General features: G+C 34.0%; 2 protein-coding genes and 1 long non-coding RNA gene across 4 annotated transcripts; 2 read left to right on the top strand and 1 right to left on the bottom strand.

Annotated features, from left to right (window-relative positions):
* Positions 1–24,492: 24,492 nt before the first annotated feature.
* Positions 24,493–27,315, top strand: LOC131633378 (chromatin-remodeling ATPase INO80-like). 2 transcript variants are annotated; one of them, XM_058904089.1, is made up of 6 exons: positions 24,493–24,776; positions 24,889–25,358; positions 25,439–25,648; positions 25,762–25,872; positions 26,323–26,609; positions 27,209–27,315. In XM_058904089.1, exons 4-6 carry the CDS (start codon positions 25,768–25,770, stop codon positions 27,210–27,212), a joined length of 396 nt encoding a protein of 131 aa, XP_058760072.1. In that variant the 5' UTR covers positions 24,493–24,776; positions 24,889–25,358; positions 25,439–25,648; positions 25,762–25,767; the 3' UTR covers positions 27,213–27,315. The 2 variants fall into 2 exon arrangements, with proteins under 2 accessions (XP_058760072.1, XP_058760071.1); XM_058904088.1 differs by having other exon boundaries at positions 24,496–24,776; positions 25,448–25,648.
* Positions 27,316–38,279: 10,964 nt separating this feature from the next.
* LOC131633405 (uncharacterized) lies at positions 38,280–39,569 on the bottom strand. Its single transcript, XM_058904117.1, has 3 exons — positions 39,529–39,569; positions 38,765–39,367; positions 38,280–38,643 (listed from the first exon to the last, which is right to left on the bottom strand). The coding sequence occupies exons 1-3, from the start codon at positions 39,567–39,569 to the stop codon at positions 38,280–38,282; spliced, it is 1,008 nt and encodes a 335-aa protein (XP_058760100.1).
* A 24,297-nt stretch (positions 39,570–63,866) lies between these two features.
* LOC131633392 (uncharacterized) lies at positions 63,867–66,674 on the top strand. Its single transcript, XR_009293315.1, has 3 exons — positions 63,867–64,334; positions 64,422–64,759; positions 65,365–66,674. It is a non-coding gene; the product is annotated as an uncharacterized LOC131633392 (long non-coding RNA).
* Positions 66,675–72,089: the final 5,415 nt, after the last annotated feature.

The raw sequence follows: 72,089 nt of genomic DNA, 5'->3' as shown, positions 1-72,089 counted from the left end.
AAATACATTTCCGAGACGCACCCAAACATTGGAAACCTGGGTTTTGGTGGAAGAGACCCTACGTAACAGCTTTAAACTAATCGGAAATACAATTACTGGTAGGAACTGGAAATGTATTTCCGAAAATGTCCCAAATTCATATGAATTTTTAGATTGAAGAACGATTACACGCAGAAAAAAACTAGAAATACACTTACGATATAAAACCGGAGATGCATCTCCGGTTTGTATTGGCACTTAAACGCGCGCTGCCTCTTCCCCTTCTTCATTTCAGAAATATTTTCAAAACACACTCAAACCCTACCAATCACCATTGTGTCAAAATTATCCCATTTTGTAAAAAGTTCATCAAGAATCATCAAGCATCAGACAAACACTAAATATAAAACACATACACAAATCTTAACTTTCAACAAACACTAACCCTAAATCATAAAAGAGTAAAAATCACAAGGGTAAAAAACACAAAGAAAAAACCCCTAACCTTATGTCTATTGAGATAATCATAGAGTCGTCGGTGAAATGAAGATATATAGGAGGTGAATATGATACATGAAGAGACAAAAAAGATGATACATAACACAAAAGCATAAACACATACATGAAGATAGATATACGATAACTTAGATCATGAACAGTGCAAATGGAGTTGTGGTGATTAGAGCGACGCTAATGGAGTAGTAGTGATTTGAGCGCCGCAATTATGGATTTGAAGATGAGGCTTAGGGTTAGGGTTATGTAAGGAGGGTAAGTAGACATAAATTGTTAGTTTAGTGGACTGGGTTGGGATAAAATAAAAGTATCATTGGATTCAGTCGGTATCTGTAACACCCCAAATTTACCCAACGGTTTATAAAGGAAATCAGAGTGCAACAATCTCAAAACAACATACTTGAGGCGTCACATTTATCAACTTAAAATATATTCGCATACAAGCTCATTAAGAAAGATACATAACACATACCCATGGAGATAATTCATAACCAATTCAACTTTAATAAACAATGTTGCGGAATTCATAAACTCATAAACTTCAAACAATAGCATCTTGGTCTAACATGAAAACACAAGACACAAACTTCTTCACAAGGCAACATCATAATCCAACATAAACATAACAAAATGAAACAAAATAAGCGTGAATCTCTCCGAGTGCTACATATCAGAGCAAAGGACACCAACTCGAGCTACTAACGACAACGGCTACTCATATTGGTTACCTGCACGTTACCAATAAAGGGTAACATTCAAACAGAATGGGTGAGATACCAAACAGTATAAAGGAACGTATAATAATACTTATAGCAAAGATAAGATCATACTCATTTCACCACTTCTTGTAACGCCCCGAATTTAATTAATTATTTAATTAAATTGATCGAGGATTTATTCATTGGAAATAGTTGAAGTCGAGGTTTATCGGTAATATTCTAAAGGCATAATTGGATTAATATGTTGATTTGAGCAGTTAAGTTATGGTCAGATTAATAAGTCGGAGTAGTCGGAGAAATACAATTGCGAGTTAGTATTGTTAAAGTTATGGATCAATGGTAAATGTAGAATATTATTGGAAATAATATTCGGTTATGTTGTGTGGTTATTTATTTATGTGTGTTATTTGGCGTAATTGAGTAATTAAAGAGATGTTATGAATTGGGCCTAAGTGGAAAGAATATAACACAATGGATGGGTTATGGGTTAAGCCCATTAGTGAGAAAAGATAGTAATAGAGTTAGGGTTTTAGAGACATAACTCTCATTTGGAGAAAGAAGAGAAAGAAGAGAAAGAAGAGAGGAAGAGAAGAAAGCTATGGCATGAAGAGAGGGATGACTCCATTGAAGATGAGGCTTTTGCTAAGGTAAGGGTGGGGTTCTTACTCTCTAAGGGTTGGCATGATGATGGGTATGGTAGAGATTAGGTTTCATAATTGAAATTATGATATTGTTGCAATGTTGATGAATGTGGAATTGATAATGTTGTGTATGTTTTCTATTCTTCAATTTCATGAATTTAGTAAAGTTAGGGTTTATGAACAAATGCTTGATTGATGATTTAAAATGTGTTTAATTGATGCTTAATGATGTTGTGATGTTAGAAGATCCATAATAGGTGTTGTAATTGTGTTTATAACATGTATTATGTGGTTGTTTGTGATGTTTGGTGTTTTCCAACTTGATTGGGTTGAGTTTAGGGGTTTTGGGATGGGTTTCGTATGCTGTTTTCTGTGTTTTGGGGGTTTCTGAAATCGCCAGTTGGCGCCGCGAACTGCTTGGCAGAAACTTAGGAATATTTGATTTACTCAGTTCGCGCCGCGAACTTTGTTGGCGCCGCGAACCCTGTTTTGCAGAATTTTTTCTAAACTTTGAAATGATGTAACTTTTGATTCGTAACTCCGTTTTAGGCGCCGTTCGAAGCGTTGGAAAGCTAACGCAATGAAATATATCATGATGCAATAAAATGATTCATAGGACCTATTCTCCTATTATGTTTATTAGGATTAAGTGATGAACTATGTTGTGTTAACATGTGAAGTATATTCTTTGCTATGAATCAATGTAACCATGTTGCGGTATAACTTGATGTATATTTTCCTTATGACGATAAAATGTTATTGAAATGATAATATGTGCCTTCCTTATAATGAGATAATGAGATATGTGATGATATGCATAATTGATAAAGATGTTGTATGCTACATGTGATTAATTGTGCGTATTTGATATGTACGAGTCGACGATGATACCATGTGATGAATTAAGAATATATATGTCTTTATTAGGAAGTTGAATATAACGTGTTATGATGATTACTTGAATTAAGGAATGTGAAGAATTTGTTGATGTTGTTGGTGATATGATGAATTGTTGATGTTTGTCGTTAACATGATGAATTGTTGTTGTTGTTGTGCAATATGTTGAATTGTTATTGTTTCTATAACATGATGAATTTGTCGTTGTTGTTGTAGACCCTATGGTCACTACTGATAAGTTGTATAATGTTGATAAGTTGTATTGTGATGTATTGTGAGGTGAATTATTGTTGTATGATGATGCAACATAGTGACGTGATTGTGAAGTGATGCATTCTTATGAATGATGATGATTTTGTTATTGTTGAAGTTCGACATTATATTGATAATGTTCGATGGTGATTTAGACGATGTTGTGACGTATTGTTTATGTGGTTTGTATGGATGCTGCATTTATTGAGTCACATCCATTGCATAAAGAGACGGTGGCCTTAATGGCAAATAGTGACGGTGGCCTTAATGGCAAATAGCGACGGTGTGCCCAATGGCAAATTTTGAGACGGTGGGAGTTTTACTCCAAATGGTACCACATGCATTTGCATAAGTCGAGTCACATGTGAATTGCATCTGAGTCTTATTTTATTATGTTTGTGGTGATGTGTTGACTTGATGATGAGATGTTTATCGTGATGTGTTGGGATCTTACTTGTGAATTGCATATATTGTCATGGTTGATTGTTGACATTGTTGTCATTCCATAAGTTGATTATGTTATTTGAATTGTTGAGTCGATGACCTATTGTTGTGACATAATGATAGTGTAATTGTAAATTTGGATATGTTGTCTTAACTGATTAATGATATTGTTGCTGTTTTGAAAGTTGTATTATATTGATAAGTTGTTCTGCGGTGAAACTTGTTGTAAGATGTTATGTGATGCGAAGTGGTGAAATTATGTATGATCTATATCTTCTATATTATTTATCATGCATTCCTTTATATTGTAAGATATCTCACCCATTTGCTGATATTTCCCCTACCATGGGAAATGGGCAGGTACTCAAGATTAGTCGTGGATGTTCGAGGTTATTGATGTGAAGTCTTGATGTTGCTTTATGGCAAGTCGAGTCGGTGTCCATTGCTCTGATACGTAGCACTCGGGGGGATTAGTCGTTATTACTTGATTGTTGTATTCTATGATGACATTTGTGTTAAGTTGAATATAAAGATGTTTATAAGTTGAAATTGGAAGATGTTGGATAAAGTCTTGTTTCCGAATGCTATGTATCTGTGTTGATTGCAATATGAGTATGTTTGTTGGTTTAAGTCGAATTATGACATCCCATATTTGATGAATATTTTTAAATGCACTCTGATTTTCGCTTATAATTGCGGGGTAGATTTGGAGTGTTACACTTCTCATCTCAAAACAACTTTCCTCACAACATCAATGTTATTAATCATTTATAACAAAGAATTCAAATTCACAACTATATCATCAACATAGTATAACATCCACTTCATAATCATAACAATTCAAAATGCAACTCAATATGCGACTCAACATAATGCATATGCATGTGGTACCATTTGGAGTAAAACTCTCGTCTCAAGCATTTTCATTTGGGCCATCGTCGTTGCCATTTTCAGGTTAATTATCTCTTATGCAATGGATGCAACTCAATGATGCACATCCACAAAATACAACATTCACAACACGTCACAACATCGGCTAAACAACATCAACTCAATGTCAAAATTCAACGACAACAACAATATCATTACTATTTATAGTAATTCATCACTTCTCAATCACGTCATTATGTCGTATAATCATACAACATTATTCCACTTCACAGCAAATCACAATATTCGGAAAAATACAATTCAAGAAAAGTTTTCAAAAGCCATTCCAATCAGTTTCATTAAATAGGAATTAATTTCAGCTTTCTGGAAGTTCAAACGGTGCATAAAAAGGAGTTATGGATCAAAAGATACGACAAATAGAAGTTTCATAAAATTTTGCATAACAGGGTTCGCTTAGCGGGCCTCTAGCGCGCTAACTGAAAAATGGAAGAAAGTTCCATCCTCGAAATCTCTCTTAGAGGACCAAGTTCTCTTAGCACGCTCGCGAAAAATGAACAGAGTCGCCACCAATATATTTATCCCATAAGGGAAAGGAATATCAGAAAACCTAGCAAAGGAAAGAACAGGGTCTTGCGACCAGAGAGTTTAGGAACGGGAGTCGGTTACGCAAGGGGAAGGTATTAGCACCCCTCACGCCCATCGTACTCGATGGTATCCACCTATGTTTGTTTCTATCTAAAGGGTGTATCTATGTCTATGTCTATATGTGAATGCATGCAAAAAGAAATACGGGGAAAAGAAGGAATTATTTACAATTGTGCTCGTTCAAGCCCCGCGACTTGATGCCTACGTATCCTTTTCAGGAATCAGAGCGCCATAGTTCGGCTCAAGATTTTCTATTTGTTTTTGTGTTTTTTAGTTGGGCGGCGTTAACGCTCGCGCTCTTGCATAAGGGGACAACCTAGGAAGCAATAGAGCGGAGATAACAATGCCCTTAAGAAAGGAGAGAAGAGAGAGAGAGTTTGAGTGTTTCGAGGAAATCCCTAAGGCAAGGGAAACTCGAGTTACTCTTTGGTTTGTGCTTTTAGAATTTGGGAACTTACGCCCGAATGGTTCCCTAAAGCAAGGGAGATCCAAGCACTCGAATGATTCCCTAAAGCAAGGGAGATTCAAGCTTCCATTCCCTTTTTAATGATTTTCACTTTTTTATTAATGTTTTATTGTGTTTTCTTTGTATTTTTTAGAGGGATTTTATTTTGTGTATTTATTAAGTATTTTAATATTGTAAAAGAAAAAGAATGAGAAGGGGGGGACTAGCCGAATTTCTAAGCCTAATTGTTATTATTCTAACTACTAATGTTAACATGGTGACTAAGTTCTAAAAGGAGCATTAAAATGGTATTAACAAAGTAGGCCAAAAATATGACCAAAAACAAGTAACAAAATCACAACAATTATACAAAAATTAACATGTAGATGATACAAAAAACAAAGAAGATGATTCAAGTATTAGTGCAAAATTAAACTAAAAAACTATTATTATTTTTATGAGTTTTTCTATTAGGGAAATATCCAATTTAATGTCAAAAATTAAGCTCTAAAAGTCTACTAAGAAAACTAGTATTTTTATGAGGTTTTTTATGTGGAAAATTACAAAAAAAATCTAACAAATTTTAATGGTGATTATTTATTCTTTTATCATTAAGAAAAAAAGAAAACTATGTTAAAAAACCTAAATCCTAAAGGAACTAAATGGGCTCAGAGGGGGGTGTAAACTGAAAAAAAGGTGTACAGGAACTAGGGCGCAGGGCCCAATGGGGAATAGCCCAACATCATTGTTTTGTAACATTTTTGTGTAGTGATGGCCAAAAATAGTAGTAACATGGGCTTCCAGGGGTGTATGAACAGTAATTCGTGAGGGAAGGCCCAAGGATTGTCTTTGGATCCAGATTTTAATACTAATCATCATGATTAAACCTAATGCATCTATTAATCCTAATTAAACTCAATTATCCTAATTAAACCTGGTTAGTGCTAATGTTAATTGGAAATAAATAAAAGAGGAATTTAGGGTTTGATTTGTGTGACCTTTGGAATTCTGCTCTTCCCCTCTCACGAACAGACGGCGCGACGGCCGCTCCTTTCCTTTCCGGCGAAAAATTCCTCCATCACCACCGTGAATCACGACAACGAATCCACGCCAACCTCTCATCTTTCTTCTCCGTCTCATGTCCTCGTCTCTCCGTTTCGATCTCATTCTCAGACTCTCCGATTACGAACTCCGATTAGTCCTCTCTTCTCTCGCATCTATCTGATCTTGTTGTCTCAGAAATCAATGGAATAATAATCTTGTGATAACGATGGTGCAGGTTGAGCGACGCTCGAAGGTCGTGAAGTTGCGATTGGCGAAGTTGTGTGGATGAGTCGTCGGATCGAGCAGTGGAGAACTTCAACCTCCGGTAACTTCTTAGACTCCCGTTCTTCTTCTCCTTCTTGCTACCGTTTCCGTGTACTGATGCTTGCGATGACGGCGATTGTGTTGCAGAATTATTGATGAAGAGTATTGAATTGTTACCGTTGAAGAAGGATCGTGGCGGTGATGATGATGATGATGATGAAGGTTACTTGAAGAGTGTTGCGGTGTGATGGCTGAAGATGTATGAGCGGTTATGAAGATTGAAGATTGAGTTCTGCGAAGGTTGGAGATTGAAAGAGTATTGAAGATCGTGAAAAAATGGTGATGAGTGGAGAATCTGAATTCAGAGAGTGAAGGAAGAGAATTGAAGATGATGAAGATGAATGTGTGAAGAGTGGAAAATGAGCGTGAGTGAGTGATGAAGAGTGGATCTGTGTGAAAATGGCGAAGGTTCAGGGATGGGAGAATGAGAGTGAAGAAGTGAAAATGGAGTGTGAAAATGGTGGATTGTTCAGAGCTTTGAAGAATGAAGAAGCTAAGGTTATATATAGGTTCAAGGAGAGGTTTCTGTTCAGGTTAATTCCCATTCTCTTCTTCTGCTTTTTCTGTTATATGTTAGTTATAGAATCTGTTAGGTGGTTGAGAGTTAGTTAGTTAGGGGTTTTGTTTAGTACTAGGTTGTTAGGATCTGTTATAAGACTGTTAGAGGTTAGTTATAGGGTTTGAAACAGGAAAGTTATTTTTCTGTTAGTTCTGAAAGTTTGTAACTAAAATGAGAGTTTGTTATTTCTGTTAGGAATTCAATGAGCTGGCATTTAGTTGGTTTACAATTCTGTTTTGGTTGTTAGAAGTTGGTTAGATGGAGGTTATTAGTTATGTTTGACAGTAGGGGATATTTTGGGATAGTTAGTAAGTTGGGAAATTCGGTTCTACGTTTCAGTTTGGTCAAACGGATGTGTGGTTTTGTTATGTGAGGTGTAAGGCCGTTTTGATTAGTAGTTTCGGTTTATGCAGGGTTTATGTGAACTGAATGTATGTGGACTGTTTTGGCATTGGATTGCAGGTTCTTTGAATTTTTCAATAGTTGGCTGAATGTATTGATCGGTTGGTTATTGTATGTTCTGAATGAATGTTAGATGCAGGGCTGTAATGTGTGCAAAGATATATGTATGCATGACTTAAACTTGAATGTGGTATGATGATTGTTTGGTCTATATGGTATAGATTTGTATCTGAATGTTCTGAGGTTATATTATGGTATGTTTGGAACTGACATGAATGGATTTTGAAATAGTTTAAATGGAAATGGTAAGTAGGATTAGTGACCAGGACTTTGGTTCAAGCTATCAAAAACAAATGCGATACCCTTTTTTTGTGATGTACTTTCTGCCGATCTGATCTGACCGAACTGAATGTGGGGTGGCTTTGAATTGTTTTTTTTTAATGCTGGCAGGTCAGTAGGATGGTTTTATGTATGTTTGCATGTTGCTGTTTGTTGTTGGTCCTTGCTAATATAGCCTTGTATTAATCTTTGGATGAACCTGACTTGATCCATTTTCCCATCATGCAGGTTGGTGGTATTGAATGATGTTTCAAACAAGAGAGATGTGGTAATGGGTAAAGTGAAACTGGGAGTGGCAATGAATGAAGTTAGATAACTCACTTTTGGGGTGACATGAACGTGAAATGGTTGAAGTATGTACAGACCATGAGTTCATATGGCAGTACAAGCATTTGCTATTTGACATTTTGATATTTGCAGCATAGTTGGAGAGAACATGGGATTATTAGAACAAGGCAAATGAAATCAATTTGAATCAAGTTGTGTGACTATTTGAATATGCTCTTAAAATAGGTGGTTCAAGGTTTATATTTGTATAGGTTTCTTGTGGAATCTTGGACTTTATTTGAACTTTGTAATGGTTTGGACTTTTTTGGCTTTTGTAGTGAATAATGACCTTTTGACTTTGTTGGAATGTATGAATGTTTAAATATATGGACCTTGAACCCTTTGAATGTGTAGATTTTGAATGAGTGAATGATGAACTTGTACGATACGAACCATCTTTGACATGAACCTTGAACTGTGTTCAGGTGAAATCTCGATCAGAACTCGTACAAATACTCCTTAAATTCCACCCTTGCGTGCATCTCAATTTTTTTCATAATTCAAAACACAATTGACCCCATATGCCATTACTTGAATCCAAAGTTTAGTTTAACTTGTATTTTGAAACAGAACACCTGATAAGCGCACCTTTTAACTTTGATGTAATTAACCTCTTTTCAATTGTTGGATACAACCTCAGATGAAAGACCCTGATCCTACTTTGATGAATTTGGATGAAGAATAGCCCTCGTAGCTTGATGAGAAGGAAATCCATAGTGACCATCAGTCAAAACCATAATTTCACATTCGATACTTAAAGGGTAGCCAGATGAATCAAGCTTGAGTGAAGTAGAAGCCTTAATTTCCAAGACCCTTGATCTCATGCCAAATTTATTGATTAATGATGCATGATGTGTTAGATGACCTAATGGAGAGTATGTACATGAATGCAAAGCCTAAGCCAGTTAGAAATAAAGGGGTATGACACACTTAAGTGTGCTTGTTTAACTTGCAACTCACACAAGCTTTTCTATAAATAAAATATGTATGCTAAAGTTTTATCACATGATGAAATTTGTGAAACTCTAGTCATAATTTCGATCTCTTGATGTATTCATTCGTGGCAGCTAACACGACATTGAATGCACTTTGTTCGTGTGGACTGAATAGATGCATTGTTGTTTAGTGCTCGTGATTGTTCTTTTAATTATGCATCAATAGGTAATCGTCACAAGAAATAACCAATCTATCATTGATGATGTCCATTCATAAGAATTATCTAAGGGGAATTTTTGTTTTCTAGTGCATTTTATATCACATTTTTCCTTCGGTGGTATTAGAGCCACTTATGAAACCATGTATCATATAGTTGTTTATTTTGTATAGTCTATGTCTTTATTCGGTTAAAAACATGATGAATTAAATGATAAGAAGAAATTAAATATTTGCATCATGTTTTAATAATTTGGATGTTCAGTGTTGACTATGCTTTGAAAAAATTTAGTGTTTTTATGGTCGAGTAGCGATGCCTTTAAATAATTCTTGTCTGGCGTCAGTATATTTGATATGTTGATTTGTTTATTCCATTCAACTAGTGTAATGTTTGTTATTCATTTGAATGATCAATATTCATTTTGCTTTTTGGATCCGATTGTTGTATAGTGAAGCAACGATATTTTGACCAGTCATATTGAATCATTATGTTTTAGATGGTATGAATATGTTGCATTCAGGGACGAACCTATACATATCCATGTGTGGGCTAATGCCCCACTAAATTTATATATTTTTTTCATGAATATTATAAATACTATTTATATATTAAAATTAAAATTGAATATTTTATACGATCTACTCGTTAAAAGTGTAAGTCTTAGGCATATCATTCTAAACATCCTTTTCAATATTAGTTTTATTTTCTTTTAGTAATAAGATTATAATATAATATGAGATTAATTAGAATACACTGATTATATAAAGCTATTTTACTATGTCATCTCATTAGAATTAATCATTTTGATACATAAACATGGAATTACAAAAAAATAAATAAATTATAATTAAACCATTTTATTAATTACTTCTTCCATGTTTCTCTCTTCCCATGTGTCAAAATGATTAATTATAATTGGATGACCGTGTCAAGTAGTTTTACACTATCAGTACGTATTCAAATTAATTTCTTTTAATATTATATTATGGTAAAACCCACAAGAATAGAAGATTATATTGATTATTTCTATAAAAATTTGTAGCAATCGGTAAATATGTTTCATATTTATTAATATATTTATTTGATATTAGAACTTTTTTAGTACTACCTAAAAGTGTAACTGAAGAGAGTTTTCTTAACATATCATATTTTACTCCTAAAAATTATATCTTATTTTCTTCTGCTTTCAAAATAATTTATTTTAAAATATTAATATAATTTTTATTTATTTATTCACTAATATTTTTTATTTATTAAATTTATTTTTATCTTATCATTAAAATCAACTCAATTAATTTTCATTTTAAAAATTGGACATAACTCAAATATAATATTTAAATTCGAGCTCATAAATTATGCTTATATATTGCTCCCACTAACAAAAGTTTTTGGCTTCATCCTTGGTTGCATTAGGGTTGATGACGGTGCAAGAGTTGTGTTGTCATGAGTTATACAATTAGGGATTGCGAAGATGCAAGAGTTACGCCTTAGGGTTTGCAAAAAGTATCAAGTGTTGATATGTAACCCCCAACATAAGTGTATTTGTTATTATTGTCTTATGGTGAGCGGTTATGGCATTAGCATTCTTTTTATTTTATTTTATGATTTTAAATATGGTTTGTGTATTGTGCCTTTATCTTTACTCTCTACGTGTAACTTATTTTCTCATCTCATTCTCTCGTATATAAAATGAGTATTCTTTTACGTTTTGTAATAAAAAAAGAAGAAGACTTGATCAAAGAAGAACAACCATGGATGACTTGCTTGGAAAAGTATAGATCGTTATTATGTTTAGTTTAGGTTCTCTCATTGGCTTGAGGGGACAATTGCGCTACGGGGCATAACTGTATCATTTTATTATCTATATGTTGATGCATGTGAGTGCATGTTGATGTATTTGAGAGATGATTGGTATAATGAATAAGTTAGTGAGATCAAATTAATTGCAAACTCCCACTAACCAACTATTAAGTTTAAGTTTTTCAATATTTAGCACTCATCAAGACTAATATCAAATAATGTAAGTTTCGCCCATTGTGATGTGCATGTTCTATACTAGTAAGATGCGATGAAATAAATGTAATATCCAATTGCTAAAACTTTAGGTTTAACTTAATTAAACTCATTATAATAAGATTATATATGTTTAGAAGAAAGAGGATAAAACAATTCATATCATGGACTATAATAAGGATTTATCCACCCACCTAATTATATTCGTGAGCTGTATTAAATACAAATGAAAGGAGTTCTTACCAAAATAACTGAGTTTGTGTAATCAGTCTACCGCTGACTTAAAACAAAGTGAAATATGAATCTGAATCCAATCCAACGAGATTTTCCAAATCAAATATTGAGAGTCATTTGGTTTTAGTAAAATAGTGGGAACTTCTTGCAAATTATACATACCGTGACACACTTGTAATTGATCAGTTTCTCTCATTCGCAATGAGGTATTGGATAATTCTTTTCTCCTCAATCTCTTGCATTTTCTTCAATCTAGAGAAATGGTAAATAACAATACTCTCTAGCCCTTTTTTATCTCGAATCTCCATATCAAACTCCCACAAAAATGATATCTACCTAAAAAATCTCAACTTCGATTTCTATTTAGAAAACAAATACTTCAAAACAATATGATTTATATATACAATAACTTTATATCCCAATAAATAAGACCTAAATTTATTGAATAATAGACAACAACTAAGAGTTCATTTTTAGTTATGGCATAGGTAAGTTGTGTTGGATTTAAAACATGACTCACATAGTAAATCATGTGCAACAACTTATTGTTCATTTGACCAAGCATTGCCTCTACAACTAAATAACTAACATCATATGTACATAGTTTCGAAAGACATTAACTAGCTAGGAGTTGTGACATTGGAGGAAATGATTAACTTTAGCTTCAAAGTGTTAAAAGCTTATAAATACTATTAAATGAACAAGAAAGGTGTTTATTTCACAAGTAAATTAATAAGAGATTTTTCAATTTAAAAAAAATCTTCAATGAACCTCGTATAAAATTCACATGTCATAAAAAGCTTTTAAAGACTTTGTAATTGACGAGAGAGGAAAGTTTTAAAATTACTTCAACATTCGTTTGCTCATCCTCTCGTCGTAGAAGATTTTTGTAACGATTTTTGTACAAAAAGGTAACGCCTTGTAGAAAACCATTATTTTAGGTTTCTTTAGAGAACGGTTCCCAACACCAACGATTTCACTTCGATCTTAGATTAAAATTGTTGCTACTAATGTATTTTAGGGAACATTTACTGATAAGTGTGTTTTTGTAGTTATTTTGGTTTATAGTTTTGGTGCACTTATTTACTATTTTTCCTCAACTTGTACGCGTTTTAGTGTATATTACATAAATATGTATACTATTGTATTTAATCAAGTTTTAGTGTATTTGTGTAATGTTTGATAGATTTTTATTCATTTTGTAGGTATTGAAGCGTATTTGGAACATTGAGCAAAAAAATGTCGAAGACACAGCTTCAAATGCGCAATATTGAGCAACTCATCAACGAATAAGGCTCAAAATCAAATAATAAGAAATCATCAATTTGATTAATATTTATTTATCTACCATATAAGAACATCAATTGCTCTGGAAAACACCCTAATGCCCTTCCTTCTTGTGATAGCAAGCTTCTCCAAATGTTATGTGTTTTGATGAAGACATAACATGTGCACACTCATAAATATCAAGAAAGGATGTATCAAGTTTGTACTACCCAAGCATTAAAGTCTCAAAGAAAATTGTCAAGATACAAGCCCACTTGAAGACTTTATGGAGCTCAATTTTTTAATAGGTACAAACATGTTCTTTATAAGAATAAATTTAGTGCTCAAAATCATCCTCATATCATATGCATTCACTTAGTATTTTGGCTTTTTGACAAATTTGTATTGCTGCATTTTCAGTCTGGAAATCACTCTCCTATAAGTGGAAATCGATTTCCCTTGCGTGCCCAGCCAAACTTGTTTCTGGAAAATGGTTTTTTATTTGCGGAAATTGATCTCCTATGGTGGTAAATCGATTTCCAGTGTCAGTTTTTGAAAAAATGGACGCAACGCTTCAAGGAAACCGATTTCCTATACAGGTTAATCGATTTCCTGAGTAATAGAGCCAAAAAAATATTTCTGTTATAAATCTGAACAAAATTTTAATTGTGTCTATCAATCCTTGCACCTTTTCATTGAATCATACTCATTCCTAAGGGTGTTAAGACACTATATATATATATATATATATATATATATATATATATATATATATATATATATATATATATATATATATATATATATATATATATATTTTCATATTTGAATTCACCTCTTCCTATTGCAATTTAACATCATCCTATATCATTAAATCTTTCATTCAAGTGTTGTGTTTACCAAACTTTCAAAAGAATTTTCTGCATTGTCTCATAAACTATATCCAGAAAATTCATAGCATATTCATCCACATTTGAGCACTTGTTATTCTTATAAATTGCATGATTGGTAGAGAAGATTAATCAAGTGATTGATACATTATTTTACCATTACAAACTCTTATACAAAAATCAAAATACTTGTTGTATCATTGTTGTCCAGGATTGTTGGAAGCAATATAGTCTCACATTGAGAGGATTTTTCTCACAGGTTGACTTAGTGAAAAATCCAAGAGGATTGTTCTTGGTCCAAGAGGATTGTTCTGGGCATTTGGTTAGTATTGTACGAGTTACCAAACAATAGTGAAAATCTTTTACTGCGTAGGGGGACTGGAGTACTCTCGGATTGTGAGGGAAACCAGGATATATCCTCGTGTCATTTATTTTTTTGTCTTTACATCTTTCATAACATCACCAAACCAAAAAAATTATCACCTCCACTTCATAATACCAGATCAAATTTTAAAGAACTTAATTCACCCCCCTCTTAGGCACACTTCATACTTACAATTGGCTTCAAAGCAGGTTATAGGGAACCTGTTCCTAAAAGATCCATATGGCTTCCGCAAATCAAAATCCGGTTTTTAGAGATGGTGGTAGCAACAACAAACCTCCATTGTTCTGTGGACAATACTTCGACTTTTGGAAAATTCGTATGAAGGTTCACTTAGAAGCACAAGGAGAAGAAGTATGGGAGTCTGTCCTAGAAGGTCCTCATGTTCCTGTAACTGTTGTCAATGGTGTTGGATCAGATAAACCTAAAGCTTCATGGGATGATAACCATAGAAAGAAGGTTCTTGCTAACAAAAGGCTATCAATCTTGTTCAAGGAGAACTTAGCATGAACGAGTTCTTTCGTGTTTCGGCATGTACAACGGCTAAACAAATATGGGATACGTTAGTAGAAACTCATGAAGGAACCGTTGAAGTTAAGAGATCTCGATTAAATACTTTGAGTCAAGAATATAAATTGTTTAGAATGCAGCCCGGAGAAACCATTCTTGATTTACAAAAGAGATTTGTTCACTTGATAAATCATCTAGACGCTCTTGGAAAGAAAATCTCTACCGAGGAACAAAATCTTAAAGCTGTAAGATCCTTAACCAGAGAATGGAAACCAAAGGTAACGACAATATCCGAGAAGAAGACTTTAACGAAAATGACTTTCGCAACATTGTTTGGAAAACTTCAAGAATACGAAACAGAACTCGGGAGATTTCAAAAGCATGAAAGTTTATATTCAAAATCCAAAGGCATTGCTTTAAAAGTAGATTCTATGTACGATGTTCCACTCGTGGAAGATGAAAATTTCATGCTCCTTGTTAAACGACTTGGTAAGTTCTTTGGTAAAAATAATTGTTGAAAGTATTTTTGGGTAAATATTTTCTATATATCGTATCCACAGGGATTAGTTTAATATCACTGCCGTTCTATAACAAAGTATTTTGAGTTGAGTAAAAATAGTTGAGTTTGTTTGGTTATTTTAAATATGCTATTAAATCTAAACAAATGTGAAACTAGAATGCTGAAACTTGGTGAATGATAAGAGGAATATGTTGATATTGGTGTAGTATCATCTTGATATTTGTTGTCCGTGATCCGGTTCAAGAAAACAACAATATCATCATGTATCAATACTTGGTTCTTTGCAGATTTTTATAACATTTATGGTTAATCTATGAATAAGTGCTTCAAAAAGTCATGATTTTTGGTGTTTATTTTCCACCGACAAAATACAATTACTGAGTTATTCCAAGTCAAGAATTTTGTGAACTATAGTCAGTAGTCACTAAAAAAATCGCGTAAATTATGGAAGTTTCATTAGGTTGGTTATATAAACCACCATAATTTACTAAAAATTATGTCAGTGTGTGGAAACGACGTAATACAGCTTAAGTTATGGCGGTTTCAACCGCCACTTTTTTCTTAAGCTAATATAATGTACAACAATGCTTCACTATTTTTTTTATCACTGACCAAAATTTTCTTAATTGTATTGTTATTTTATTATAATGATAACTAGCAGGATACTCGTGCATTCGCACGGGTACTGGTATGATACGCGCATTTGTTTTCAATATATAATAAAAATGAAATGAAAGAAAAATTAAATTGTTAAATCAAAAAATTTTATTTATTGTTTATTTATTTAGAAGATGAAATGTAAATGATATCAATATTTGGATCAGTTATTTCATTTTTCCCGTTTTATATAATTTCTACGATATAAGAAAACAAACAATAAAATTTTATTGACTCACTACATGTTTAGATCAGTGGTTTCATTTCTCCCGTAGTAAAGTTGGATTAGTAAGTTATTCCTTTTTATTGAGGTGACATAAGAGAGAGTTGGTATTCAATGTCAGAAAAAAGTGAAAAAAAGTGAATATAGCATTAAATATTATATCACTACTTTCAAATATTTTGATATCCAATGTCAAAAATATTTGTATCAACAATAATTTTTCCAATTTATAAAAATATTTTTATCAACAAAACATTTTTTCCCGTTTATAAAAATATTGTATTAACATTACACTTTTTCGTTTATATTTGTATCAACAATAAACTATTTTTCATTTAAAAAATATTTATATTAACAATAGACTTTTTTTCGATTATAAAAATATTTATATCAACAATACGCTTTTTCCCGTGTTAATAAATATTTGTTCAATAATACACATTTTCCGTTTATAAAAATATTTATATCAACAATACACTTTTTTCATTTATAAAAATAATTGTACCAATAGTAAACTGTTTCCCGTTTATAAAAAATATTTATATCAACAATTTATTTTTTTACATTTATAAAAATATATGTAACAAAAAATATTAAAATTAATTTTTTTTCAATTTTTTAAACAAAAACAAAAATCACTTAGAAAATAAATAATTTTTTATTTTAATTGCATAAATTTTAATTAATAATATTAATTAATTAAATTGTTGAGAGAAGATGTATACATGGATATGTTTGTTTCAGAAAATGGGTTTGGTTTGTTGAAGAAAGTGGGTTGAAAAAAAATCAAAAGCAATGATGAGAGATACCAGAGAATGGAGATATGGTAAGATTATGATAATGTGCATCTCGAGGATATTAGTCACTGTGCATTAAATGCATTTTAGCATACCAGAAATAATATAATAAAAAACTTGTTTCAATGAGGTTGCAAAAGCCTATATATTTCAAACTATGCCCGTATAAAAAATTATGGTAAGATTAAATGTTTCAAAATATGCTGAAAAACTTTAGGCTGTTTCAAACTATGTCCGGGCACAATTAAATGCATTTTAGCATACCAGAAATCGAATGCATTTCAATATTTAGGCTGTTGTTCATAATTTGAAATATATACTTTTTCTATTTATTTTAATTATTATTTTTTGTTGAAAAATAAAATATCTAAATATTTATCAATTTTAAAGTTTAACGCGACAATAGTTATTATTTTATAAATAACGTTCTTAATTATTTGGTAGAAAGAAAGAAATAAATAAATGTAATTAAATTATAAATAATGAATTGTATTAAAAAAGATCATTAATGATATTTAGTTTCTCCTTAATTATGTGTAGTGGCAAATAATTAAGAAGGGGTAATAATGTATTAACCAGAACAATTTTCTTTCTTATATTATAGATTTTAACACACACACACACACACACATATATATATATATATATATATATATATATATATATATATATATATATATATATATATATATATATATATATATACTTTATATTTTATAACGTTACTTTCTACCATAACCATTTCATTACATTTTTCATTGTCCTTGAAGCTATGCATAAAAACACATTATTTTAGAAATACGTGTGATTTCCAGCACGTCTTTACATAAACATGATGAAAAAGTCAAGTATTAATGAGTTATAAATTTTTTAAAAATTGTTTTCATGCTTTACAAATTTGAAACTACCAAAAATTTCATTTTGACTTGACAACTAATTGGGTCTGTTTCGGGTTATATATATTTATTATCTATCAAATTCTTTGAAGATAACTAAATATAAATGCTCTGGTTAAAAAATTGTGCTGATGTACTTTTCTTATGATGTGAAGTTATAGGTAGAGATAGACATGATTTTGCAGAGAAACAATATGCAGAAAGAAAAATTTGGGGAAATAAATTATTTAGAGCAGTCTGCAACATGCACTATTCACAAGACAACATAGTGGGTTAGTTCAGAGTTTTCACCGTTTTGGACATGATGAAAACAAACCTCTCCAATCAACCTGCTGTATAGTCAATTAAAGTTTTGACAAAAGTTAATAAAATGGGTATAAGGACAACTGTCTACATCAAACCCATTAATTTTGAGAGAATCACTTTAATTAAGCACAACATGAATATGCTTTACTATGCTAACACTATTTTCTTACTCAGTTTTGAGAAGGAAGATTTATTGTATTATGAATGGCTTATATACAAATGCTCATTATAGAGAAATTTTTGAATTAACAAAATTATGCAAGTTTTCATACTTGATGTTAGAGTAATAGCCATTTCTATAATATCTTCATGAACAATATTCTGCTATTTTTAAATCCATTTAGCCTAACAATGTGAATCCAATCTCTAAAATAATAAGAATTGTTTTAAATATTTTATTGACCTATGCACCATGTTTCATCAATATATATTTGAAAACTTGATTTGGTTTTAGATTTGAAGTATTATATTAAACTGAGTTATGATTAAAATAAAATAATAAACTTTCTAAGTACTTGTAAAGTATTAATAATTATTTGACATGTGAATAGAAATGGTAATTAAGACTGCATGATAATTGAAATTGATTTTTTTATCTATACAACACATTAACTTTACACATATAGAGAACATGATCATGGGGTTGCAAAATAGGGAGTACCAACTAAGTTGTTTGGATTTAATTCCTTACATATACTTAATTGAGAATTACAACAAATATATTTATCCATTTGGACCATGCAATTGCTACTTCTTTTTAAGGAGTTTCGCACTTTTGGTGGCAGAAAGCTTGGGTGATAACAAATCTTCTTGGTTGTTTTTATCAATCTATTGTTTTGTTGACAACCAATTTAAAAAGGTGGTATTGTTAGAGATTGGTTCTGGGCTCCAATTTTGTGATGCATCCAAACTTTGCTGAAAAACATATATGACAACCAATATGATAATTCTATAAAAGTATTTCTATAAAAAGTTATATTATAGATTACATGTTAGTATCTTTATCTTTTAAACTTGAACATACACACAACCATCCTTCTTCTTCTTCCTTGAAAGATTATATTTTTAATTGACTTTTTTTTATTCATGATTCTAATCATTTGTTTCAGCTCTCTAATCACTCACATCTTCAAAACTCTAATCATTTGCATTTTCATTAAGAATCTGCAAAACTGGAAGCAATGGCAAAAGCATAAACTTTGTTTACAACATTTTTAGGTTATTGAAAAAACAAAAACCATAAACTTTGTTTAGAACATAAACTTCAAAAACCAGTAACTTTAAAAAGGAAACAACTTTAAAAGGGAAATAAAAACCATAAACCATAAATTTCAAAAAGGAAACAAAAACCATAAAGTTCAAAAAGGAAACAAAAACCACAAACCATTAACTTCAAAAAGGAAACAACTTCAACCAAAAGCATCTTAAAGTTGGAAAACCATAAAAAAAATCAGAATAAAAAAAAAGAAACCAATGGAAAAAAATAACATGAACACAAATCATATAACAACCAAAGAAGAAAAAATAAACATTTTTCAACCATAGGAGTGTGTAAGGATATACCAAAACAAATTTCCAACACAAACAATATAACAAATCATTGGGAACATTGTTTATAAAAAAAATCAGTTTCCATTAAACCCAGACTTTTGATCCAGAATACCATTAACACAGATCGTACACAAGATGAAACAAAAACCATGAATCAAAGTTTAAACACAAACCATTTCATTGATGTTCTTCAGCAGCTCAAACGATCTAACCATGAACATATCAAAAGTCGGAGAAAAGATTGAAACAAGTTTGAAGAAGAAAAACATAGAAGCAAAATGTTGTTGTTGGTAGGTAGAAGCTAGAGAGAGAATAGGAAAGATAAAAGACAAAGAGAGAATAAGAAAGATGATGGAATGATGTAAACAATATAGTATTGGGAAGACCATTTCACAACACCCAATACTATTCTACATAGTTTGCTTTATGTCAAATAGTTTTGGTTCAAATGCAACTCAAGTGTATCCAAATAATAGTAAAATATAATTTCCAAGCAAAACCCGTGTAACAAATAGTTATTATGTAACTAAAACCAGCTAACTTTCTGACAAATGATTAGTTTAGACACAAATTACTCCCAAAATTGAGATTTGGCACAAAATTAAGCAAGGGTATAGTTGTCTTAACCAGAACAACTTCCCTTCTTATATTATAGATAATAATAATAATAAATTTTCTAATTTTCTAATTTTCTTATAGATTTGTTTTTTCTTTAAATTACGAGTCTTATTATAAATAATATTAAAATTGACCTTAATAAAAGATATATAGAATTTGTATTTTATTAAGTTTTTAAATAATATTAAAAATTAAAGAAAAAATAAATTATTTATAAATATTTTAATAAGATATTAGTTACCGAATCTTTAATCATTTAATTATAATTTATAAATATTATTCAAAATTTATATTTGAAAAATAAATCATTTTTTTAAAATATTATTCAAATTTTATACATTTCAATAAAATATTAATCTGTAGTTTCTTTACTTCTTTTTATTTTACAAATAATAGTTTCTTTACTTAAATATTGGGTTCCAATCAAAGCATCATATTTTTATTATTTTTTTGAACTAATATAGTTTAATTATAAAAAATTGATTTCACGCTGGATCGAACCCTTGAGTATTGTTTCATTCATACAAAAAATGTTTCGTTCATAAAAAAAAATATGTATACTAATTTCGTATTTTATAAATACTTTAGAAAAAATATTAAATTCTCCATTTCTTGTATTTTTAAGATTTCCTGCAATAACAAAATCATACTATAATCAATCTGGATTGTCAGATTTCAATTTAACGATGGAAAATCTTTTGATTTTTTTTACCCACTCAGATCTTTTAATTTAAAAATATAATTTATTCTAAATCGTCTGATCTTAAATTGACAATTGAGATAAAAAGCTATATGTAATTAAGTCCATTTGTGTCTCTCTTGTAACCTTAAATAGTTGAACGATCTGTAAACACTTGAACCCCTCTGCCGCCTTAGAAATTTCTGAAACCACCATTTCCTCTCTTTTCATCGCGATCCTCAATGTCTCGGGTTTCCTCTACTTTGCGGTTTTCCTCTAATTTTCCCTCTTTTCTGCTACGCCTCAAAGTTGGTTTTCCTCGTCAATCTCTGTAGAACCTCTCTCTCAAATCTATGAGGTTCCTCTCCAAATTACCTCGTTCATATAAGATCTCTGTAGTTTCTTTTTCTAATCTATAATATTGATTTGTGCCATCTTTGGTATACTAAGTCTGATTTTTTGTATAGGTTTTCTCATTGCATCATCGTTAATTTGCTATTATCATGTATCTTCAAAAACTATAAAGAACTTATAGTTTACTCTCTGATAGCCTCTGATTTAATTGTTAGGTTGAATTTATTATTGAATTCGTATTACTACTAGTTACTTTTTATCATCTCTCTGTTTTTCTATTTGATCATTTCAGATGGTTGTGGAAGCTTTTGTGGTTGTCATTTTGATGTTAGGAAGCCTCCGGTTCCGCCAATATGGTCCACTTGCTGGTCATTTCAGCATACATATAGTGGAAGGTTGTACAAGAGAAATGTTAAAATTATTGTGTTGTAACCATCACTGGCTTTAGTAAGAATTATGAGAGAATTGCAACCATCAAATTCTAATTATTATCTTTATTTAGAGTTATGTTAGAGTTGTAACATTAAGATTGAGAGAACCAAGAGTCCTCGTCTTAATTATCATCTTATTGTATTCTATGTCAGTTTTGATTCAAGCCTATATAAAGGCTCTGTAATGCTAAGAAAGATATAGCAGTTGATGGTGAATTCAATAAAATAGCAGTTTTAAAGCATATCTTCCACCAGTAGAAGTATAGTGAGAAAAGTGTCATGTGTAGTTTTAAAGCATATCTTCCACCAGTGAAAGTATAGTACAAAAAGTGACTAAATCCAGTTTTCCTCTACAGAATACTGCAACACCATAATTTATCACATACCACCTCTAGAATACCACCAACAGAGTGGTATCAGAGCTGCAGATCCTTGCAGCCGCAGCAAAAACAACAAAAGTCATGGCTTTTACAAACAACCCTTCTGCAACTTCCGCAACTTAGTTTTGTTATTAACATTTTATTATTTAATATATACATATATATATATATATATATATATATATATATATATATATATATATATATATATATATATATATATATATATATATACATACTTTTAAAAACGTTAATGTATATATTTTAATATAATTATTGCTCAATTTTTTCAATTATTACATTATCTATTTATTTAAATAAATTGTACATATTATTAATAATTAAAAAAAAACTGTACATATTATTAATAATTAAACTAAACTGTACATATTATTATCTATTTATTTAAAAAAACTGTATATTTATACTTTAATATAATTATTGCTCAATTTTTTTAATTATTACATTATCTATTTATTTAAAAATTATATACATTATTAATAATTAAAAAAAAAACTGTACATATTATTAATAATTAAACTAACCTGTACATATTATTATCTATTTATTTAAAAAAAATGTACATATACTAAACTAAAAAACTGTATATATACTACACTAAAAAATTGCACAAATTAAAAAACTGTACTAAAACGTTAATATATATACTTTGTTTTTTTTGTTAGTTTATAATTTTTTTTTGTTTATATTATATACATTAATTATTATATTTCACGCTTTTCGTTTGCTTTATATAACAATATGTCAATATACATTAATTATTATATGTTAGCGTTTTTATAATATACTCCCTCCGTTTTTTATTATAAGTCGTTTTAGACTTTTCACACAGATTAAGAAAAATAATGTTTTTTATTATAAGTCGTTTTAGACTTTTCACACAGATTAAGAAAAATAATAATTGTTGTATGAAAATGAGAAATTATGAAGGTTTTTACAAAATTATCCTTCATTAATGACATGTGGAAGATAAATTTATATAATTGAAAGGAGAGAGAATAATAAATATTTAAGGATATAATAGGAAAAATAGCATTAATTATTCATTGGAATTGTAAAGCGACTTATATTAAAATACAAATTTTTTTCCAAAACGACTTATAATAAAAAACGGAGGGAGTATAAATTAATTTAATATATTAACGTTTTTTTATAATATATTAACAATATATATTAAAAATATATATATATATATATATTAGTTTATAATATGTGTAAAATATTAGTTTATAATATATTAACGGTTTATGATATTCAAAGTATATATTTTAGTTTATAAAAAAATGTTAGTTAAAACATTAATATAATAATAAATAAAATGTAATTTAATGTTAAAATATTAAATAAATATTAACTATAATTATTATTTACATTAATATAGTATATTAATATGTATACATTAATATAGCCTCATCTATCATATAAGAAAAGTCTACCATTTTCTCATCTCTTAGCTATGCCACATCAGCCTCTCTTCTCACGAAATTCCACATCATTCCTTTCCCATTGTAGGATTGAACTTTAAACCTCCAACCTCTCATGATCTCGTAGTTACAAATTATTTACTTTCTCTGGCCATTCACATTCACAACTACTTACAGCACTAATGACCTCATATAATGCTTCTGCCTTCCAAGCCCCTTCTGCCCTTCGAAGCCCTCCATCTTCCACGTTCCAAAACACTTTTATCATTACTATATATAACCATCATACTTTCACAGTATCATGGAAAATTTTGGTTTATACTATTCACTACGCCAAAATTGTGTTTTAGCAGCACATCAAAGACAGCGCTTTATGGAAGAAGCGCTGATATATGTTTCGCAAAAAACAAAACTAAAAAACTAAAAAAAAAGCGCTGCTATATGGGGGTCCTACGAAAGCGCTTTTAAAAAAGCGCTGTTAAAGGGGTAACGCAAGTGAACTGTTGAAAGCGTTTTATATAAAGCGCTGCTATATGGGGCCTTAAGCCAGCGCTTTTGAAAAGCGCTGCTAAAAACCATACTCACATCACACCTTACAAAGCGCTTTTCTTCAAAAGCGCTGGCAAAGCCTATAGGGGTTTATATTATAATTAAAATTAAAAAGATTCAACACAGGGATCGAACCCCTGTCCTTATAGGGGTTTAGATTTTATTTTAATTTAAATTATTTTAAAAAACAATAATTAAAATTGAAATTAGAAGACAATTTCCATATCCACTCGTTCATCTCTTTACTGATGAGCCCTAAAAAAGTTCATCCCATCCCAGACTTCAAATCTTGGTTTTCTTCTTCGTTTCCTTCTCCCCCGCCCTTCATTCCTTCACCGTCGCAACCCACTACTCAAACCCTACCAACCCAGAACTCAAACACTTCAATTCCTTCACCGTCGCAACGATCTTCTTCTTCATCGCAACAATCATCTTCTTGACTGTAAACAATCCTCTTCTTTTCTATTCGAATGCAAATTTGGTGGGTACACATTCATATATGTAAGTAAACTATAAACCCTAATATTTTATTTTATTTGTGGTGAAATTTCAATTTCAATTTCACCTCACTATGTCTCTCTCATCCGCATATTCTCTTTGATTTTGATAACAGGTTAGGTTCGATAGCAGTCGAGGTTCTTCCATTAGGTTACATAACCTATTGAACTGGAACCACCGTGACGGAGTTCGAATGGTAACCGGAACCACCGTGACGGAGTTCGAATGGCTACATCGTTGAACCCTTCAAGTTTCTCGGATATCCATGTGGATGAATTTTACTTGAAGGGTTCCTTGGATTTGGGGTCGTTGGCTCAAATGATGGCTTCTGACAAAAGGTTAGGAAATAAAAACCAAGCTGGCATGGGTGAACCCCTATCTCAATACGAATCTCTTCAGGCACGGATAAAGGCCATGTCATCTTCAAATTCACCTCAAAATCTCAGTCTGAATGTGTCTGATATTGGTCTCAATTCATCCATTCCAGAAGGGGCTGCTGGAAGCATAAAGCGGTCTATTTTGTCTGAGGGAGGTGTATTGCAGGTTTATTAAGTAAAGGTTTTGGAAAAAGGTGACACTTACGAGGTATGTATCGGTTGAGATTATGATGATCTCTCTGAATCCTTTATCTTCCTTTTTCCTTTATATTCAGTTTTGAATTATAGCTGTTTCAGATCATTGAGCGAATCTTACCCAAGAAGCAAAAGGTAAAGAAAGATCCTGCATCAATTAAGAAGGAGGAAATGGATAAAATTGGAAAGATTTGGTTAAACATTGTAAGAAGAGACTTACCAAAGCATCATAGGAATTTTACTACTCTTCATCGAAAGCAACTCATTGATGCTAAGAGGTGCTCAGAGTTCTGTTAAAGAGAGGCATGTGCTATCCCTAGTACACAATGAATTATTCTTTTTTTCTATATAATTCAAAGCTTATGGTGTTTGTTTTGTACTTTTGGCTTAACTTATTTCAATAAATTTTTCCTCAGGTTAGAATGAAAATTAGTAGATCACTTAAATGGAATAGGGGTGCTAGCATTCGCACCTGGAAACTAGCTAGAGACATGTTGCTGTTCTGGAAACGAATAGATAAGGAGATGGTACCTTTTAATTCCTCTGTGAAGTTTATTGATTTTGTTGATTTGCTTCCTAATTCATATTATGTTCGTTCTGTTTATGCATAGGTTCTTAGTCTTACTTTGTTTGTAATTTGTAATCTTCTGTATCAATGAAATTTTTGAATAGGAAGCATATGTTATCTATATTTATCTGGAAATGACTGATCCAAAACTTTCTCATGAGTGAAATTATGTTTTATAAAATGCTCAGCTTATTTGACTTTGGAGACCCCGTTTGGAAGAATTATGCTCTATTTAGTATATATATTGCACCCTATTATATCTGACAGAAAAAGATAGTTTTTTTGGTAGACTTTTGCATCTCAATTTCTTCTTAGATTTATTTTTGAATGTGAACATGTCAGCACGAGTGTACAGTCACTTATACAATTGGCTTGAATTTGTTTTAACTTACAATCTCATTTGTTACAGGCCGAAGTGAGAAAAATAGAGGAGAAAGAAGCGGTTGAAGCTTTGAGACGTGAACAGGAGCTTCGAGAAGCTAAGAGACAGCAACAAAGGCTTACCTTTCTGATACAACAAACTGAGCTCTACAGTCACTTTATGAAGAATAAGTCAGATTTACTATCTCCGGAAGTTGCAGGAGCGAGTTTTGACAATGCTTTTGACAATGAATGTTTGAGGCTGCGACAGGTGGGTGAAGCTGATTCACTTACGCATGAAGTTGGAGGAGCGAGTAATATTGATTTGCAAACCCCGTGAGTTCTCTCTCACTCTCTCTCTCTCTCTCTCTCTCTCTCTATATATATATATATATATATATATATATATATATATATATATATATATATATATATATATATATATATATATATATATATATATATATATCCTCTCTTGCTACATGGATGTATAAATGCACACACTACATGTATATTAGAATATTTGGGTGTTCTTCAACTGCATGTTATTTGAGGATTTTGGGATTAAAGATGAACTTACTAAACAATGGACAAATGTGAACTGTGATTAAGTAATTATTCAATGGTTGATCTATTTTCATGAAGTTTTAAACATGAGGTCTTGCTATTTTTAAATCCCTATTACGGTCGATGCTCTAGTTTATGAAGTTTCAATGATGAAATCATTCAAAATGTGAAGTGAGTAATTGAGTTTAATTATTATTGATACTGAGTTCTAACTATATCTTTCCTTTGAACCTATTCATGTTTTTCTCGACAATTTATTTATGTGACTTATCTATAAGTCATTTAGTCAATATGTATTATACTCCTATATTAACTTTATTTCTTTTTCTTCTTATTCTTATATGTATACATGCAATGGACAATTGAAGATAAATTAGAAGTTGATTTGTGCATTGTTGGAAAGTCAATTATGGCCATCGAGAGTCACGTTCGACTGGAGGGAACTAGTTTTATTAGGGAGCAAATTAGTATATATATATATATATATATATATATATATATATATATATATATATATATATATATATATATATATATATATATATATATATATATATATATATATATATATATATATATATATATATATATATATATATATATATATATATATATATATATATATATATATATTTGTATTGTATTTTGTGTTTTGAGAATTTGATTGTAAATTTTGCTTCTAGAGCACTTATAAAATTAGTGATGTTTTATTTGTATTTTGATAATAAATATATGCAATACTAATTCATAAAATGTTTTATATTAAATGTATTTTTTTTTAAATTTTTATTTGTTTAATATACTAAATGTTTTTCTCAAAATATTAGTGAGAATTTGAGATATGTCAAAATACTAAAGCGCTTTATTACAAAAAGCGCTGCCAAAGATTAAAAAAAACATAAAAAAAAACGCAACCTACGAAAACGCTTTTGGAAAAGCGCTCTTATAGGGGGGGCTATCAGAGCGTTTTTTTCAGAAAAGCGCTCTTATAGGGGGGTCTACCAGAGCGCTTTTCTGGAAAAAGCGCTCTTATAGGGGGACCTACCAGAGCGCTTTCAAAAGCGCTTTTGTTACCTACGGCAGCGCTGGCTTTGCCAGCGCTTTAAAGCGCTGTAATAGCCCAAAATAAGCGCTTTTAAAGCCCTTATTCGTTGTAGTGATTTTTGCAATTACAGCCATTCCCACGACTATTCATGTGGAAAATTTTGGTTTATACTATTTTTGCAATTACAACCATTCCCACGACTATTCATGGAAAAACCGGAATTTAACATTTTTTTCTTTCTTTTCTTGATAGAAAATATCTTTCATGTTATTTGCAGGTTGAATTTGTAGTGTATCATTCTGAACTACTAAATGGCGTTTCATGTTATTTGCAGGTTGAATTTGTAATGTATCATTCTGAAGTACCAATTGGCGTCACTCCATAGTATATGGTTCGTTTTTTACATGGGTTGTTTCCAATCCCTATTTTCTTTTTTAGTAACAATTTAAATATTGTCCTAATATGTGTTTTGGATTTTTTTCTGGTGCAGACAGTAGATAACATCGTCCATACGATTCGTTTGAAATAAATATTCTTCTTTGACTGTCCCGAAAGTTTGAGCTGTAGAAGTAGAAATCAAGTTGGCCGGTGTCAATATACAATGGAGAATCTGCTTGAAATTACTGGGTTATGTTTGCGCAAGTTTTGTCAAAAATGTAGATATTATACTATGTAAATAACATGATATTTTATATTAATTCATAGAATGAACTTTAATTTTTTATATTTTAAGCGCAAATATTAATAAATAAATCTTAATTGATTGATTTTATGTTTGAGTGATATTTATATTAAATCTTAGTAATTATAGAAATTGTAGATATTATAATATGTAAATAAGATAATATTTTATATTAATTCATAGAACTAAAGAATATTTTAGTTAGGTCAAATTAAGAAACTAAGGTTATCAATATATACAAAGTTAGTTTTATAAAATATTATTGATATTTATTTATTATAAGGTCGAACAAAACAAAAAATAAAGATAAAATATTACAAATTAAAAATGTATACATAATTTTGAAATTTATAAGAAAATAGAATCAAAGAGTAAAGAAAAAAACATTATATTTGTTTAGGTAAATAAAGAGTTTTGAAATGAAAAGACATAAATCATTTACCTATAAAAAAATTAAATATCATGATCATTTTACTTGATTGCAACTTTAATTTTTGATTTAATCTGATTGCAACTTTTGATTTATTATTTTTAATTTTTAATTATTTTTAATTTTTTGATTTAATGTGATTACAATTTTGGGTTAAATATGTTTGTGGTCCCTATAAATAACTCAAAATCTAGTTTTAGTCCCTATAAAAAATTCCTTCAAAGAATAGTCCTCCTAAAATTTTTCGTCCACACTTTGAGTCCCTGCCGTCTATTTGGTTTAACGGAAGATGATGTGGCATGCCACGTATCAAGCCACGTCACTTAAAATTAACACTGGAAAAAAACATGTTATATTGCGGGGGTTTCAAACCCCCTTAAATTTGAGGATTCTTTTTCGCCATTGTTATATTTCAATTTTTTCTTACCTAGTATCAATTAAATTCATGAACCATATGTTCCCCATTCTTCTTCATCTTCTCAGTTGCACTTTCTTGCTCAAATCTGTGATAAATATGATAAAATTGACCATTTGTATGTTCTCATCATCATATTCAAATGAGTCTTTTTTTGTATACTTCTGAAAAATATGAGATGTAACTTCTTCATAGGAACCTGCTGTTGAAAATGCACTCAACTTGTTCGATGAAATATCTCAACCAAAAGTGATTGTTGGAGTAATGAGGAGGGTGAAGGATATTAATGTTGTATAGGGACATTACTATAGGACTGAGATATATTGGACATTAATATAAAACTTGAAAGTGAATCTGGAATAGTTAACTAAGAAACATTTTAAGCTAATTCTTGTAATGAAACATTATGTGAGCATTTACTTGTTTAACTGTGATAATAGGTGTTGGTTGCTTTATCTTCATTTCCTTGTGTAACATTTACTTACTCAATAGGCATCATATCTAATTTTTATAACCAAGGAAATGGAATAAAAACTTTGAAATAATAGTAGAATAAAAAACTTTTAGGTAGAAAAATATTGAACATCGTTTATAGCATTTAATTATTCTAAGAGGGAAGTTTTAATGGGATAATTCCAACACATTCAGTTCTTCAACATACTGGAACTGCAGCATGGCCTTGTGAATATATTCATTTCTCAAACTAGACTATACATATATTGATATGAATCTGTTGTCTTTGGTGACTATTAATAACTTAGAAGTGAGACATTGCTCATTAGTGGCTAGCAGCTTCATTTTTCTGTTTCTGTAAGTTAAAACTTTCAAGTAATCTAGTCATAGAAGTATTTATCGTAGAAAAATTATTAGTATCATTTGTCTTTATTTTCTTGTGTGTGTCTTTGTTCTTGATAGAATAAACTTTGCTTATCACTAATTGGTCACAAAGGGACGCACTCAATTATTTTAAATAAACTTTTTTAGACCATTGTCCATTGGTGGGCTAAGCTTTACACTTATTGCATCAAATTATACGCATAGTAATCTGATGTTTTTATTGTCCTATACAATAGTGTTATGATGACATCCTACTTGATGTGGCTGTAAAATGTGATGGTTATGATGGCTATGATCTGGTATTCCACTTCTTTTAGATTTATTGTTTAGGTAGTTGTGACTCATTAGACTTTTTTCACAATAGATTTTTTAATATCTCATTGAAACATTTTTATCAGACATTTCATCAAATAGCTTCTGAGCATTTTCATGTTTGTCTGTTTCAACACATCATTTTCACAAATGCAGGATTTTACGAACAACTTAGGGTGTGTTTGGTTCGAAGTAGATGGAGGGGAGGGGAGGGGATGGGAGGGGAAATTTTTAATTAAATATGTTTGGTTCAAATTTAAGGAGGGGAAGGGAGGGGAGGGGAGGGGAGCAAAATCCCTCCAAACCTCACTTTTTGCGTTCCTCCGAATTGGGGGGATTTGGAGGGGAGGGGAGGGAATCTGAATTTTAAAACGTAAAAAATTATTATATTTACTAAAATATCCTCAGTTTAATTTTAATATTTCAATTTTTTTCCGTGTTAATGCTTCTCTTCTATGTGAGTTTTCTCGATTATTTCCATCAACTTATTATAACTATTATCCACCTTCAAATTTTTTTCAAATTTTTTTAATTTAATACAAATCATAATCATTACATTATTTTTATAATTTTTTTAATATTTATTTATGTTATTTTTTCTTCTAGTTTTGTTATTTATCCTATTACATTTTCTTTATATCAAATTTTAAATCATTCACTTTATTTTTTTTTTTTTTTTATTCATTTTATTAGAAATTTAAATTATTAGTTTTAATAATAACTTATTTTATGTATTTGTTTTGTTAGATGATTCATCACTATTTAAAAATTATTATTAGCATATAGTTTCATTTGTGTCAGAGAGTTATAAAATGAATCAAGTGTACTCAGTTTATTAACGTTATGGTAAATTTTAACGTTTTAGTCCGTAAATATTAAAAAAATTATTACCAAAATAACATTTATGAAATTTTCATATTTCAATATTATATCACTTATATAAGATCATAAGGGTAAAAATGTAATTTATTTATAAAACCCCTTCCCTCCCCTCCTGAACCAAACATATTTTTAATTAAAACCCCTCCCTTCCCTTCCCATCTCTTATTTTGAACCAAACACTTATTTGATTAAAAAAAATCCCTCACCTCCCCTCCCCTCCCCTTCCCTCCTTTAAATCCCCTCCCCTCCCCTCCCCCTCATTTGAACCAAACACACCCTTAGCGTCACCCAACTTATTAACCAACTTGGAATTGACAATTTTAATACTTTGACGACTTTTCCTTTCTCGACTCAAATATGATTTAATGTCATTAACATTTACATAAATTTTCTCATGTTGTTTGCTTCTCCACAAGGCGCTTTCCTTACTAAATTTCTTTAAGAAATGCTCTAATTTGTTTTTGGAAGAATGGCGTTTTGAAATTGTTTGAGAGGAAGAAGGTGAAGAACATAATGCAAATAAGGTGACGAACATTCAAATTTAAGGAGGTTTATAACCCCCTCAATCTAACTCGTTTTTCTACAGTCAAGTATGTTGTTGAATTTAGATGACGTGGCATGACACGTGGCGTGCCACGCCAACTTCCGTTAGACCAAATTAACGGCAAGGATCAAAAGTGTGGATGGAAAATTTTAAGAGGACTATTCTTTGAAGGAAATTTTTATAGGGATTAAAATCATTTTTTAGGTTATTTACAGGGACGAAAAACATATTTAACCCTACAATTTTTAACTTCTTATCCATAATAATCCAAGCATTATGGTCGATTTGAACGTGATTTTAAAGAATGATTTGTTGAAATAATGAAGCAGCACACCTATTTTCTTGATATGGAAATAATTGGTATATTATTGCAAATTTTAATAAATAAATTTCATTGATTAATTGATTTTATCTTTGAGTGATATTTATATTAAATCTTAGTAGCTATAAAAATTATAGATATTATAATATATAAATAACATAATATTATATATTAATTCATATAACTAAAGAATATTTTAGTTAGGTCAAATTAAAAAAATTAAGTTTATCAATATATATATATATATATATATATATATATAATTTATAAAGTTAGTTTTATAAAATATTATTGATATTTATTTATTCTAAGGTCGAACAAAAAAATAAATAAATATAGAATATAATAAAATATTACAAATTCAAAACATATACATAATTTTGAAATGTATAAGAAAATAGAATCAAAGAATAAAGAAAAAAATAGTATATTTTTTTAGGTAAATAAAGAGTTTAGAATGAAAAGACATAAATCATTTACTTATAAAAAAGTTAAATATCATAATTATCTTTAGTAATCATTGATCGATTGATTGCAACTTTTAATTTATGATTTAATGCATGTGATTGCAACTTTTGATTTCTTATTCTTTTAGTACTTACCATATGTATATTTAAATTATTAGATTTGAGAAAATATTGTACTTTTATATCTTACAAAATTATATTGTTTTTACAATATTGTATGATTTACCTAAAAATAATATAATTTTGAGTAAATATTGTACTTTTGTATGATTTACCTAAAATTATCTAACTTTGTAAGATATAAAAGCCTTTTTAACGACCCAACCTTAAAATCAGTACGTTGGGAATAATTTAATTGATATAGAATCAATACATTAAAATCATATCAATTACTTACCAATATCTTAATTGGTATAAAATAAATACGTTACAAATATATTTAGTACTCCAATTATATTGATGTTGTATCACCAAAAATTGAGTGAATCATATTATCATTAAAAATTAATAAATATAATTTATCTCACTTGATTTCCTTCAAAATTATTTAATAGAAACTTTCCAAAATAATGAATTTATCAACATAATTTTGAAACCAAATTTCATATGGTTAGAAGATTTTTAACCTCTCATTTAACAAAAGGATAAATATTATTAGATACATATTTTAATAAAATGTTTTAGGCATATCATTGCTTTTATATATTGTATGGAGTTTTTTGATAAAAAATTCATAGATATTATTATAAAAATAAAGTATATTTTCAAAATATTTAAAATACAACATGTGCCATCGTCATTTTCTGTATAGAAAAACTAACTACTATTTTCTATTTTCACTTTAATAAGATTTCTTACTAATACTACTAAATTATTTAAAATATAAAATATGAAAGTTATATATATATATATATATATATATATATATATATATATATATATATATATATATATATATATATATATATATATATATATATAATTTTTTAGAGATTATTAAATAAAATAAATATATTAGATCTATTGACTTTTTTTTAAAAAAATATTTAAAAATAACTATGGGTGTTAATAAGCATAAGTAATCGAATGAAACATAAGTATTGTATGAATAAATAGTAATAGAATGAAACATAAGTAATGTATGAATAAGTAGTAATATAATGAAACATAAGTAATATATGAATAAATAATATCAAAATTGTATGATATTTTTTATTAATCATACAATTTGTTTGTCATTTATAAAATTTAAAATTTAATTGAACAAGTTCATCAATAATCAATATATATATATATATATATATATATATATATATATATATATATATATATATATATATAATATAATTGAAATATTACCATTAAAACTTTAATGGGTCAATTCTATCCAAATACAAAATAATATATTACGGATACACACGGGTAATTATATGGTACGCACATATGGTACTGATATTAACACATTTAATTAAATGTAATAACGAGAATAAGTTTACAATTGATTTAAATAGTTGGCTTAATTGCAACTTTGGTCCCCTTATTTTGTCTTTTTCTCGATTTTAGTCCCCCCATTTTTAAAACCACGATTTTGGTCCCCTTTTTGAGTTTTCTAATGAAAAAGAGACAGGAATATGGACTGATTTTGCAGAAAAAAACAAAATAGAGGGACGAAAATTGCACAGAAAACTTAAAAAAGGACTAAAATAGTGATTTTTAAAATAGAGGGATCAAAATCAAGAAAAAGACAAAATAGGAGGATTAAAGTTGCAATTAAAACTAAATAGTTTAATAAATAATTCCAAAACAAAAATATTTATATATAGGAATAATTAACTATTGATTCAAATATTTTATATATGGAATAATATATTTGTTTTGTAAATTGAGTTTAATCAATTATATTAAATATTTATTATTAATTGTATTATATAATTTGATAGAATATTTCTTCATTATAATTTGTCAATTTAAGATTTTTGTTATTATAAAAAAATTTAATTATCATTAAATATTTTTAAACAATGTTAAAATTAATTTATTTTTGTTTCAAAAATATCATCAAAATATTGAATATTAATAGAAACATGAAGTTACTGATAAAAAAATTGAATATTAACGGGAACATGTAGTTATTAATCAAAATATTGAATATTAATAGAATTTTTTTAATATTAATGGGTACATGAAGTTACTAATCAAAATATTGAATATTAAAGATAATATTAAATTACTGATCAAAATATTAAATGTATTGAATATTAACGGAAACATGAAGTTACTGATAAAAAATGGCATGTTAACGAGAGCATAAAGTTACTGATCAAAATAATGAATATTAACGAGAACACGAAGTTATTGATCAAACTATTGAATATTAACGGGAAAACAAAGTTATTGATCAAACTATATTGAATATTAACAGGAACATGAAGTTACTAATCAAAATATTAAATATTAACGAGAACATGAAGTTAGTAATCAAAATATTGAATATTAGCGTGAGTATTAAATTACAGAGCAAAGTATATAATATTGACGGGAACATGGAGTTACTGCTAAAAATATTGAATAATAACGGAAACATGGCGTTATTAATCAAACTATTGAATATTAACAGGATAAAATTTGAAACATTAACAGAAACACGAAGTTAGTGATCAAAATAATGAATATTAATGGGAACTTGAAGTTATTGATCAAAATATTGAATTTTAACGGGAACATAAAGTTATTGAACAAAATATTGAATATCAACGAAAACACGAAGTTACTGATCAAAATATTAAATATTAAGGGGAACATGAAGTTACTGGTAAAAATATTGAATATTAATGGGAAATGAAGTTTATTGATCAAAATATTGAATATTAGTGGGAACACGGAGTTACTGATCAAAATATTGAATATTAACGGGAGCACGGAGTTATTGATTAAAATATTAAATATTAACGGGAACACAAAGTTAATGATCAAAATTTTGAATATTATCGAAAACATTAAGTTACTATCCAAATTTTAAAAATTAACCGGAACAAATTTTGAATATTAACGGGAACACAAAGTTACTAATCAAAATAATAAATGTTGACGGAAACACGGAGTTATTGACAAAATATTGAATATTAACAGGAACATTAAGTTACTGATAATTTTTTTGAATATTAACGGAAACGAATTTGGAATATTAACGGGAACACGAACTTATTGATCAAAATAATGAATATTAACGGGAACAAGGAGTTACTGATCAAAATAATGAATATTAACAAGAACATGAAGTTACTGATCAAAATTTTGAAAATTAACGGGAAGAAATTTGAAATATTAACGGGAATACGAAGTTACTTATCAAAATAATGAATATTAACGGGAACATGAAGTAACTGGTCAAAGTATTTTTCTATTAATTATGCATTTTTAATGAATCATTATTATAAATGGAGTTTGTAGTGGTTTCTCATTGGCCTACAAGACAGAGCTGATAGTTTGAGATTGGGCTGATAGTTTGTAGTTATAATTGAGCCAAAATAATTAATTTTCTTCTTAGCTAGCAAAAAATAATCGATTCTCCTTAGCTGATAGTTTGAGATTGGGCTAATAGTTATCACTAATTGAATTATATAATTTGATTGAATATTTCTTCATTATAATTCGGGAATTTGCGATTTTAAAACTTTTCCTTCATTATAATTTGTTAAATAAAATATTACTATTTTTATAACTTTTTCAATTTTACCCAAAACTTAATCTTTTACTAATATCTTTTACTTTTCTCAATCACAATGCGCGAAAACGACGGGTACCCGTGCGAACGCACGGGTAAGACACTAGTTGATATAATATATTGTTTCAGTTCCATCATATATCACAATAGACAAGTTGGCCTAGTGGTAGGGACTGTTTTCTGCATGGGAAAATGCAATTTTGCAATTTAATTTATGTCACGTAACCAGATTTCCTATGCCCAATCAGTCAAACAAGGGAATCTATGCCCAGTCAGCCATTCCCTATGCCCAGTCAGCCAAACAAGGGAATCTATGCCTAGTCAGCCAAACAAGAGGTAGCGAAAATGGAATGCAATTTAATTTATGTCACGTAACCAGATTCCCTATGCCCAGTCAGTCAAACAAGGGAATCTATGCCCAGTCAGCCATTCCCTATGCCCAGTCAGCCAAACAAGGGAATCTATGCCCAGTCAGCCAAACAAGAGGTAGCGAAAATGGAATCTGTCTCGCCCTAATGGCAGGGGGAGGTAGCGAAAATGGAATCTGTCTCGCCCTAATGGCAGGAGGTGAATATGTATTATACCTATATATTATATATTCTAAAATAAAAACTAAAATGACTAAGTTCACTACTACTACAACTATTTTTAAACAAGAGAAATTAAATGACTAAAGACAAGACCCTAAACCATATTAAATTTATATTCTATTAGGAATCTCCATGCCAGTTAATCCACCTTCTCTACTAGGCTTAAGCAAAGTGCATGCCATTTTCAATGGGCCAAATCTGTTTCTAAGTTTCTCATCAGTGTTCATCATCTCAATCTTTTTCTTAATTTCACTAAGTTTATTTTCAAACTTTTCCAAAGCCTTCAATGCCCTTACATCACAAGTCCAATCTGGATTCTCTCTCTGTCTAAAGTAGACCTCATCACTAGCATGCGTTAACAATATTTCTACAAGTGAAAGTACAAGAACAACTTGAAATTGTGAAGTTATTGTTTTCGGAAAAGCCTTGTCAGGATTTTCCACAAGGCTAAGGATGACAGTTACTGTTTCACTAGTGTTTATATCATAGTCACACCGTTCGCAATTCGCTCCGGTACGTGGTACGCATTCATGTACGCGGTTCGCTACTTTCAAAGAATTAGGTACGCGGGGGATATAGAGAGTCAGTACGCTATTCGGGTTCGCGGTACGTTAAAATATAATAACCGGTACGCCATTATTACAAAAATGATTTACTTAATGTCAAAATAGATAATTTGAAAATATTACTACCACTTATAAAGGTGAATTCTTATTTACCCACCTCAAAAAGGTGGGTAAAGTTACCTTTAGTGTAAAATACATTGAAAACATCAAACAATTGTTCATATGATAAATAATTAAATATATAAAAATTAAATGGTGTTATCTGATTGGTGGAGTGTACACTACCCATCTTTTTGTGATGGGTAGAGAAGTTGTCCCCTAAAATTTAACTTTTTCAAAAATTAAAATCTGAACTTTAACACACTTAGATTAAAATAAAATTAAAAAACATAAACCATAATTAACTTAAACTAAGAATAAAAACTCAGTTCTTAATTCTTTTTCTTCTCCTAACAGTAGCATTAAAAAACATAAACCATAACTAACTAAAACTTAGAATAAAAACTCAATTCTTAATTCTTTTTCTTCTCCTAACAGTAGCAGTAGCAGCCCCCCTCATTGCATTCAATTCTTCAGTCTTTTTCCTCTCCTAACAGTAGCAGTAGCAGCCCCTCTCATTGCTTTCAATTCTTCAATCTTTTTCCTCTCCTAAGAGTAGCAGTAGCAGCCCCCCTCCTTGCATTTTCATTATCATCAACTCTTTCATTGATTTCATTAGGTAACTCTAAACTTGTATCGTGCAGCCGCATAGAAGTTTCTCCTAAATAAGTGTCATCATAATCCACATCCCAATTTTTAAAAGGACCATTTTTGTAGCTCTCAGAAAATCGTGATTGTAAGCGGATGTTTGAATGAATATACACCAATTTATCAGCTCTTCCACAATTAAGTCGGTTCCTCTTTACACTATGAATATATGAATAAGTACTCCAAGATCTTTCAGCCGAAGAGCTACTTATCGGTTGAGAAAGCACTTTTTTGCCACTTCTGCAAGCTCAGGAGCTTCGGATCCATAGGTTGACCACCAATCAATAGCATCCATTGTTACCGCATCCAATTGAGCGGCAGGCATTACATACATTCCTTTTTTGTATGAAATGTTACAAACTGATCACGTAAAAGCTTCTGCTCATCAGAATTTTCAGATATTTTTTCAAAGGCCTCCATCACTGCTGTAACCACTTCTTTATCTTGATCTGGAGCTTTTCTAGCTACACCTCCAGGAGCAGGTGTTGCAAGATAATGTGTATCATAAAATCTTGGGGTAAGAGCAAATCCAAGACAATGTATTGTGTAATTCATTTTTGTCCATCTTGCAGTAATTATTCTTTCCATTTCAGAGTAGCAACTTTCATACTTATTTCTTTTCATAATCTCATGTACTTCTCCAAGCATCACATCCATTTTTTCATTAAACTCTCCCATTTTTGGTCCTTCTCCATCGGCAAACTTAATCAAAAGATAAATTGGTTTTGTTATTTTAACTACATTTTCAACTTCCTCCCAAAAACTTTCACTTGCAATTTTTTCAGCAACTAAAACCCCCATTTTTCTTGTGTTTTCATCTCCTTGCTTAACCCATTCTTTCCAGCTATTCAACACAACAGTGGTTGCTAAAGCTTCACGACACATAAGAAGACGCTTAAGAAGAATATAGTGAGAAGCAAACCTTGTTTTGGCCACTTTTAACAATTCTAACTTTGAATTTGCTCTGAATATAGCCAAAATTTGACTATGATTAAGTATGTACTTAACAATAGTCTTACCTTGTTTATAAGTATTTCTTAGCCACTCAAATGCTTCAGCAAAGTCTTTAAAAATCAAATTCAAAGTATGTACAACACAAGGAGACCAAAAGATGTGTTTGTATACCTTTTGAATTTCTTTTCCAGCGGCTTTACAATTTGCTGCATTATCTGTCACCACTTGTAGAACATTTGAGGGTCCTATTTAGTCAATAGCTTTGATCAAAAACTCAGCAATTGCAACTCCTGTTTTTTCAACACCAGAAAAGTCTTCTGCAAACATAAACACCGCAGCTTTACTATTCACAACAAGAACATTTATGAGCGGCATATGTCTTACATTACTCCACCCGTCAGATACAATAGATACCCCATGATGAAACCATGTGTCTTTGACAGGAGATAAATCTTTGTCAACACTTCTCTTACACTCATCTAAAAGAACTGTTCTTGCCTTTTTTGAAGATGGAGGTTTGTAGCCTTTAGGTCCATTGTTAATAGCAATTATCATTTCCACAAATTGTGGACTTCTTAAAACATTAAAAGGAATCCCGTTTGCACAGAGTCCTTTCATCACCTTCATATCAACAACATCTCTTCCCATAAGTTGGAAAGAATCTTCAAGAGGCTTGGAACGTATACCTGTTTCTTTTTTGTTGATGGTAGAAATCTTCAATGAAGGTACACCATATTTCTCTGCTTCTTGAACTCTTTTTCTAATTTTTTCATAAGTTTCTCTGTCATTCACCAAAGCTTGACATCGTTGGATACCGCTTCTTTTACTTGGAGGATGACCAAAGAAATGATAATGTATCCTAGTATATGTGCTTTTGTAGGAATTTTTGCAATGTTTACATGTCCAGTTCTTTGTCCCTCCTGGATTTTTTCCTGTCACACCAGTGTAAATAACTTCTTGAGCTAAAGGAGGCTTTGTTGTTTCATTGTGATTTGTGTTGGTATTTGTAAGTGGAGAAGATGAACCTTGAACAAGCAATGAACTTTCAAAGACTTCTTCATCACTTGCATGTTCACTCTCACGAGTTTCATTTGAAAGTGGTGGTTCAAAGGATTTTCTTTTACCAAACACCATAGTAACTAGGAGGAGTGAAAATGAAAAGGTTCAAAAGAGATCTGACTTGCAGAAAAACATCGTTCATCTATTTAGTTAAATAATAGTTATGATGAAAACTAAAAGGAAACATTGGTAAATTAAAAGTCATAAAGTGATTTTACTGCTCAAGACAACTTTGCTTGGTAATAAAGTAAAAGCAATTAATTTGGTAATAAAGCCATTGGACAAAGACCATTCATTCTGTTTTGGAAAATAAAAAAGCATTCACGTGCATTTAACTTGCAGGAGAATGAAAAGTGTTAAAATGATTACATTTCCCTTTTAATAATAATAATTTAATTAAATCATGAAAAGTCATAAAATTTGAAATATTTCGGTTCATAAAAGATGGTTCGTTGGTACTCATTTTTTGACGAATTTTGTGCGAATTTGGACGAACCAATTCACAAAAGTACGCGCGAACCGGTACGCGCGAACCAATTCGCGGTTCGCAGGGGGTACCTGCGAATTATGTGACTATGGTTTATATATCTGCCTTAAGACCATGTTCATTTAGTTCCAATCTTCAAGTTATTCATATATACTTGTATTCAGTTGTAAACATTTATTTTTCTTATTCTTGATATATAATAGTCAATAGATACTAATGCAATTGATGTTTTATTCAAACAGAGCAGCAGAAAGCCATTTATTCAATTGGTGAATCTGAGATGAAACATGTAATGTGCAAACATTTATGGTTGACAATTCAAGGGGTTTGCTTCGATGGGAAAAAACATTAGTTTTATTTCAGTTTCTATGGATCATATGCCACAACCAATTCTCCCAACCAATTTTCCTTGTATTCTTTCTTTTATGGTGAATGGTGAATTATGTTAGTACTGACCTGCAAGCCAAAGTCAGTTAAATGGTTAGAATTTTGAATTGTAATGTCTTTTTTTTGACAAAACAACTTCCGTCATTGGTAAGCTAGTATGTTTGCCAAAGTGTAATACTTCCATAATAGTCAATAGTCAAGATCAATCCAGGTGATCTCATAATATGAGTGCATCATGATTGTCTATTGATTAATCACTTTTTTTAATGAAAAATGTGAAAATTATGGGGGTTATTATTGCCTTAATTATCTCTTACTTTCTTTACAAAATAGTGTTATTTATGTTGGTTTAACCGCCATTATTTACGAACAAAGAAACGCAATTTATACATAAGCTTATTATGGCGGTTTGTGTGGCGGTTAATATGAAACCGCTATTATTTTCTTAGCGGCAGCCAAATTCACGGCGTTATTATAAAACACCATTTTTGTAAATTACGGCAGTTGTAAACGCCATAATAACACTTTTATAACTGCCGTAATTTACTTGATTTTTTGTAGGGAGTGCTTAGTGATTTACCAATGATAAGGTCCTTAAGACTTTGTTTTTCTGATGTTAATATGTAACACCGTCACAGACCGCAATGTCAATTTCAAATGCCATCCCACTTTCTGATGAAGCCAACAAGATAAATGCATTTGGCGTTGGTAAAAGTGCAACAGTTAGGTATCTTGTTCTTGCACATTAGAACTTGCTGCATTGTAGAAAATTTTACTGTCAACCTCATCATTTAAAACAATTCAATAACAGCTTAACATAAACATGCAAATGTACGGGTAACATACCAGTGATGTGTGAACATTAGATTATCACACCAGTAACATGTGAACGCACGAGTAACATACCAGTAACGTGTGAACGCATGGGAAATGAATAATTTTTTTTATATTCTATTAGATCTTCCTCTTTTTGGGTTTTTATGTCAAATTAATTTTTTATTGATTTTCAACTAATTCAAATTTTGGATATTTATTTGTCTAATGTATGTTTTATATTAAGATATTAATTGTTTTTGACACTTTCTTATTTCTTATGTAATTATATCAATGTCTTTGAACGAATATTTTGTTTTGCTTTTCCACATTAAAACATATATATATATATATATATATATATATATATATATATATATATATATATATATATATATATATATATATATATATATATATATATATATATATATTTTATTTTACATGAAATACTTCTCGATTTTAAATTAAATACAAAATCTTTATGGTATACCCGGTCCATCCCAAACCAGTACCTGTGCGGACACACAGGTATCCTACTAGTTATAAGATAGGAAATTGAATAAGCTTTCCAACACTTCGAACCGTGCGAAAATTGGAGTTACGGTTCTCAAGTTATGGCCGAAACAATGTTAAATTTTGGTTGTTGGCTTCTCGTGTCATTCGCCGAACGAATCTGGGCTCGCTGGGCGAGCCAGAAGGACCCAGAAGCGTGAAAAAAACGCTGTTTAGAGTCGCTGGATGAATCGGTCTAGACAAAAACACATTTAAAGAGGTAAAAATACATTTTTTAGGTTATGGTTTGGGGATTTTTTGCTCCCACTCCATCACCAAACATTTTTTAGTTAGATTAGCTTAGAAAACAACTATGGAGTTTGCATATGGATGATCCGGGATGGATTGATTATCGATCGACGCTAACAAAATGAGAGATTTTTGGTTCATTTTTCTTCCTCTTTGTGTATTCTCTCTTCGTTGGGTTTTGTATATGTATATACGTTGAACTCATGTATATTTGTCGCCCATGGTGTTATATAAAATATGCTTTATAAATCTGTGTTGATTATCGTCTTAGACTTTTGCTTTGTGCTATGGGTTTGGGTTGTTATAGACATATACTCCTTGATTTCTTATCTAGGATGGTTACCTATTAGTTTCTGGATTATAGAGATAGATTTAGAGCTAACAATCTCTATGGGTGTCGAAGAATAGTGCTTCCGTGTTAGTTGTGTTGGTTGAGAGATCGTCGATACAAATGATATGGATGTCTGTTGTGTTGTTGAGGTTGGCTGAGATGATCGTCATCGAGATGATATAATAGTATTCTCTACTTAGGGTTAGGAATGACTTAGGGTGTGGTTGATGCTTGATGATATTGATGAGTATTGTAGGTTGAGTATAACTAGTCAATAAGTTTAAGTTTGTGAGAAGTAGATTATATGCATGCCTGATAAGTCTCTTCTCTCTGAAGAATGATTTCTTTTTGTGTTGATATTTACTTTTCTGTTTTTATGCTTTAAACAATTCAATCCAAACTCATAACTTTGGAAACTGTTGAACGACAGTTCAATGCACTAGTCCCCGTGGAGACGATAGTTTCCCAGATAAATATTTCAAAAACTTTTGTTGCTTGCCGATTTATCACTTAAGCAAAATGGCACCGTTGTCGGGGATTGGTGTTTTATTAACTTGCATCGCAATAGTTTTATCGGTTTTGAGTTTTGTATATATCGCACATATTGTATATTCTCATTTGTTTATATCGATACTTGTGTATGTTTACTACACTTGTACATATTATATATATATATACTTGTGAATTTGTTATATTATTGTTTCTTTCCTTTCACGTTTGCTTGTGTGTGGTTAGGAATAGCTGGGCAGAAGTAACTTTGAGAAACGTTCTTTAATAACAGGCATCGAGCTTACAACGTAAAACAATCACGCTTATTATTTTTAGTTTTTGTTTAGTTTAGGTAGTGTGATGCAATTGTCCAAACAAATTGAGATCGGAACAGTTCTTAAATTTCAAATCTTCATTTTTTAAATTTGTTTAGACAATTTCATCTGGTCTTTTAGTTTGTTAATATTAATAATTTGTGTGTTTGCCTTTGACCTCATTTTGAGTAGCTTGAGGAATTTGAGGTGATTTTTCAAGTTTGATCATTTAGACTTGCGAGTGTATGGTAATGATTTTGTTAAAGTTTTATACACATTCAAGGTATGTGTTTATCGCTTTCTAGACTTTAGCATATTCATGATACTTAGGCTTTTTACAACTTCTATGTCATCCATTTTTTCATATACTTATTTGTTTGTGAATCACTTTAATTCTCACCTTTTTGTGAGGTAGCTTTCCATTGTTCACATATGCTGGAGACCACAACTCTTGTTCTAACTGGATTTTATCATACTTAATCTTTTGTTTGTGTTGACTATATGAAAGCATGAAAAGAATCAAGACATTTTTGTTTAATTTTGAGCCTTTTGTCATTGTCATATTCTTTGAATTTGATGCTTGTCTATAAGTATTTAGTTCACTTTTTGTACGGAGTTTGATTGTTGATTTTTTCTTGAACCCTCAACTTTATGTTGCTTTATAAATTTTTACCTTGCATTTGAAAGTAAGGAGTATTCACATAATGATACAGATGAATTCAAGTTGGGGAGAAAAATGATTGTGCACTTGTGGTTGATTGTTATGAGGTTGAAAGAGAAAAGAAAAAGAAAGAGAAAGAGAAAAAAAAAAGAAAAATTTTTAAAAAAAAAAAAGAAAAATGCTTTAAAAAACAAAAACAAAAAATAGTTCGAATAATTGTGCGAATAGGTATGTGTTTTGGTGTGAAATTTAGGATTCAGAAGAAGTTTGATTAAAATTTGGTGTTTGAATCTTTGATGAATTGATCATTCCCTTAAGTTTAGGCAAGTTTTGTTTTGATTAGCCTTAGGAATTATCCCTTGTTTGTTCACCCGACCATGCTACAACCTTGAAAAGTCCTTGTGATTCTTGCTTTTGTATTTTCAATATGATTTTTGTATGACTGCATAATTTAGTCTTTTGTTTGTAAGATTGTTGGTTGAGTGAAAACACCCCGCTTTTGTATTTTTATCTACCGATGATTGTGTGCTAGATGTGATTCATTTGCGAACTAGTGTTAATTTAGAATTTTTGGCATATTCTTTGTATTTAGCATTTGTTTCACTTGAAAGTCGTTGAACTATAATGTTGAATTGGAATTAATGTCTTGCTTGATTCGCAAGGATAGCTTGATCAACCATCTTGTGCATCTTTGACTACTTGAGTTATTTTCATCAGAAGCTTAAGTTCAAGTGTTGTCATCATCAAAACTAAACAACTACTAGTTGACTTGCATATTTTCTATCCATAAATTTCACCATCTTAATGTTGGTAGGAAATTACAAACGCAACAAAATAATTCAACAGCATAAACTCTCCCAAATATCACATGCAACTTAGAGACAATCAACAAACAACACACCAAACAACACAACACAATTTTAGCGTGGAAAAACCTCCGTTAAGTAGGAGTAAAAAACCACGAGACCCGTAGACCACTTAAAATCTCCACTATAATCAACAATTGGTACAAGTAAGGTTCCCTCTAACACTAGTTAGATGCAAAAGTAAACATCATAAAGATCTACAATCAATCTTGAAATACAACAAGAACAAAGAGAGACAAAACAATCCAAAAACACCAAGAAATTCTGACCTCAAAGATCAACTCGATAGACTGACTTACAAAGCTCATAATTCAATATCCACCGTTCAGAATTTGCTCCTATGAGTCATGAACACTGTGCCGAAATTCCAGGAAGATCCGATGTAACACCCCACACATATTTGTCTAGAATAATATGCATAAAGTATTATAAATGGTTCCTAAGACAACAAATACATAATGTTTTGCAGCGGGAAGTAGAAGTACATGATACAAAAGCCGAATATGACATGGCCAAAATATACAGATACATCATATCAGTACATATCCAAAAGGTAAGATCTAATAAACACGATAAGAACTAAAAGAAGCATCCAAGTATCATCAAGAGAGCTAGTCCATCTTTCCCTTACCGCGATCTTGCCTCGAACCACCTGAAAAAAATATAATTGGAATGGGATGAGATTACTAAATCTCAGTGAGTCCGCCTATCCTATTAGTTCACTCGGATCTAAAGGGGACATACAATTAAACGGATCCGCCGTGGACCCGTGGTCTTACTCACGGCTAGGTACAAATACACAATAAGGGCAATATCATCACTGGAAGTCCCATGGCTAACCAATGAGATATTATTAAGCACGCAAACAACACACAGTATAAAGTTGCTAGTACAATCACGTCGCCATGATCGTACCAACCCACCGGAGAGGACCTACTGATATTGCCTATGTGGCATCAATAGGGGTGAATAATCAAGTGATCTTACCGATATGGTATCACTATCTCACCGTACCAACATCCGATGTTTTCCTGCCAGAGGAAATGCCTTTTTCAGTACATGGTGAGTATACACCAGATCATTCCCACCAAGCACTAGCATTTCTTTAGGTAACACGATGAGTATACACCAGATCATTCCCATCGAGTACCCACATATATCGTACCGATCAATGAGTATACACCAGATCATTCCCATTGAGAGCGGTGAATATGCCCGGCTATCCCTTCCCACCAATGAGTATACACCAGATCATTCCCATTGGCGGCCATCCACGGAGTATACACCAGATCATTCCCGCGTGGAAGGGGCATAAAGATGACAATATATATGCAGCAATATAATACAGCCATCAAGAATAAAGGAGAAAATTCAGTCCAAAATACATATGCATCACCTGTTATCAATGTCGCACATAACAGAAGGTACGTCAGATATATCGAAAAATATCATTTTCACTCCAAAGCTAATTTTCCTAGATAATACATCTAACTAGCTTTCTAACGGTATATGGTACGCGTCAATCGGACGCGCGAGGTGGGAGATATGAATTTCCCAAGTTTCTGAATTTTTGCTTCTGCGCCCAGTGTAACCGGTTACACCAGGAACCGTAACCGGTTACGGTCACGCAAAAAGCCCAGATTCTCAGTTTTTCAACAGCGTAACCGGTTACACCAAAACCCGTAACCGGTTACACTGAACCAGAATCATTTTTCTGCGTTTTTGGAAGTTCTAAACCAGTCCCAAAGTGCTTATGAGTTCATCCCCTGCATTACTAACAGTTCCACGAATTTAACACATGCACCATATTCAGAATCACCAACAAGCATGGATTTAAAGCAATATAACATGATCATCTTCATTGATACATTAATCATCACACAAACCCTAACCCCAATTAGAAACCCCAACATGCAAGCCCAAGGTTTCTATCTAGGACTCACCTTAGAAGAAGATGAAGATGATGATGGAGTTGAGAGCAGAACAGAAGATGACCAGAGAATCAGGCTTGAATAGATTCAGATGCATGCAAGGTTGAGCTGAGTTTGGTCCAAGCTTGGAGGCTTCCTTCTATTCCTCTCCCTTTTCCACGTTTTTCTTCTTCTTCCTCTACTAAAATCAGAATTCTGGTTTTTGGAAAGAAGAGGGTAATTAACCCAACATGCCCTAAGTTTTATTTAAGAGTGAAAATACCTTAATACCCCTTCTATCACCACTAATAGGTTTTGTTAGCACAAATGCCAATTAGTAGAAGTAGATATCATATTTATCGATCTTATTTTATACCAACCACATTAGTATTAATAAATAGGATATCGGGTATTACATTCTCCCCCCCTTAAATAGAATTCGTCCTCGAATTCAAAGAAAACTTACCAAAACAAGTGAGGATAGGACTCCCGCATCTCTGATTCAAGCTCCCACGTAGCTTCCTCAGGACGCGTCTCATCCCACATCACTTTCACGATAGGTATCTCCTTATTCCGTAGAGACTTGCTTGCACGCTCCATGATACAGCAAGGTTGAGGATCATAGGTAAGATCTGGTTCTACTTCAACAGAATCCGGAAGAATAGGATGAAAGGTATCAGGCACGAACTTTCGGAGCTGAGATACGTGGAATACGTCGTGCAGCCCGGATAGTGAAGGCGGTAGTGCCAACTGATAAGCCACCTCACCTACTCTGCTCAAAATCTGGTATGGTCCCACATACCTTGGACTGAGCTTTCGTGTTTTGAACGGTCCTCCCAACCTTAATCTCGGAGTGACCTTCAAATACACATGATCACCAACTTCAAATTCTAACGGTCTCCTCCGCTTGTCCGCATAATTCTTCTGTCGGTCTTGGGCTTTCTTAAGGTTATCTTGGATCATCTTAACCTTCTCGGTAGTTTCTTGTATAATCTCCGGTCCAAGAATACTCTTCTCCCCTACTTCGGCCCAACATAGCGGTGATCGACATTTCCTCCCATATAAAGCTTCATAAGGAGCCATACCCAAACTAGCATGGTAACTGTTATTGTATGCGAACTCTATCAATGGCAAATGATCTTTCCAACTCCCACCTTCTTCTAAAATACAAGCTCTCAGCATATCTTCAATCGTCTGGATCGTCCTCTCCGTCTGCCCATCGGACTGAGGATGGTTAGACGTGCTCATATCCAGTCTAGTCCCCAATTCCTTATGAAACACCTTCCAAAATCTCGAAGTGAATTTTGGATCCCGATCGGACACTATACTGGATGGCACACCATGCAATCGGACAACCTCCGCTATGAAAAGTCTTGCGAGATGAATCACCTTGTGCGTGGTCTTTACAGGTAAAAAGTGAGCAGATTTGGTCAACCTATCCACTATTACCCATATAGAATCATGTCCGCCTCGAGCACGAGGTAATCCCACGATGAAATCCATAGAGATAGAATCCCATTTCCATGTTGGTATTTCCAGTGGCTGTAACATTCCTCCCGGCCTCTGGTGCTCAATCTTAACTTGTTGACAAATGGGACACTGTGCTACATATTCTGCAATCTCCTTCTTCATACCTGGCCACCAAAAATCCTTTTTCAAGTCTTGATACATTTTGGTCGACCCAGGATGAATAGAAAACCTGCTCTTGTGTGCTTCATCCAGAATCAAACGCTTTAACTCCGAATCATTCGGTACACACATCCGTTGCTGAAACAAGATTACCCCATCAGGTGCTCTCACAAAATCAGGCATATCTCTGCTTGCTTGCAATTGCTCATCATACCCTTGGGATATCCGAATTCTCTCTCGCAACTCATTCTGAATGCTCAAATTACTGATCAACACACCATTGGGTGTCCATTCAAACTGAAGGTCAAGGTCTCTAAACTTTTCCAATAAGTCATGCTCCAACATCATCAACTCAGGGACTCGAAATTCCTTCCTACTCAACGCATCTGCCACTTTATTGGCCTTTCCTGGATGATACTTCAATTCAAAATCATAATCTTTGAGGTACTCCATCCATCTCCTTTGTCGCATATTCAACTCCTTCTGGTCAAAGAGATATCTCAAGCTTTTATGATCACTGAACATCTCAAAGTGAACGCCATATAGGTAATGTCGCCACACTTTGAGTGCAAAAACTATTGCAGCAAGCTCAAGATCATGGGTTGGGTAATTCTCTTCATGAGATCTCAACTGCCGAGAGGCATAAGCTACCACCTGACCATCTTGCATCAGTACTCCACCTAAACCTTTCTTAGAAGCGTCACAGTACACCTCATAGGATCGGTTTGGATCCGGAATCACCAACACGGGTGCAGTAGTCAACTTCTTCTTAAGTTTCTGGAAACTCTGCTCACACTCGGAATCCCACTCAAAAGCAACCTCCTTACGCGTAAGCTTTGTCAATGGTAAGGCTAACTTAGCAAACCCCATAATAAACCTCCGGTAATAACCTGCCAAACCTAAGAAGCTTCTGACTTCAGTCACACTCTTTGGCCTATCCCAATTCACCACTGCTTCTACTTTAGAAGGATCTACTGCTACGCCTCCCCCTGAGATGACGTGACCAAGAAAACTTACTTCGGATAGCCAAAACTCACACTTACTGAGTTTGGCATACAGCTGTTTCTCTCGAAGGGTAGATAACACGATCCGCAAGTGTTCTTCATGATCTTTAGGAGTACGAGAATACATAAGAATGTCATCAATGAAGATCACTACGAACTGATCCAGATATGGCTGAAAGATTCGATTCATGTAATCCATGAAAACTGCCGGAGCATTAGTCACACCAAAAGGCATAACTAAAAACTCGTAATGACCATATCGGGTCCTGAATGCGGTCTTGGGTACGTCAGAACTCTTCACTCGGATTTGATGGTATCCTGACCTAAGATCAATCTTCGAGAACACACTGGCTCCTTTCAACTGATCTAGGAGGTCATCAATTCGTGGTAGAGGATATTTGTTCTTTATGGTAACTTTGTTCAGCTGACGGTAATCAATGCACAAGCGCATACTTCCGTCTTTCTTCTTCACCAAAAGAACAGGAGCTCCCCATGGAGAAACACTGGGTTGGATAAAATGCTTAGTAAGAAGTTCTTCCAATTGGCGCTTCAATTCTCTGAGTTCAATAGGAGACATCCTATATGGAGTGATAGAAACTGGGGCTGTCCCAGGAACAAGATCGATTGAGAATTCCGCTTCTCTTTCTGGAGGAAGAGAAGTGATATCCTCAGGAAACACATCAGGAAATTCACACACCACCGGAATTTCCGACAACTCAATCCTCACAGAAGGCTCCTTGGAAAGGACTAAAAGAAAGGATCTTTCTTGAGAAAAGAGATAATTAACCGTGCTGATTGTACCTTCTATCAACTTGGTAATTGCATCATCAGAAGAAGTCTCTTCAGCAGGAATGAATATGGCCTTCTCTTTGCAACCAATGTACACCGAGTTAAGAGACAACCAATCCATCCCTAGAATGACATCAAGCTTCTTGAGGGGTAAACAAATTAGATCAATTGGGTACTCGCGACCATTAAAAGAGACTGAACAATCTTTACAGATTAGTCGAGCTTCCACGGTATCATCCGTTGCCGAAGAAATAATCATGGGTTCAGGTAACGGAATAACCTCCAAACCAAGTCGGTAGACGCACTCGGTGGAGACAAAGGAATGAGTGGCTCCACAATCAACTAAAACACATAAAGGTTGATTGTTGACATAACACGTACCCGCAATGAGATTGTTGTTTCCCTTGGCCTTCCTCGAATCCAAAGTGTAGACGCAGCCTGCAGTCTTCTCAGGAGTCCTCCTTTGTGGACAGCGTGGAGCTATGTGGCCCTGCTCGCCACATCTAAAACAAGTCATAGAACCAAGCTGGCAATCTCCAGTATGCTTCCTTCCACACTTTCGACAATGAGGCGGTTGAGTCGATTGGTCACCATAAACCTGCTTTTTCTTTGGTGGAGGGTTACGGGGCCTCAAGTGTTGAGTAGATCTCCCTTGCTCTCTGAAATTAGCCGTGTTCTGGTTCCTCTCTTCTTGAACCCTTTTCAAACTGTTTTCAGCAACATAACACTGCCTTAGACATTCAGCATAAGTAGTGAACTCTCTTTGAGAAACACTATGAGCAATGACGGCCCTCAATCCCATCATAAACTGATCGATCTTCCATAGTTCATCTGGAGCATAAACAGCCTGTCTGGAATAGTCTGCCAAGTCCTCGAACTTCTCTGCATATTCTGAAACAGTCATGTCACCTTGCTTGAAGTTCTGAAATTCTCTCTCCTTTTGGGTCCTCACGCTATTAGGGAAATACTTCTCCAAGAATGCCACTTTGAAGTGCTGCCAATCCTTAGGAATCCCTTGGGTGGTGAAATAAGTGGATGCAGTGTTCCACCACCTAAGAGCTGGTCCCTTCATTTTCTGAGTAGCAAAGGTCACCTTCTCTTCTTCCGTACACTGAATAGCCTGAAACACCCTCTCCATTCCAGCTAGCCAGTCATGAGCCAGGAGTAAATCAAGTCCGCCAACAAACTCTGGAGGATCCATCCTGAAGAAGGCACGAAAATCAGGTCCAGCTGCAGCTTGAGGAACGGGAGCTTGAGTAGGAGGTTGTTGCCCCTGCATGCCTTGCATCATTTGAGCCATCATCTGGTTCTGCTGCATCATTTGCTGCATCATCTGCTGCCAATGCACGCCTGCACCTCCGGCTTCTTGCTCGGGCTCCACATGCCTAGTTCTGGGCCTTCCGGGACCTCTGCGTTGCTCAGCCATCTCCCTGTCTGTCCTACGCATGGAATCAAGTTGATCAGGCTCAATACCACAAATAAGACAAAAGGGATCTTACTGATTATACACATATGAGGCAGAATTGTACTGCATTATGATATGTCTTAGCAAAGTCGAGGATCGACCTGCTCTGATACCAACTGTAACACCCCACACATATTTGTCTAGAATAATATGCATAAAGTATTATAAATGGTTCATAAGACAACAAATACATAATGTTTTGCAGCGGGAAGTAGAAGTACATGATACAAAAGCCGAATATGACATGGCCAAAATATACAGATACATCATATCAGTACATATCCAAAAGGTAAGATCTAATAAACACGATAAGAACTAAAAGAAGCATCCAAGTATCATCAAGAGAGCTAGTCCATCTTTCCCTTACCGCGATCTTGCCTCGAACCACCTGAAAAAAATATAATTGGAATGGGATGAGATTACTAAATCTCAGTGAGTCCGCCTATCCTATTAGTTCACTCGGATCTAAAGGGGACATACAATTAAACGGATCCGCCGTGGACCCGTGGTCTTACTCACGGCTAGGTACAAATACACAATAAGGGCAATATCATCACTGGAAGTCCCATGGCTAACCAATGAGATATTATTAAGCACGCAAACAACACACAGTATAAAGTTGCTAGTACAATCACGTCGCCATGATCGTACCAACCCACCGGAGAGGACCTACTGATATTGCCTATGTGGCATCAATAGGGGTGAATAAGCAAGTGATCTTACCGATATGGTATCACTATCTCACCGTACCAACATCCGATGTTTTCCTGCCAGAGGAAATGCCTTTTTTAGTACATGGTGAGTATACACCAGATCATTCCCACCAAGCACTAGCATTTCTTTAGGTAACACGATGAGTATACACCAGATCATTCCCATCGAGTACCCACATATATCGTACCGATCAATGAGTATACACCAGATCATTCCCATTGAGAGCGGTGAATATGCCCGGCTATCCCTTCCCACCAATGAGTATACACCAGATCATTCCCATTGGCGGCCATCCACGGAGTATACACCAGATCATTCCCGCGTGGAAGGGGCATAAAGATGACAATATATATGCAGCAATATAATACAGCCATCAAGAATAAAGGAGAAAATTCAGTCCAAAATACATATGCATCACCTGTTATCAATGTCGCACATAACAGAAGGTACGTCAGATATATCGAAAAATATCATTTTCACTCCAAAGCTAATTTTCCTAGATAATACATCTAACTAGCTTTCTAACGGTATATGGTACGCGTCAATCGGACGCACGAGGTGGGAGATATGAATTTCCCAAGTTTCTGAATTTTTGCTTCTGCGCCCAGTGTAACCGGTTACACCAGGAACCGTAACCGGTTACGGTCACGCAAAAAGCCCAGATTCTCAGTTTTTCAACAGCGTAACCGGTTACACCAAAACCCGTAACCGGTTACACTGAACCAGAATCATTTTTCTGCGTTTTTGGAAGTTCTAAACCAGTCCCAAAGTGCTTATGAGTTCATCCCCTGCATTACTAACAGTTCCACGAATTTAACACATGCACCATATTCAGAATCACCAACAAGCATGGATTTAAAGCAATATAACATGATCATCTTCATTGATACATTAATCATCACACAAACCCTAACCCCAATTAGAAACCCCAACATGCAAGCCCAAGGTTTCTATCTAGGACAGATGAATTCACGAGGAAGACGAATGGGTAAGTTGCAGGTTTTGGTAAACTGCTGCCCATTTGCGTATGATACGCGTATGGTATGCGTATGGAGGGGTGATACGCGTATGATACGCTCCCCAAGTGTGCATCAGGTTGCACCTTCTGCTCATACGCGTATGGTACACGTATGGAGTCTAGTAGATACGCGTATGGCAGGCTGGTACGCGCATGCATATGTTTTGTGTGGAAAAATGGATCTGCTCATACGCGTATGGTACGCGTATGGTGTGTGCTGAGTGGATTTTGGTCCCTGTTGGTACGCGTATGGTACGCGTATGGTCAGCGTGACATGCAGATTTTATTGTTTTGTGATTTTTGAAAGTTTAATGGCATGTAACTTTCGAACTGACGAATTTGTATGATTTACTGTTATATAATTTATTGAATGATGCGATTGTATATATATGAACATACTTGTTAATGATGATGATGAATGACGATGAATGAGTATAGATGATGCTACTCATAGTATGATGATGATGATGGTATGTTATATATATGTTTGCATGCATTCATAGTCATTTGATGAGGGCTGAATCCTAATGATGAGAGGATTCACTGAAGGGCAAGGTTCCCACTGTGTGGAATCTGTGCTGGCAGGGCCGTATCTGGATGATGATAGATCGGTCGGTGGGTTTTTCCCATTGATGATGTTGGTACCACATGCATAGTGTCAGTTTCATACATATGCATAATTTTATAACATGATTAATATATGTTATGTGATGACTTAATGTTTGTGGATGTATGACGATGATGTGTCTGAATATGAAACGATTGGGTGAATGATATAACTATGATATGTTGTTATTTATGATGCAATAACATTGGTTAACCGTGATGAGACTCGCCCTTACTTGTTGTCATTTTCAGATTGAGGATAGCGGCGCGACTTGGTGAGGATTAGCTCATAAGTCGGTTTTAGTTATTGTGTCGGTGTCATGCTCTGATAGATGTAACACTGGGAACGCGATGTTTTGGGTTTTCGATTATAACTCTATTTGTTTATTTTGTTTTGAAGTCTGATACATTAATGATGTAATGTTGACTTGATGATTTAATTCCGCTGTGTAAACATGATTTTTATCTAATGAGTTAGTATCAGATGTTTTCAGTGAATGCATGACATATGTCGAACGTGTGTTTTCTTTTATTTATGAATTGTGGCATCTCTTTACATGTCACTCTGATTAATATTTGTTTATTTGTCGCGGGGTATTAGAGGGGTGTTACAATAGTGGTATCAGAGCATAGTCGGTCGTTGTGACGAGAGTCTTGGTGTCAGTCTTTCTTGTGTATGCGACTAATACGAGTTATTTGTCGATACTTTTGTTCTGACTGGTTGCTTATGGTTAAGCAGAACAATGGCTGGAAGAGGAGGAAGAAACGATGATGCTATCGCTGAGGCTCTGGGAATGATTGCTGGTGTGCTTGGAGGAAATGCTGTAGGAGCAGGGATTGGTGCTGAAAGGCAATTGGGGAATTTTCAGAGGAACAATCCTCCATTGTTCAAAGGCACGCATGACCCTGAAGGTGCTCAGAAATGGCTGAAGGAGATCGAAAGGATTTTCAGAGTCATCGATTGTGCTGAGAACCTCAAGGTGAGGTATGGCACACATATGCTGTCGGAAGAAGATGATGACGGGTGGTTGGCAACCAGAGTTGAACTGGATGTGGATGGTATAGAAATTACTTGGGCTATATTCAAAAGGGAATTTATGAGAAGGTATTTTCCCGAGGATGTCAGGGACAAAAAAAAAGATTGAATTTCTGGAACTGGTTCAAGGTAATATGACGGTACCAGAGTATGCTGCAAAGTTTGTGGAGCTGGCAAAGTACTATGTGCATTACAACAATGATGAAGCTAGTGAATTCTCAAAATGTGTCAAATTTGAGAATGGCCTTCATGATGAGATCAAGCAGGGCATTAGATACCAGAAGATTCGGAGGTTTGTTGACTTAGTGGATTGTAGCAGGATTTTTGAAGAAGATAACATCAAGCTGAAGTCATCTCACTCTCGCGAGTTGGTTGACAGAAAAGGGAAAAACATATGGATAGAGGTAAGCCATATGGTAGAGGTAAGTCTGCTGATTGGAAGAAACCCAGTGGGGGAGATTCCAGTGCTCGTATCAGATGTTATAATTGTGGTGAGATGGGACATCGTAGGAACGAGTGTAAGCTTGATCAAAAGAAGTGTTACAAGTGTGACCAAGTGGGCCATATTGCTGCTGACTGTAAGAAGAAGGTTGTGACTTGTTACAACTGTGGTGAAGAGGGTCACATTAGTCCGAATTGTACCAAGCCAAAGAAGAACCAATCAGGAGGAAAGGTTTTTGTTTTGACCGGGTCAGAGACTACTCCAGAAGACAGATTGATCAAAGGTACGTGTTTCATTCATGGCACACCTTTAGTTGCGATTATTGATACTGGAGCAACTCATTCTTTTATTTCTTTGGATTGGGCTATGAGGTTGAATCTAAAGATATCTGACATAAATGGAAGTATGGTTATTGACACTCCTGCGTCGGGTTCAGTAACTACTTCGTCTGCATGCTTGAATTGTCCGGTTGACATTTTTGGTAGAGAGTTCGGGATGGACTTAGTGTGCCTTCCGTTGAAACAACTCGATGTAATCCTTGGAATGAACTGGTTGGAATTCAACCGTGTTCATATTAACTGTTTTGCGAAGACGATAATTTTTCCTGAAGAGGTTAGTTCTAATGATCTGGGCATGACAGCTAGACAAGTGAATGAAGCTATCGGAGATGGTGCAACGATGTTTATGTTGTTCGCATTTATGAATGTGAAGGAAAAAGTGGCGAGTGGCGAGCTACCTGTGGTATGTGAGTTTCCAGAAGTTTTTCCAGAAGATGTGAATGAATTACCACCAGAAAGAGAAGTAGAATTTTCTATTGAATTGGTTCCGGGAACTAGTTCAGTGTCGATGGCACCGTATCGTATGTCGCCATCTGAGTTGGCTGAACTGAAGAAGCAGTTAGAAGAATTGCCTGAGAAGAAATTCATTCGTCCTAGTGTTTCTCCGTGGGGTGCGCCTGTGTTGCTAGTAAAGAAGAAAGAGGGTTCGATGAGACTGTGTGTGGATTACAGACAATTGAACAAGGTTACTATCAAGAATCGGTATCCATTGCCGATGATTGATGATTTGATGGATCAACTGGTCGGGGCGCGCGTGTTTAGTAAGATTGATCTGAGATCTGGGTATCACCAAATCCGTGTGAAAGATGATGATATTCAGAAGACTGCTTTTAGAACAAGGTATGGACATTATGAGTATTCGCTGATGTCGTTTGGAGTTATTAACACACCTGGTGTCTTTATGGAGTATATGAACAGGATCTTTCATCCTTATCTCGACAAGTTCGTAGTAGTATTTATAGATGATATCCTGATATATTCTAAGAACGAAGAGGAACATGCGGAACATCTTAAAACTGTGTTAGAGCTGTTGAAAGAGAAGCAACTTTTTGCCAAACTGTCGAAGTGTGAATTTTGGTTGGAAGAGGTCAGTTTTCTAGGACATGTGATTTCTAAGAGTGGTATTGCTGTTGATCCTACAAAGATAGAAGCGGTATCTCAGTGGGAAGCTCCGAAGTCAGTGTCAGAGATTCGTAGTTTTCTTGGTCTTGCAGGTTACTACAGAAAGTTCATTGAAGGATTTTCAAAGTTAGCGTTGCCGTTAACTAAATTAACCAGGAAGGGACAGACTTTTATTTGGGATGCAAAATGTGAAGAATGATTCCAAGAACTGAAGAGGAGGTTGACTAGTGTAGAAATGCACTTTCGAAAACACCAAATGGGGGATGTTTTCGGAGATGCACTTCCGAAAACACCTTTTTGACATTTGAGGAGGTTTTCGGAAGCGCACTTCCGAAATATGCAAAAAATGTGTTTTTTTAATGTTTTTCTTAACAACGTTTAGTCCCGTATTTTTAATTAAACAAAAATGCCGAATAAAATAAACGACATATCAACATAAAATACTAATATTATAAATACAAGCCGAATAATATATACAAGCCGAATAAAATAGTAATAGTGTGCGAAAATGTACGTGAATGTCAAGAAATACAACCCGAATACAATAAAATCCAAGAAAAATAATTCGGAACCCCCTACTTAGTATGCCTAACCCTAACGCCCTGGGACCTCCTCTGCCTCCTATATGCCGCCGCACCGGCCACATCACCGACCATCCTCTCCACCACGGTGACTGCCTCTGGACCGCCCTGATCAATGATACCTCGCTCTAACGCGTCTCGCCCAAGCATCTCTATCCGTTGGCATATCAGCAGGAGATCAATGGCATGGTCATCCTCGGCTTGCTGGTTCTCCAGGATCTCCTCGTTTACTGGCCTAGGAGCTCCGGAAGCGTCGGATGTTATCAAAGGATGTGACACCCGATAGAACCATGTCACGTACCCCTCTACACAATGCCACTCCTGGGTGGCCTGCATGCGACGATACTCCTTCGGGACCAAATGATGCTCCCAGTCCGTAAATATGGCAGTGAGCTCCACTCGGGTAACTGTGTCGGGAGCAGCCTTAAACGGTGACCTCGGTATCATCTGCACATGTCCAAACTGCCGCATGCACCGCTCCGGCAGATACCCCATCATGGTGTTGGCCTCGCATGCCAACCAGCCAGAGTATAACGCGATGCGGTCAAATGGGACTACAATAGTGTTTTCAGTGAATGGCGTCCAAGGAATGTCATCGTTAGCTGTGCGGTCAAGGTACCCGCGATATGGTCCCACTGTGTTTTCCCCCTTTGGAGAACGTATCGGGCGGCTCTGGGCATGGCATCATCGTACGCAGGATCAATGGCGAAGCCGTGGATGCGGGGGAAGTAGGATATGATCCAGCCCTGAAAGACAAACAAGATAATGTATTAAAAATAAATACGAACCCTAAATAAATGAAACAATTAAAATGAAACGTACCGTCAAGAGTGTGGCAGATCCTGTCAACTGCCTGGTCCTCAAGTTGGAGGCTTCATTCAACTTCTGGTATAGGTATACCAGAATAGCTGACCCCTAGTTCCACTGGTGAATGGTAGTTAAGTCCATGAAGTAGCAGAGGTAGGTCACGTCGATGTATGTTGCACTATTGTCCACAAAGAGTGCAATGCCTACCAAAAACATGAACCAGCACCGGAGAGCGCAGGCACGGTGATACTCCATAAATAGGTCGTTACCCGCCTCCTCGGAATCGGCCGCCGCCACCAAGTGGTGCTCATACAGCTCTCTCAAGGTGGATAACCGGATATGAGCCTCATTTGTCGTTCGATACTCATAATCAGCCATATAAGGGTCCATTCCTAGATAGATCCCCATCCACTCGACCGCGTCGATCCTCTGGATCCGGGAATGGTTCAGCAGCATCCCCGTAATCGACAAGTGAAGAAGACAATACACATCGTGCAAGGTGATCGTCAACTCCCTAACTAGTAAGTGGAAAGAAGACGTCTCCCTATGTCACCGCTCCACAAAAGCCCCCTGCATGCCGTGGCTGATGGTGGTATACCCGGTCATGCTCAACCCACCTAGCCCGGAAGCAGTCACCGCATCATTAAACCATTGCGCCTCTGGTTTAAAGAGAACAAAAATCTTCCGCGCGTGGTTCACCATTTTTAGCGTCGACCTTTCCTGTTACAACAAAAACAAAAATAAAAAACATTGTTAATTAGACTGTTAAGAAAATATGGAATAAAATGCTAAATAAAAAACGGTTAAATAATAAAGTCGGATAAATTAATAAAAAATACCTCTCCCTTTCAGACACGTCGAGCGACATGCTCGTGGTAGGAAATCAGCACAGAAGTGTCCCTATGCCCTCCCGGGTAGCCCTCCTCCTCCTTCTCCTCCTCCCCGTGTGGAGGATCAGCATCAGGTATCTCCTCCTCCGCCTCCTGGTATCTCATCTCCTCCGCCTCCTGGTATCTCATCTCCTCCTCCCGTACCTCTTCCTGACGGGAAGAAGACACCCGAGCCAGCCGACTCCTCGATCCAGACGAGTAACCAGGCTCATCTGTCTGGACGGGTGCTCGTACTCCACCCCGTCTCCGCGTCGATGCCAGTTGCGCCGCTCGTCCGCGTCTAGCCGACGCTGTTTGTGTCTCTCTCCCCTGTCTAATTCTAGTTGGGTTGCCTGCCATTTTCCTGAAACAATTGAAATATAAGCGAACAGGTTAGAAGGCGAAACAATCAAGAAAAAAAATTGGGTCAACTTCGGAAGTGCATTTCCGAAACTGGTCAGGGAGGTGTTTTCGGAAATGCACTTCCGAAAACACCTGCGACTCCATTTTTGCAGAAAACCTATTTCTTCCCCTAAATGCTTTAAAATCAGGTTTTTCCTATCTAAACAACCTATGTGACTAATAGTAACTTAACCCTATATAATTATCCTAATTTCTAACAACCCTAATATGAATTTCAATACTACAATTTAAGTTTGTGAGAACTTACAATTTTGAAGCTTTGAATGTAGCCTTTGAGTATTCTTTGAAGATTGTAGAGCAACTTTAGAGCAAGTTCGTGTAGTGGGAACCACAAATGAGAAGATTTTTGAAATTTTTTGAGTTTTAGGGTAAAATGGAATTGTGAGGAGGTTGTTTTGTTTAAACAGCTGAACGCGCATTATTTTGGAAATGCATTTTCGAAATGTTGTTTTCGGAAATGTATTTCAGAAATATTTTTTTTTAGTAAATAAAATGTGATTTCGGAAATGCATCTCCGAAATCAGTCTTTTTTTCAACTTTGGAAATGCATTTTCAAAGTAAAGGGGCAATTACGGAATTTCAACGAGGGTGACCAAGAAGAGAGGGGTCAATAAAAAAATTCTCTTAAATATCCCTACAAACACATATATCTACATGATTTATGGATGATTCTTTCAATTTTCCCTTCAATGGACTTTCTTCTGCCATCAGTGGCCACTAACTCACGCTTATAAACTTCTTTCCGGTATGAAAAGCTAGTTTGTAGAGACAGAGATGCCAAAGAGAGACAAAGTAAAAGAATTTGTTTCGAGATTAATCTACAACAAGTCATTCATATGGATTTCAGAGACAAAGCTCACAAAAATTAATATATATATATATATATATATATATATATATATATATATATATATATATATATATATATATATATATCAAGTAGGAGCAATATTTAAATAAGAGATAAGAGGATTTAATCCTAATCATTGAATTAATCAAGAGAGAGAAATTAAATTATTTATTAAAATATTAATATAACTATTATTTCTCTCTCTTGATTAATCTAATGGTTAACATTGAATCCTCTTATCTCTTATTTAAAAACCATCCTACTTGATAAATTATATATATATATATATATATATATATATATATATATATATATATATATATATATATATATATATATATATATATATATATATATATATATATATATATATATATATATATATATATATATATATATATATATATATATATAAACTGAAAATTTAATTAAAAATACCTTAAATTGATGAGGAACTATCAATCCTTTCAAATTTTACAATTAAAAGAATTTTCAATTTTTTCCTTCTAATTATTGAGAAAAAGGGTTATGCACTGACAGTGTAAAATATTTTTACACTGTCAACCAATCACAACCATGCATCCAATTAAAACACAATTTTAATTTAAAAAAATTAATATGACATGGCAAGTGTGAAGATTTTGATTGGATGTATGTGTAAAGTTTGTTTACACTGTCGGTGCACTACCTTTAAACTCCTAATTATTACCGTTTAAAACTCATAAAATAATCAAAATAAAAAACTGAAATAAAGTACACAAATCATGTAGAACTTGATTGTGATTAACACTAATTCAGAAAGAAAAAAAACTTCCGCACGTTTCAAATAAATCAATAAATGTGGTATCTGTCGCACGCTCGCGAAAATCAGACAGAGTCGCCACCAATATATTTATCCCAAAGAGGGAAAGGAATATCAGGAAACCTAAGATGAATAAGAACGAGGTCTTTCGACCAGAGATAGGGTACGGGAGTCGGTTACGCGAGGGGAAGGTACTAGCACCCCTCACGCCCATCGTACTCGATGGTATCCACCTATGTTTGTTGCTATCTAAAGGGTGTATAAATCTAAAGCTTAATTACTAAGGGAATGCATGCAAATGAAAGAAAGGAAACACGGGGAAAATAAGGTTTATAAATAGTTGTGCTCGTTCAAGCCCCGCGACTTGATGCCTACGTATCCCTTTCGGGAATCAGAGCGCCGTAGTTCGGCTCTTTAGTTTTTGTTTGTTTTTGTGTTTTTTAGTTGAACAGTTACATTCGCACTCCGCTGCTCGACCTCTGGAGTCTTAAGCTGGGAATGGAGCGGAAATAACGTGTCCGATTAGGAGAAAGAATGCCCTGAAGGCAAGAGGAGGAATGCCTCGGAGGCAAGAGAGAGAAGAGAGAAGATTGGTTTGTGTCTTTTAGATGTAATTCCATGATGAACAAAACCCAATACAAGGCTTCGCATCACTTCCTTACTTTGTTTAGGTCTGAGCCTTTATTAAGTGTTTTAGATGTTTTTGGTTGAGTGTTTTTTAAGGGAATTTACTTTGCGATTCGAATCACATAAAAATGTATAATGATTGAGAAGCAGATTAGGGAATGAATCCCACTCACTTCTATCCCATTATGTAATGTTCAAGAAACAGATTAGGGAATGAATCCCACTCATTTCTCTACATGGATAGAGAAACAGATTAGGGAATGAATCCCACTCATTTCTCTAATAATCGAGAAACAGATTAGGGAATGAATCCCACTCATTTCTCTTTGTAGTGATCGAGAAACAGATTAGGGAATGGATCCCATTCATTTCTCTCTCACTAAGTGTTCGAGAAACAGATTAGGGAATAAATCCCACTCGTTTCTCTCCCACTTTTAATGTGATTCGCCTCTTCCTTTGTTAAGTGTTTTAAAGTTGAAAAGGAAAATAAACAAAACTAGCCTAAGATGAAAACTAGCCTAATATGATGGGAACCTCTAATTCCTAAAGTTGTCATGGTTTCTACCTAATGGTTAGGAGCAAAAAGAGACATGAGAATATAAGCATAAGCGGAGATCGAAATTACAAGTAAAAATACAAGTAAATAACGATACAAGAATTAGTGTAAAATGGCTAACATAAACACTTGAAAATATGGTACAAGACATGAAAGTGAACAATGCAAAATAGTACAAAAATCGAATTTAAAATACTATTATTTTTATGGTTTTTATGAAGGAAATTGAATTACAAGTCAAGTAAAAGACTAAAACAAAATAGCCTAAAACTACTATTTTTAGTGATTATTTTTATGTCAAAAAGATTGCCTAAAATTCCAACAAAATTAACGATTTTTATTGTTTTTTAGAACTTAGAAAATATTGGAAAAACTAAAGAAAATCTCTTAATTCTAATTAGAAAATAATATGAAACAAGGGGGTGAAGACTGGAAACAGGGGTGTGGTTGGTACAGGGAGCAGGCCCATCCAGATGGAGGCCCAGAGGCGCTTTTTGTTCAGTATCTTTTTTGGCCAAAAATGGTATGGGCCTCAGGGGGTGAATCAGAATTTCGGCCCAAGAGTTATGTTGATTCAGATTTCATTATTCACAGATTTTATTATCGATTCAATTATTGTTAACTAAGTCTATACTTATGTTACATTAATACGTTAATTAGCAAGATTAGATGTTATCAGATTAATACCAGACTTTATGTAAAATATAATCAAGCAATAAAATAAAAAAAAGGAATTTAGGGTTACTTGTGGCTATCAGACTTGCAAACTCATCTTCTCTTTCTCTCTCACGAACACGACGGCGGCCGGAGCATTTCACTATCTCCGTCGAGCAACTTGCAGCGGTCAGAGAAATCCGATTCGGCTCCATCTTGATCTCCCTCGATTCTGCTCGCGATATCCTCTTCTTCTTCTTTTTTTTTTTTGATTCCTTCTTCTGAGTTGTTGATGGCGCTGCGTCTTTGTTGTTGTCGATAGGGTTGAAGAATGATTCGGTGATGACGGTACTACTGAAGGTCGTCAAAGGAGATTGATGACGTTGCAATTGCGAATTCGTGGAGATTGCGGTGATATCATGGATGATTGAGGGTTCCAGAATGAAGTTAAAGTGATGATATGCGTTGGAGATGAAGATTGAAGATGATGCGAAATAAACGCAAAGGATGAAACAACTCTTCAGGTGAGTATTTGATTCTTCTATCAATTTCTGTATTCGACACCTCTTCTTTTTCTTTCTGAAATTCTGTGAATCGTTGTTGTTGAATAGGAGAGTCTTGAGATTGATGATTGGTGAAGAGGTTGATTGTATGGTGAATTGTGAAAGATGGTGATGAATGTTCAAGTGAAGAATGGAAGAAGGCGAGGGTGATGATGAATGAATGAAGGTTGAGAAGAAGATGAAGAATGTTGAAGAGTGAAGCAAAGAAGTGGTGGAGGATTGGTGTTGATTGATGAAGATGATGAGAGGCTCAAGGTGAGAAAAATGGGAGAGAGTGAAGGTGAGTTTGAAGAATGAATAGAAAAATGGTGGAGAGCTGAGAAATGAAGAATGGTTCTGTTATATAGATAGGAGGTTGTGAGCAATCAGTTGGAGGTTCAGCTCAGGTTAGTTATTTCTGTTTTGAGTTTGTTGGATGTTAGTTATAGAAGTTTGGAAAAATCGGTTAGAATTAGTTAGAAACAGTTAGGTTGTTAGGATAGGTTAGTTGCAAGTTTGAAAATTCTGTTAGAAGTTTGTAGGACAGGTTTATTGGTTGTGAAATATGTTAGCCTTTGCTTGAAAAAGTCAGTTTACCAAACTGTTAAATGGTTACAAAGTTGGTTAGAAATTAAAGAAAATGTTAGTTACGAATGGGAATTAAGTTCTGTTAAAGTTAGTTAGGGAATTCTGTTCAAACTGAAACTGAGTTAGCAAATGGCTTAAAACCGAAAGAGTCAATTGGTAGGATGTTTAACTGGGTTGGTTATGGTTTAAAGGTTGCATAGAATTGAATCAATGGCATGATTTGAAGTGTGTTACTTGCTGAATTTTGAGGATCAATTTGTTTTAAAATCTGAATATGGATGTTGGCTGTTGGTAGTTAGGGATGAACCTGACTTTTGCGTTTGTGGTTGATTTGATCTGAACTTGTTGTTGTATATGCAGGCAGTACATGACATAGATTATTCACTTGGATTAATATAAATCTGCCATTGTTTTATTCTGACAGGTTTGAACAGGTGCGGAGCGTTGAATGATAGAATGCGGGTGTTCGAAATGGCTACATGATACAAGTGGTGGGGGTCAAAGATGAAGAGCAATTGAAGATTAATACAGGGAATAGATTTAGGACAATGGTGTAGGAACTGTTTTGGTTTTGCTATCACTATGGTCAGCTGCACCCTGTTAATAATTAGGAAAATTGTTGGCTGCTGCAAGTTTGAGTGTGTATTATATGGTATGTAACTCGTGTTTGATATTGTGAATGAAATGCACTAGACAGTGTATGGAGCATAATGCAGTTGATTATGTAATGAAAGTTGAAACTGTATTGATGCACCATGTGATGTAACTCAGTCAGGTCTTGAAAATATGATTACACTTGATAATAGGATTTGTGTAGTTTGACTTTAAAATGTAACACCATCAGTTTGAATGAATCTTGTGCCCCTTTGAAATTGGTCTTGAATTTGTAATAGCTTGAATGTAATAGTTCTTGTATAGATCATGACTTTCTTGGAAATGAGATATTGGCTTTGTGGCTTGTAACTCGAATTGTAGGTAGATCCATATAAATTGCATTTTTTTATTAACAAGAGTCGGGTTTTAATGCCGCGGTCAAGCTCACGTCCATAGATAATTAGATTCACGAATTTGATTGGACAACCGTGAATCAAGTAGCTTTGATAAAGAAATTTGAATCAATGCCCCAAATTCAACTTTAAATCAGCAGGATCTCAATTTTTCAAATCAGGTTAACTTGCTTGATAAGCAACATATGATTGAAAGAATAATTATCGATTCCATAGCAATACTTTGAAGAATCTTTGGAGATGAATCAAACTTGAAGTATAGAAATAATGAAAACCTAAAGTCCATCCTCCAAATGAACTCCAAGCCCACCTGAGTGATGATCCGAGAACTTTATCCTTCCACGAGATACGCACTTAATGTCTTTTTCTTAGAGATCTTGATGAAAATGCTTATTGTAGCTTGATAACCTTAAATGAAGAGGAGAGTCTCAAAATCATAAAGAAGCCCTTATTACTAAGATCCTTGATCCCAATGCCAAGTTATTAAATAAATGAATGTATGATGATGCAATGACCTGATGGAGAATATGCAAATGGAGGCAACACTTAAGCCGATTAGAAAAAAATCAGATGGGCAAATTTTGGGGTGCAACAGCTGCCCCTATTTAATCATCTTAAACCTGAAGGTGAGATTGGTGTTATCCTTTCGAGCAATCAAGGTAGAAGAAGATTAAATATCAAGTGAACCTGAAAATTTGCCTGATGAGAGATAGGATCCACTGGGGAAAAGATGGTGTCAACTCCAATGAGGAAGAGTGTATCAATTCTGGATTGAACAAATTAACTCTGGGTTAGAAATGAGCTGAACATCAACTCTGGGTTGAAAAAGAAAAGTGGGTCAACTCTGGGTCGAAGTATAAAGGGAATTCTACTCTGGGTTGGGTAAGAGGAAAGATGAGCAATTAGAAATGAATGTCAACTCTGGGTTGAGTGGGGAGAAAAGATAACCGTCAATTCTGGGTTGAGTGGGAAAAAGTTGAAGTCAATTCTGGATTGAATAAAGGATAACCGTCAACTCTGGGTGGAGAAAAGATAACCGTCAACTCTGGGTTGAGTGGGAAGGAAAAAATCAATTCTGGATTGAATAAGAAATAACCGTCAACTCCGGGTTGAGTGGGAAGATAATCAATTCTGGATTGAACAAGGGATAACCGTCAACTCTGGGTTGAGTGGGAAAAAGGAACTAATCAATTCTGGATTGAATAAAGGGTAACCATCAACTCTGGGTTGAGGAAAAAAGAATCAATTCTGGATTGAACAAAGGACAACCGTCAACTCTGGGTTGAGTGGGAAAAAGGAACTAATCAATTCTGGATTGAATAAAAGGTAACCATCAACTCTGGGTTGAGGAAAAAAGAATCAATTCTGGATTGAACAAAGGACAACCGTCAACTCTGGGTTGAGTGGGAAAAAGGAACTAATCAATTCTGGATTGAATAAAAGGTAACCATCAACTCTGGGTTGAGGAAAAAAGAATCAATTCTGGATTGAACAAAGGACAACCGTCAACTCTGGTTTGAGTGGGAAAAAGAAAACAATAAGACATAACCGTCAACTCTGGGTTGAGTGGGAAAAGGAAAGGATCAACTCTGGGTTGAACAAAAAGATAACCGTCAACTCTGGGTTGAGTGGGAAAAGATAAAGGATAACTGTCAACTCTGGGTTGAGTGAGAAGAGAAAAGATAACCGTCAACTCTGGGTTAAGTGGGAAAGAGAATAAAAGATAACCGTCAACTCTGGGTTGAGTGGGAAAATATAATTAACTCGGGGTTAAAAGATTAAAGGAAAATCAACTCTGGGTTGAACACAAAAACATCAACTCTGGGTTGAAGAAATATGAACATGATTGACTTTGGAAGATGACACCATAATGGTAACTCTGAGTGATCCAGTGGATATCAATCGAATGCTTGTAGGGACCTCATCTGATGAGTAACTTCTTGGCTTATGCTTCACATGCAAATGTTTGATTTTTTTTTATGCACTTCTGGAGATGCAATGCAATGCAATGAATTCTATATGTAGTGTACTGATTGATCAGGGTTTCTGCTTTGTGTGGAATAGATTAAGCGGAGTTCTGAAATTTTGTTTGAGAACCAAGGTAGGGTGGATGCCCCAGGATTATTGATGATTGGATTATGACTTTATGAGAATACAATGATATGCATGATGCATGTATGATTATGGATGGAATGATGGTTTCCAGGATGAAGGGATGGAGAAAATGCCTTTGGGGAAAGGTCATTACTTGAGGGATGGAATTGGTGAAGGTGTTTGGTTTGGATCCTCAACACCTATTTCGATATCTGACACTCGATTGAAGATGAAAAAAGGAGTTGTTACTAGCTTGCCCCAGCTTGCATGATCTCTTTGAGATAGAACTTTGACGTGCTTGAATCATGGAGATTTGCAATGTTCTGCCCCAGTGTTGATCATGAAATGAGTGCCCCAGATTGAGAGGAATTATTCCACCAAATGGATTCTTCAGATATTTGCTTTGTGGATGACCAACTTTTGCCCTTGTAAGATCACTCGATGGAATTTCAATGTTGAACTTTCCTTGGTATCAAGCACTTACTCTCTGATTTAGAGACAATTCTGTTTTGGAAAGATAATGAGAATGCAATGCACATGTTAATCTCAAAGTAAAAGTTTTTATTTGTCAAAATGTTGTACTGATACTAACACAAATGACACAGCAACATTAGGAGTCAGTTTTGACATGATTTCACAGTTTGTATGCTTTCAGAACGAACCCTGCTTCAATTAGGACTTTTGAGGGTTGTAACGTGGCCGGGTTCACGGTTTAAGAAACAAAGGATAAAGGCTCAAGTTCTACTTAACCCACCCCTTCTTCGTGATGTCCTCCAGTCCTATGTTCAGCTAGTTCGACACGAGTATTCGCCTTTCAGGAAGGATTGTGATGGATGAGGATCCTTTATGGTTTTGATGGAGGTGGCAGTCACCCTTTGGTGCTTTCGTTGATGATTATAACAACTTGTCCCTTGGAGGATTTTTGTTCTTGTTCTTTTCTTTTGCTTTCCCTAACTTTTGCCTGGACAGAAAGTTTCTTTTGATTTTGGTTTTTGTTGTCCAGCGGGATATGCCCTAATTTTTGCCTAAGTCAATTGCTTCAAGCTTTTTTTCTTTTTTCTTTTGACTCAGCGGGCTATTGTTTCTTTCTTCTTTTTTTTTTATCGTGATTCATAACTTTCTTTTCATTCTCTTTTTTTTCGTTCGGGAACAAGTTGTATGACTTTGTTGATTGACTTGATGAAAAGGTTGTGACTGCCTTCTTCTCAGTGGATGAGAGACATCCATTGTGGATTGTGCTCTTCCTTTTTTTTGTTGTGAGATCTGAGATATGATCGATCCTCTGATGGAATACCTGAAAGTTGAGCGCTCGGTCGCACTAACTGAAGACTACCCTGCCCCTGGTTAAGATTGAGGGTTTTGTATTTTTGAAAAAGAAACTACTACGCCTTAGGCTCAAATGGGTTGACGAGGGTTTCACTCCCTTATAACACCGGTGTTTGGGAATTGAAATAATGCCTGTACATCGTCAGCAGGATCTTTGTTCCAAAAGCATATAGTTAGTGATTCATGTGTTTTTTGATTTTCATCATTCTCCTTTTTTAGTTGCTTAAGACAAATGAGTTGAATATCAATGAACATAATGACAAAGATGAAATGATTTGAGAAAAACATGTATATTGCATTATTTTTATTTATTCAAACAGAATGGGTTTCTTACAATGAGAAGTACTTGATAACAACAAAAGCAATACAATTGAAAATACTAAAGAAATCTATACAATGGCAAGCTTGGCCTTATTCTAATGCAAATGAAATGTTCTCTGACAAACATAAAGTCTTCATGGTCCACTGGTGGAAGCTCCATTGTGAGGTGGCATGGGATTATTGATCACATTAGGTGCCACAGGTGCAAACTCAATCTCTTTTGCATCAAGCAGATCCTGAACTTTGTCTTTGAGAACTCTGCATTCTTCAGTGGTGTGACCAGATCCTCCTGAGTGGAATTCACACTTAGCATTAATCTTGTAGTTTGGAGGGAGGGGGTCAGGAGGAGGCCTAGCTTCCGCTAATTGAATCAGTTTGCGGTCAAGCAAGGCAGCGAGAACTTGGCTATAAGTCATTGGTACACGATCATACACCCTTTTTGGCCTATTCTGCCTCTGTTGACCTTGTCTTTGTTGATAACCTTGTTGTTGGAAACCTTGTTGTTGTTGTTGGACATATTGTTGGTAAGGAACCCAAGGTTGTTGACCAACAGGTGCCACATAAGCTTGAGGAGCGGTGGCGTTCACTTGATAGCAAGGAGCTTGATCTTGAGTAGAAACAGCACTAGTCTCGCCTTCTTTCTTCTTGATGAAATTACCCTGAGGCTTCTTGTACCCATATTGATTTGCAGCAGCAGCATTGGTGGGATTCTGGATCTTACCAATTTTCAAGCCATTCTCAATTCTTTCACCAATCCTGACTAGATCGGAGAAACCAGAAGAAACACTACCCACCATTCTTTCATAGTAATGCCCTTGAAGAGTGTTCATGAACACATCAACCAGTTCGGATTCAGAAAGTGGTGGATTAACCTGAGCAGCCATTTCTCTCCACCTTTGGGCATATTCTTTGAATGTCTCATTGGTCCTTTGCACCTGATTCTGTAGTTGCAACCTAGTCGGCGCCATGTCAATGTTGTATTGATATTGCTTGAGAAAGGCATCAGACAAATCCTTCCAAGATCGGATCCTATTACGCTCCAGGTTCATATACCAGTTCAAAGATGCCCCAGACAAGCTATCTTGAAAGCAATGGATGAGCAATGAGTCATTGTGGATGTGAGAAGCCATCTTACGACAGTACATGATGATATGGCTCTTTGGACAACTTAAACCCTTGTACTTCTGAAAGTCAGGAGTCTTGAACTTGGGCGGAATAACCAGATTAGGAACTAGGCACATCTCTTCAGCATCCATTCCATAGGCACTAAAACCTTCAATAGCTCGAATCCTTTCCTCAAGAATTTGATACTTCTCAGCAGATTTCTCAACGGGTTGAGCTCTTTCAGCATTTGGTATTGGATGCATTTCTGGATTGGCAAATTGAGGACCACAGAAAGCAGGATAAGGAATCTCTGTATGAGGAGGTGGAGTAGGAAATGGGAAAACAGGCCCAGTCATAGTTGGCACTCCAGAAGTTATGGGCATGGATCCTCCTTGGTTTAAAGCTCCAAGAGTATCAGCAGTCATGAAGCTAAATGGCATTCCAAGAGTAGCATTAGTCCTTGGTTGGAACTCAGGTGGGTTAGTAGAAGGTGGAATGACATCAGGTTGACTAGCAACAGCTTGATTAGCACCAGCAGGAATCTCTTGTGCAACTGGAATCCTTTCATTTCTCAAAGCTTGGAGGGCTTCTAAAATAGCATCAACCTTGCCTTTCATTTGGTCCATCTCCTCTCGAATAGCAGCTTGATCTTGTTCATAATTCTCCATGATTCTTCTTCTGTGAGCTCTTGTCAGATATCGGTGTGGAGGAATCGTCTTGACTGATCTGATGGAGAGGAAGAGTGGTAAGAGTCTTGGTAACCATGGATGCATATGCATGAATGCAGAATGTTAATGATGATGCAAATGTATCATAAATCAGGATCAAGGATCAAGGCCTCTTGTGATAATAACTTCTCATGGTCAATAAGATATGGTCGAATCCTCTAGATTCAGAGGTTCGATGTTGCATTCTTGATAACTAGGCGGTGCATAAGTCAAAGATGGTCGAACCCTCCAGATTCAGAGGTTCGACGTTGATTGATTCTGATAGATAACTGATGTAGAACTTCTGTATAAGTCAAAGATGGTCGAATCCTCCAGATTCAGAGGTTCGACGTTGATTCAGGATAGATAACCTTTGCATAAGTCAAATAAGGTCGAACCTTCCAGATTCAAAGGTTTGACGTTGATTATGATAGATAGTATGAATGGGCATAGGGTGGGATGGAGGCATGTTTTCCTGCAAAACAAAATTTCCCAACCCCTCTCAAAGGTGTGATCTAGTACAAGGTAGGTCAAAAGGTCTCCAGCGTTAACAGTTCTCCTGAGACACCATCATTGTTGCAAATACATGC

This window comes from Vicia villosa, unplaced genomic scaffold (genome assembly GCF_029867415.1).
Source record: "Vicia villosa cultivar HV-30 ecotype Madison, WI unplaced genomic scaffold, Vvil1.0 ctg.001122F_1_1, whole genome shotgun sequence".
Taxonomy (NCBI): Eukaryota; Viridiplantae; Streptophyta; class Magnoliopsida; order Fabales; family Fabaceae; genus Vicia; species Vicia villosa.
The sequence above is the reverse complement of the archived record's forward strand: the minus strand, read 5'-3'. Positions and strand labels throughout refer to the sequence as shown.

Excerpts from the sequence above, each read along its gene's own strand:
- LOC131633378 (XM_058904089.1), top strand. The coding sequence starts at position 25,768 with ATGAAAATTAGTAGATCACTTAAATGGAATAGGGGTGCTAGCATTCGC. Across the intron at positions 25,873-26,322 it reads AACGAATAGATAAGGAGATG|GCCGAAGTGAGAAAAATAGA; the intron begins GTACCTTTTAAT and ends CATTTGTTACAG.
- LOC131633405 (XM_058904117.1), bottom strand. The coding sequence starts at position 39,569 with ATGCAGCAAATTGTAAAGCCGCTGGAAAAGAAATTCAAAAG. Across the intron at positions 39,368-39,528 it reads CTGGAAAAGAAATTCAAAAG|AGCAAATTCAAAGTTAGAAT; the intron begins GTATACAAACAC and ends GGCTATATTCAG. Across the intron at positions 38,644-38,764 it reads CAGAAGCTTTTACGTGATCA|AAGTGGCAAAAAAGTGCTTT; the intron begins GTTTGTAACATT and ends CTGAGCTTGCAG.